General features: G+C 36.0%; 1 long non-coding RNA gene across 2 annotated transcripts; it reads left to right on the plus strand.

Moving 5' to 3' along the window:
• Positions 1 to 43,103: 43,103 nt before the first annotated feature.
• LOC122202095 lies at positions 43,104 to 48,867 on the plus strand. 2 transcript variants are annotated; one of them, XR_006194461.1, is made up of 3 exons: positions 43,104 to 43,213; positions 44,834 to 45,165; positions 48,621 to 48,867. It is a non-coding gene; the product is annotated as an uncharacterized LOC122202095 (long non-coding RNA). The 2 variants fall into 2 exon arrangements; XR_006194460.1 differs by having other exon boundaries at positions 48,727 to 48,867.
• Positions 48,868 to 60,948: the final 12,081 nt, after the last annotated feature.

Consider the following 60,948-nt stretch of genomic DNA (forward strand, 5'->3'; position numbering starts at 1 on the left):
CAGTCTCTGCTTGGGATTCTCTCTCTCTCTCTCTCTCCCTCTCTGCCCCTTCCCTGCTCGTGTTCTCTCTCTCTCTCTCTCTCTCTCTCTCTCTCAATAAATAAACATTAAAAAAGTATTCTTTATATCTAATTTTTATTCCATGATTTTTAACATAAGTTCAACCATTGAGAAAATGGTTTAATTAATTAAATTTAACTTAAATTAAAAACAGTACATTTAAAATAATTTAAAACTTTTTAAATAAAAATAAAATCCCAACAAACCAAGGCAATTCCACGTGCCTGGATAACCAGAGCAATAATGTCCTTGAATCTGGTATTTAATTCAAAAAGTCACTGACCGGAGTCAGCTAAGGCTTGGCTTACCAACCCTAGGAGGCCAGTACCCAAACACCACCTTACTGTCATCGGTGTCCATTGATGGAACAGAAGATGAACATTCCAGAATTTTTTTCAGATGGAAAGAGAAATCAACAGAGACATGCCTTATTACTCAACTTTAGTAAGAAGAATAGAGTCCAAATGTTAACACGAAACTGCCTAGGACTGCGAAGTCACATGATCATAAATATATGTTCCCCTTCATTTGCCAAAATATATTTAACAATTTTTCTGAATTAAAGCAGTGATATTGACATTTTCTTAGCAGATCTGTTAGAACCTTATTTTATTACCAAAGCATCCCCAACACTTAGAACAGAATCCTGAACAAGTAAGCACTCAATCAATATTTGATGGATGGATGTAAGACATTTGATTTTAGTATTGCAACAGGTACAAGAAAGCTCTCATGAAATAATTGGTGATTAGTTCTGGAAGTAGGAGTAGAAGAAAATTTAATTTTTTTAGGTAGCAGATGGGGATTTTCACATCACAATTTTAATCATCCAAAATGCAACTTTTTCATAACAATTTAATTTTGACTTTGAATTTCATTCTGCTTGCTAACAGGAAAATGATCGATTCAATTCCAAGAAAACTCAGTAAATCATTTTTCCCAAACTTATTCCAAGGTTGAAACTTCTTAAATTGAAAACTAAAATTCAAACAATTCATTACACTCTTTGTCCTCATCTTCCTCTGTCAGCCCAGTCCACATTTATCAGTCTCTTGGCTACAATCACTGGACTGTGGGCACTGTAATTCTGCCTTCAGTTTCACTCATCCACCTGGATCCACTAAGCCATTGCTGCCATGCAGTTCTCTGTTGTAGTTACTCTGTCCTCTGCTGCAGGGTGGGTCTTGCAGCTTCTAGAACAGGTCCACAATTGCCTGTTGGCTACACCTTTGAAATCAAGCACTCTTGGATTGTGCCACAATTACCTGGTGTTGCTTTCCCCGCCCCACCCCGTGAAAGTTTTGTCTTGAGGAATGTGAATCACTTCTCAGAAACTTCCATCGGTAATCAAATCTACTGATGCTTCTTACGATTCTCCACCCTTTTGTCAGCCATTTAGCCTTCTCTCATTGGGAGCTGTGAACCAAAGTCTTTCATCACTGCACAGTGTTCTCTAGCATTTGACGTACTGGTTTCTAAAGCATGAGGCATACTGCCCAGGGGGCACTTGCAATGATCTGCATTTGAACTTCCATTTCTATTTATCTTTTTATGTTCTTCTGTATTCTTGTGTGAAATTTCCAATGAATATAATATATTACTATAGATGTTTATACGTATAATTTACAAATAAATACACAGCTACATTAGCATTATTGCTCCAAGCCTCGATAAAATTGGGCAATCTAAAATATGACACTTGAGTTTTGGGTAGAGCATTTATGTGTCAAGCCCTGTAGGGAAACACAAAGGCAAGTTTTCTAAAATCAAAACATTCTCTCCAACAAGAGAATGCCTTTTTCTTTAAGACCACTGTGTCCTCTGTGAATTTTAATAGCCTAGTTTGCAACTCAAAGACTATAATTTCACTTTTTGTTATTTCTGTGTCTTACCAAACCTAAAATAACAGTCTCTGCATAAACTGTTTTTGTCATTTTACTTTAAAAAATTGTTGTTTCAGCAGGTTAGTCTATAATGCACTTTCTAACTTATTTTAGACTGGGGCTAATGCTTTCTCTTCTATTCATTTTTTGGAAAATTTCAATACTACAAAAGAGTTGAAAGAATAGTATGATGAATAGCATTTACCTAATTATTAGCATCGTTAGTACCACCAAATTTATGTGTTCTCCTTATCTGTCATTCACCATTCTGAAAATATGAAAGTGTATCACAGACATCATGTCATTTCACAAATAAATATTTCAAGATATAGCTGAAAACAAGGGCATCTAAAATACAATCACCAAGTACATGAAATTTAACACCGGAACATTATCTGAACATCCTTTTGCCATTTTTGCCAATAACATCCTTGATAACTGCCTTGTCTCACCCCAGTATTCAATTATGTGTCCCCTGCTGCACACACCTTGTATTTAGTTATCACTTGCTGTCTTCCAACAAAGACTTGTATCAAAATTACTGCTTCCATAACATAACATAACATAACATAACATAACATAACATAACATATCATAACATATCATAACATAACATAACATAACATAACATAACATAACATAACCAAAAACAAAGAAAAATTCAAAATTACTTTGCAATTGTTTTCATGCTTAGAATATATCACAGTGAGAGTGGGCAAACAGAATACTGTGTTCAAAACTTTCTTGGATCATGTTTTACCTGCTTTATCCTAATGAATTTGATTATATCTGAATGATCAAGATCTAAGAAGGCCTTAACTTGCCCTCCCTCAACTAAATTTAGATTTCTTCCTCACTGTAGACCTGACCTCCCTTTTCTTAGTACTGACATTAAAAAGGTTGTAATCATGAATTCTTTCTCTTCCCCTTTGAGATAGAAATCTTCTGCATGCCAGGAATGTTCTCAAGGACCTGGGAGCCATTCCTTTGAAATGCAGTCATCAGGGACAATGACCTTCCTATCTGCCACTCTCTGGGAGACCATAGGGATCTGATTCTCCAAGTCGCAAAGCTACCTCCTGTGAAGAAAGAAGATAGAAAGTTGACTTTTCCTTTGGGTAAAACCAACTAACAAACACAAATCTCCTCTGATCCTTGTCATATTTAATGCTTGCCATCCAGAATTCTGAGCGTGTTCTTCACAGGAAGATTATAGATAATCCCTGCTTTCTTTTTATTCATATTTGTATTTTCTTCTGTCTATCCTCTTATTTTGAACCTTTTTGAATCTCTTCATTTTAGGTTTGTCTCTTGTATAAAGCATTCTGGAGGCTAAGGTGAAATTTCTCTTTTTTAATATTCGAGCGAGTCTCATAGGCACGTCGTTGTATCACTGATTTGACTGTTCTTTATCAACATATTTTTTTCTTCATATGTGTCTCTCCATTCAGACTCTATTTAGTCATTTTGCGTTATTTTGAGTCTTTAGTGATGCCTGTATCTATTCCAGAGGTTTTTGCATATTTACTAATATAGTTACGATGCCTTCAATATCCTTCTTCTTCACTTAGGTGTCTAGTATTGGGGTTCAGTTTTCTGTGATTTATTTGACTCCACTTATTAACAATGTGACAATGAATAGTCATATCGTTTTCTTTTTTTTTACATTACTCATTACAGTTTCACATTACTCATACATATTTTTACATTTCTCACAGCAGTGTTTCTATATTGCTTCATATTGTTTTCCACACATGAATCCACATTTGTTTTAGCAAGAGCTCCACAATTAGATATACTTACTTCCCCCCATCAGTTCTTTTGGAAAAAATTCCCTTTATTTTTGGTTAGATGAACAGATCTCTCTTTGATATTTTTCATGAATACCATACTCCCTGAATTTTTGCCTATTGAATTTTTCTCTGAAGACTTGGAATATGAATTATAGCTTGGATGGATATAAAATCTTTTTTCATACTTTATTTTCCTTATTTTATTGAAAATGCTGAAGTTCCTCTTGATTTGTAGATCTCATTTAAGTCTAATGCCAACTTGATTTTCTTTCCTTTGTAGCTGACTTGGACTTTTTGCCTAAGGCCTGGAGAATTTACTTTCATTTATTATTAATATCATTTTATCAGAATATGTCTTGGTTTTGAGAGCTCTAGGTCAATTTTTTTTCCAGGTACATGGTGGCCCCTTTAAAAATAAATTCAGGTCTTTTATTTCGGGAAACAAACTTTGGATTACAGTATTAAATATTTTTATGCAGCATTCATTTTTCTTCCCCAAAGTTCCACTAAAAATATAACTGATTTTGTTACCTAGTTTTTAGATAGATCATTGCTTTTCAGATCCATTTTAAATCATTAAAAAATTTATTTCCTTCATTATTTTGTCCAACATCTTTATTATGCTTTTGGGCAAATCTAATTCCTCTTTGGCAATTTTGTATTTTAATCCAAAATAATGATTTTTTTCTTTTTCTTCAATTGAAAAGATTGAAAAAAATTCAGCCATTAAAAAATGTTTTCAATTATTTTCTTGGTCTGTTTAATTCTCATTTAGTATCTTCCTGATTTTGGTTTGTTTAATTTTGTTCATTTGTTTTTGGAGTTTTTAAAAACAATTCTGAGTAAAGATTTTCATCATGCCTATAATTGCTTATTTAAGGATATTTAATTCTGGTTCAGAGAGGGTGCCTAAGTTTTATTCTTTGTAATTTGTGTGTATGGAGAATTTTTATCACCTGATAAGGTTTAACTCTCATATCCTGTAGTCTTCTTATTGTAGACACTACCTGCTATTTTCGATATGATTTGTAATATCATACTTGCCTAGATCAGATGCAATGGCTGTATATAGGTGGGTGGAGGTTGTGGGGAACGGTTACTTTCAAGGTACATGACCATTGACAGTATCCATTCGTCCTTGGCTTCAAATGATTAAAAAGGTTTATGTGATATATGATGTTCTGCACATCATTTGTATTTAACTGCAAAAGATTCAAGGCAGGCAAGAGAGCGCACACCCTAGTAGTTGTGGTGGACACTCATGAAAAATAAGAGGTTTAATTTCTACACCCCTCCATCCCACCAAACACAACCACCAACGAGAGCATCCTTGGTCACAAGAGGTGGTTTCACTTCAGATTATAGCTACAAACCTAGGCATTGAGTCTCATAGTTACCACTTCTTATAACTAGATACCATTTCCTTAGTACCACATGAACCAGTTGACATAATTCAGCTATCTTAACTAAAAACACTCAGCAGGAAGTATTGCAAATAGACTCATGTACATGTTGTGCCACAAACTTGGTACAGGATTCAGGTGGCCAGCATTTTCCTATAGACACCTACACCCTATGGTCTAATTATGAGGGCAGAGGTTTTGTGGGCAAGGCTTAATGACTGAGACTGCAAAATTATTGAATATCATTGCAAAATATTTCCCAGCAACTCATATTCCTCAAATGCAACTTTTAGAAACGTACATGCATCCATCCAGAATTAAAATTAATTTTTAACAAAAGATAAATTTATTCTCAAATATGAATGGCCATAAACCTGTCACATTGTGATAGTATTAAATAAGTAATGCTATCTCTTGATATCTTATATAATCTTCATGAGTCTGGTTGGGTTATTTTTAAGTTTCCTTCCAGAATTTTAGTTAAATTACTTCTCAATATTACTTCTCAATGGTCAGAGAAGGCATATTACAGACATCTGCTACAGTCTCTTCCCTTGTAGAAAAGCCAATTCCCACATCACAAAACTCTGTGAAGGCAAGCATTTTCAACTCCTGTGTTTACTGTTGAATCCTGACAGGTGACTGAGGCACAGAATTTGCTCACTGAATATTTTTTGAATGTTAAGCAAATGTTTGAATCTAATCACAGGATATATGGTCAAAATTGATTTTTTTTTATTCTGTTGGAAAGAAAAGACTCTGGATGGAACCTACATCAGTATACAATATCCAAGTTGGCTTAATAACTATGTTAGCTTTATAAATGCTTAGGTGACAGCCTGAAGGATGTTTTAAACAACATAGCTGCATTTAGCATTGGAGAGAACTCAGGGGGAGTTTAACTAGATAATACTCATGTCAGTAATATCTAACCCTTGAAACTAGGTAATGTGTTCCATATTGGGAAGAATAAGTTAGTAGGAGGGTAAACATAGACATGGCTTGATGCAGGGCATTGTGCCTGTAAAATTGCATGTCTATTATCTAAGAGTTACATAATAAATAAAGCAACACAACACAAAGTACAAAGGGCCTGAATGAATGGTTGGAGAAAAGAAACTTAAAACACCATCTCAGGTAACATTCCTGAGAGCCCTGCAGTTTAGGAATCACAATCCTTGCAGCTGAAAACTATAAGAAAAGTAAAATGAAATCCTATGACCTTATTGGTACCGGGGGGCTGCTAAAAATGTCAAAGAAGCAAGGCACCTGTTATGGGCTTGTCCCCAGAGCATGGAAAATAATATCCCCAATCAAGCATGCCTTGTACTGTGATCTTTGTTATGGCTTTGGAAGACTTACACTTGGTGACACAAATCAGTTAGATACTTTTAACAGCCAAGAAAAGTGACAGTTCCTAAGAACAACTATCACAGCCAAGAAATTTATTCTTCTCTCAGAACAAGCCGAAACACTCTCACACCCAGGATCGCAGTCTTGGAATGCCCTTTTGTGAATTGTCAAGTTTGAGAGAGTAGCTTTTGTTACACTGAACAAGCTTTGCGTGCAGAAGGAAGCTATGAAATCCCCTTGCTAAGCTGCTGTAGGAACGGAGTATGAGTTACAAGATGTGAAATTGAATAACAAACTCAATTTTTCTATTATAGTATTTTGGGGCCTGATCATTACCAAGTACTTAAAAATTGTTTTTAATCACTAAATATGCATTATACATCAGTTTAGTCAGTAAGCTACCGAGTAATCTCAAATGAGGAAGGAAATCCATACTACAGATCTGATTTCATTTTTGGTAATTTTCCATTTTGTCTTCCTGGAAGCGTTTTCATTAACAAACTTTCAAGCCATGGAAAGTTACTGGTCTTTTTCAGGAATAAGTGTGAGGTGGGGGCAGATTGTTTCCAGAACACTCCCAAGATGCCCAGTTGCCCTTCGACCCTGTCTACTGGCTCTTCTCCCACCACTTTACACAGCTGGGAGCCTAAAGTCACTGTGCTGCTGGTCACAGCATCGGTCACAGGGAACACGGTGCTCTGGGCACACGTTTCTGTCCCCACATGTCTGCTTGCCTTGGTGACCACTGCATCCAAATATTCATGGGGAATTAGTGTTCACAAGAAGGGGAGGAAACACTAAGGAAAGAAGAATTTAAGGGGTGCCTGGGTGGCTCAGTCAGTTGAGTGTGAGACTCTATATTTCAGCTCAGGTCATGATCTTAAGGTCATGGGATAGAGCCCCAGGTTGGGCTCCACACTGAGCGTGAAGCCTCCTTCAGATACTCTCTCTCTCTCTCTCTCTCCTTCTCTCTGTCTCAAATTAAAAAATAAATAAACAAAAAAGACACAAGAATCTAAGACTGTATGCTACAACTGTAAGTTGCGGGGAGAAGTGACTTGGGAAGGCAGGAAAGAGAAACTGTCTGACATAAGGGTCCGGGGACCTATCTCTGGAATCAGAACAACCAGGATTGGAGCTGATGCCGGTGTTTGCTTAAGGGTAGTCTTAAGAAATTGCCATATTGCCCTGAAACTCAGTTTACTCATCTGTCAAATGGAGAACGAAACAGTACCAAAATCGTGATGATCATGGAGTTGTGGGAAGGATTAAATAACCCAAAACATTGAAACTACTGATGTCATAATCTGACCTAAAGTCTGTGATCAATACATGTTAGCAATTACTAATTTAATTACAGTGGCCCAAGGGGACACTTTTTCAGGTGGATCATCTCAGCAGTGGTGAGTCCTGTCACAAGCCCCACAGTCAGTACCGTCTACCTCTGTGCATCTCACCTCCTAACAAAAGTTGTTCTTGTCCTGCTCTCCACTCAGAAGAATGACTTTTCCAAACTGCTTGCTTAATCTAAACCAAGCGTCCCTTGCAGTCGGATCCAGAAGGTCTAGATATTTTGCTCCACGAATCCTGCACAGGCTTTAACAATTCAAGCCTGGGAAAAGTTCAAGGTCTCTCTCCCGCCAGAGTAAGAAAGCTTTCCTAATTCCATTCCCACAAAACTGATGGAGTCGCTGCCCCACATCATGGGCTGGTGATAATCTCTGTCTTTACCTTGCTTGCCCCTCTCTGCTTGGAAATCTGTTCCCTCCTCTCCCCAGTGGTGGGCTCATTATTCAAATATATTCCTCTCCTTGGCAGTTCCCTCCTGTATGCAAAAATACAGGCTGGAAATGGCCCTTCGGAAGGGACCAGCTTGTTTCTTGGAAAAGTGCCTGCATCTCCCAGGAGGTGGCCAGGGGCTTATGTGGAAACATCAAGCAGTGTTAAAGGAATAGTGTTTTCTGGGGCCCCTGGGTGGCTCAGTGGGTTAAGCATCCGGCTTCAGCTCAGGTCATGATCTCACGGTTTGTGAGTTTGAGCCCCACATCAGGCTCTGTGCTGTCAGTTCAGAGCCTGCAGCTTGCCTTGGATTCTGTGTCTCCCTCTTTCTCTGCCCCTCCCCCACTCTTGCTCTGTCTCTCAAAAAATGAACAAATGTTAAAAAAAATAAATAAAATATTTTAAAAAAAGGAATGGTGTTTTCTTTCTTCTAGCTTCAGACTTTTTTTTCCTCTAGGTAACAAAAGAAGAGACAAATCACAAATTCATCTAACTTTTTGAAATAAACTAGAAAGAAGAACAAAATTATAATAATCTGTTAAATTATATATTTCTCAGATTTGTGTTCTTTTGTGTCCCCATCACCCACTCTCAGCAGTGCTGCGAGGAAAGTAAAGGTTTTGTTCTTTTTAAAAGTTTGTCTATTTTGAGAGAGGGAGCATGAGTGGGGGAGAGGCACAGAGAGAGAAGGAGAGAGAGAGAATCCCAAGCAGGCTCCACACTGTCAGCTCAGAACCCGACGAGGGGCTCAAATTCACGAACCATGAGATCATGACATGAGCTGAAGTCGGACACTTAACCAACTGGGCCACCCAGGAGCCCTGGAAAGTAGGGATTTATTATCATCATTCTACTGAATAGGAAAATAAGCCCTGGAGAGTTAGGTGAATTTTTCAATATTAAGACTACTCAATTCTGGCCATAATTATTTGGTCATATAAATATAATTTTTTTTTTACTTTAAAGGGATTAACCTGATTACTTCAAATTATTTATATATTATTCATGTCTTTTATCTACATATATGTATGTATAAGTATGGTATGAATGTAAAATCTGAAAATACCAACATGAGATGCAAAAAGTCTCGTAATTTCTGATCCCATTAATAATTAAAACATCGGTATTTATTTTTAAAACTGGTACTTATGATTTTTTTATGGTACACTTTTGTAGATTTTAACTTTTATTCCTAAGTTTTATGTTGAACCACATGAAAATGCCATTTTTGATAATCCTTGAGCTATATAAACAGAAAAGTATTATGATTCAAACTGATACATAATATCGAGATTATATGAAGTACCCCCAACTTGGACATCTTAGTATAAAAAATCTACATAGATGAAACTATCCAAAAGGGGAGAATGGACAAAAAGAGATCAATTTTCATCATCTCTTTCACCTTCCCTCCTGACCCACCTCAGCCAGAATATTACGTGCCGATCAATTTTGAAGTCTAGGGATAACAGGCATCCCTCAACATATATATTACTAAACCCCAAAATATGTTTTATTACAAAATTCACCAAAGAACAATAATGAGGTCCATTATATGCCAATTTACTTTTATGAAAGTGAAAACTACCTTTGGCCACTTAGGAAATCCCGTGAAACATAGGTTCTGGATTGATGTACCAATTTCTTCAAGGATATAAGAATCAAATGTTAAAATCAGAAATGTGTTCTCAATAATTGTGGATTGAATTCAGCAAAGAAAAACTGTTTTTATGACTTATTTAGAACTAAACATGGGGGGAGGTATTATTTATAGGCTGACCACACTGGTTCTGGACTCAGGTGAACAGTAGGAAAAACACTTCCCAGAGAGTTGCTGCCGGCTGGATAGACCATTTGGGAACTGTGAACCTGTGAGCCAACATAAGGAGAAAAACACGAGAGTCGTTTAAGAAGAGAAGAACACTTAACAGCATGATTTCAAATGCCTTCAATATGCCCCCAAATGTGAACTTTGATCCTTTGCATATTTAAGCAAAGGCTGCAGAAAATGACTGGCATAGTTGAAGAAGTCAGCAAGAATAAGTTGTGACAGTAGCTGATACAATGACCAAAAATAGGCTGGATGAGTCCAGAACAGCAAAGTGGAAGGATTGTCATTAGGTTTCCCGTTCACTCCCATATTTTTCATTCCATGAATGCTGCTTATGGACAGTCCTCAACTTGCTTAATGGCCTCAATATAGAAAATCGAGCAACTCTCATTCCAAGATGGAGAGCCCACATTTCTTTGCCAAGACGACTCATCCTGGCAGGAGGAGGGTGGAGAAAAGGACAAAGCACTGAAATGCATAGACAATTTAAAAGAACAGAGGGCTATACCGTAATTCATTGAGTTTAAGATGGCATATATTTTATGAAGCACCATGATTTTATGTTGCACTAAGAGGAAAAAAATAATGATGTCAGAGTATGAAATAATTTTCCCCAAATTTAAGTTTAAAAGAGGTTTTTAAGAATTATTTAAACAAAGAAATTATTAATAATCTTTCTCATTCATAGGCAGCAATTAAAATATAAACAAAATAGAGATTAAAGACAAAAGACAATTAAAGATATTCCTCCCACAATGAATATTTGCGTTACCAAAATATATTTATCCACCACTCTATTTCAGAGCCATTTTCTCTACATAGTCATTTTTCTTTAACACCAAGTCATAGTGTAAGCTTTTGAATATATTTCAAAAGACAATTAAGCTTATTGCATGTAGTTTAAGTCCAACCAAAGAGATGACAATATGAACAGCCAGGATGACGTTTATCACAGCACATAAGATATGACAACCACAAAATAACAGCCTCTTCAGTAATAACAGCAGTAGCCTCAATCTTAAGAAAAATCCATGAACACAAATGTTAAAATATAGGAAAAAAAACTTAGAATAGATGAAAAAAACAGGTATACTAATTACTTCAAGACATATGTGTATGAAGCATTAAAGAATTCAAGACCCCTGAGTGATCTTTTATCTTGCATAATTGTAATAAACTACTATTTTTAAGCCCAATCTCATGCAAAAACAGCAGTTTCACTACACCCAACAAAGTAGCTAAAATGATTAATAATGTTAAGTTGCATTGAGTATGTAGAGCGATAAAAACTCCTTTACATATCTAATTGGGGTGTAAAACCGAACTCCTAAGTTTGAAGTTGTTTGGGGGTTTCTAATAAAGTGAAACATACTCCTATTCTATGACCTAGAAATTGCACCACTAAAGTGATTCTATCAGTCTATACAAGCGTGTATCTATGAATGAGTGTATCTATCCACACAAGAACTTGTTCATAAATGAGTGTATCTACCCACACAAGGACTCGTACTCATAGCAACAGTACCATTATCAGCCCAAAGTAGACAACTCAAACATCTATCAAGAAGTAAATGGAATATTTACACAACAAGAGCTGTTCAGGCTAAGACAAATCTCATAAAACATGGAAGTCAGAATGTCAAAATAGTTACTTTCAGTGTGTGTGTGTGCGTGTGTGTGTGTGTGCATGTTGTACAGACTGGGAAAGTGTATGAGGGACTCATATAATCCTGGATATGTTCTACACCTGAATCTGGGTAGTAGCTAAACCTGTGTACATATGTACATAAAGACGGTATATGGAAAAATTGAACTATATACTTCAGAGTAGCATAGTGTATGTACTCTATTGGATGTATGTTTTCCTCAATTTAAAAATATTAAAATTAGAGACACCTTGGTGGCTCAGTTGGTTGAGTGCCTGACTCTTGATTGCTGCTCAGGTCATGATCCCAGGGTCGTGGGATGGAGCCCACGTTCGGCTCTGCACTGACAGGGCAGACTTTGCTTAGGATTCTCTCTCTCCCTCTCCCTGTGCCCCTGCACCACTCATGCTCACTCTTGCTCTCCCTGTCTCTCAAAGTAAATTTAATAAAAATTTTTTAAAGATTCTCTCTTTTGCTCTGCCCCTTTCTCCTACTTGTGTACTCTCTATATGTAATAAATAAAAATGCAAAAAAAATAAAAATATTAAAAATAATTTATTCAAATTGTCTGAAATTATTTATTTCCTGGAGCCAATTCAACATTCTTCACTTTGTTACAGATCATAGATATATTCGAGTTGCTTACTGTCCAAACTAACTCTCTAAATAGGCTTAGTATGGTACAAATTATTTATCTTTTACTTGGCATGAGTTAAGCTGGATTGTTTTCCCTTAGCAGCAAGTTGAGACCAACAAATTAGCTGTTGTGTTAGGGTCAACATATAAGCAAATATATTTTGAGCATGGACCTGGATGTAGTCTTTGGGGTGTTGGAGAAGAAAAAAAATACTCAAAAAGGGGACAGAAATAAATCCAGGAAGTTGTCCATTTAAAATATATGTTATGAGGAATAACAGTAGAAAAAGTGAGAGATTTTTCTATCTACTTACTTTTTACAAGTGCAGTCCAATAATGTGAATACACTGGTTTAAATATGTTAGTAAAGTAGGTTTTGTCAGCATGTCTTATCCTGTTTGCTTTTCTACTTAAATGCAAAGTGCAAAAATGCAGGTCTGATTTCACGTGGCCTTCCTTAGTGGAATGGCTGCTCTCTTCCCCCCGCTGATATGGGGAAGGTAAAACCTACCTAGAGAGTAATCATGAGGCCGTGCACAATGTCGAAATGTACAGATTCATCGATTTCACAGTATAATTTTCTGGACATTTTCCTAAAGGAAAGTACTTTTAAAGATATGTGATGCAACATAACTTTTAAGTGAAAATTAAAAATATCTAAGCATTTAAGATCTGGGAGCTGGTGAAGAATTCAGAGCCTCCATCAATGGAATACTTAGAGGGTAAATATATTTGTGTTGTCAGTGAAAGCTACTTTTTATTAAAAGAGAAACATTAAGAAGACAAAATAATTTATAAAATTATACTGTATTACATAAACATAATTATCAAAATCCGAGAGTTGTAGATTAAACAACAGCAGTTACCTAGGAGGATAAACAAACAGTAGGAAAACTTCTAGTGCATCTAAATTTTTACAATAAGCAAAAATTGTATAGACTCAGCAAAAACTTAGATCATGATTCTTCAAAACTGAAGGAGCATGAAGGAAAACCCGAAAATCATATTTTGGTCCAATCATAAAAAACAGGTATTGTCGATAATTCTCAACTTGCCACTTCATAAATTAACAATGAAAATGGTCCGGCTATATAATTTTTCCAACTTTCTCATGAAAAGATCTAATTTCCTCAGAAAAGAATGGGACATTACTTAAAACATTTTTGTAAAAATATATTAATTGCATGAAAAACCACACACTCTATAATTCTGTTTCTCTATATTCAGTTAGTAGCCACAGGAGAAAATCAATGAAAATGAAAAGTAATTTTACAATTGGCCACGTTAATTGAGAAATTAATAGCTCAGTAATAGAGCCTTCCCTTGCTTTCTCTTGAGTACATATTTCAAACCACCAAATAAACTTCTTACTTAAGAATTTTCTATACTATTTTCTGACACCCATCTAGGGTATTAATTATGCGCCAAATATTTATTCTCTATTTATCTATTTATGTTGTTGTGCTACATATTTAACATATGTCTTAGTGGAATAAAATACTGTATTTATATGTCGGATATTAGGGGAAAAACACCCACTTTAGAGTAGATGCACTTAAGTAGCAAGGTCTGTAGGTTAGGCGGCAGAAAAAAACAAGTCATTTTTGGGAAAGAGGTTTTAACTGATGTTATCAATTGGTCGTTTTTTTTGGCACTTGCCGATATCCCAGTTGCTAGAGTTACCCATTCAGTTGGATACATCACACAGCCTCTGACCTCAAAAGGACAGCCTTCAGGAAGCCAAGCAATTATCACCTGGAGCAAAGCATCCTCTAATGGCAGGAGCAGAGTGCAATGGGACCCTTAGGAAAAGTTCCCAGAAATGACTGGGTTGGATGAATGAGAGAGTCACAGAAATAATTTACTAAGGATGTTCAAACTGCTTTAAATACCACCTCATTCATAATCATAATCACGATCATTCAAACCGAAATGAGATATCACTTCTGTTTGTAAAATCATTTTTTTAAAAAAGAATAGAATGACCTCAAATGCACATTAGTGCATGCAAATTCGTATGCTTATTCAAAGTAGGTTAATAATCTTCCAAGTAGGAACCAAGCTAAAATTATATCCATTTGATCGCACGAAGAAGCCAGAAAAGGAGATTAACAGTGAACTTGGAAGAATTGGATGAAAAGCAGACATAAGAAGCGATATGGGAACAAATCCATGGCAGTGGGAATCAGCGAAGTGATCTCCAATTCCTTCTCTTCTTGTTTTCTTTGGGGGTAGGGGAAAGCAATCCCACTGAAGGTCACGTCGTTTTAAGGTTTTACTTAAATTCTAGTTAGTTAACATACAGTGTAACATTAGGTTCAGGAGTAGAATTTAGTGATTATTCACTTACATACAACCACCATTGACTCTTCTTTGAGATTACTTCAGGAGCTAAGAGTTTTTGAGCCTGTTGCCAAATCGGAGGGAAGATTTAACGAGCCAAGGAAATCAGCTGAGATGAACAGCAGCAGAATGAATGTATATTAAGTACCCATCCTCCACTTCTATCCTTTGTGTTTGTTTGAATCTTATAAACATCGTAAGCCTAAGAAAAAATTCTTTTTACTAAAGATGAGGAAAGGCTGGGGTCAAAAGAGGCATGAATATAACCCCAAAGTAGAAGGTAGGCAATGGTAAATGAATAGGGATCTCACAAAGTTCCTCACATAGCAAACATTTGTGAGAGCACACATTAGGAAATTATTTAGAAAGCCATCCTAAGTCCTAATGTCTGGATGCAAAGCCTAATTTAATAGCAAGAAAGTGTAAGCAAAGATTGAATTGATCACTGTCTGCAGAGACTTTTATGATCCTTCATTGACAAGAAGGCACAGAAAGGAAATTCGGAAAACATGTCAAATCTCTGGAATTTGTTGAATGCTATCAAGTTTCATAACTGTACAAAATATATTTTAAATTTGTATTTCCTGCTTGGAAGCAGCAGTTCTTATAGGGCATTTTGGACTAAGCCCAGTGGGGTGTTCATTTTTCAAACACTGAAGTTTTAAGTGGAATCAATTTAACTTTTCTGTTAATATCCCATGATGTGAGTCATTTGTGTTCTCCTCAATGTAAACTACAGACTCTGCTACTCAAATGTATCTACCCTCTAAAATCACTCAACTCCTGGGGCGCCCGGGGGCCCAGTCGCTTGAGCGTCGGACTTCAGCTCAGGTCATGATCTCACGGTTGACGAGTTTGAGCCCCGCCTCAGGTTCTGTGCTGACAGCTCGGAGCCTGGAGCCTGCTTCGGATTCTGTGTCTCCCTCTCTCTCTGCCCCTCCCCACTCACGCTCTGTGTCTCTCTCAAAAGTAAACATTAAAAAATTTCTTAATCACTTAACTCCTTTCAATGTTCACTCCTCTATGGAGACAGGGGACCTGTCCATTCCCTAATTTGTATCTAATATGAGGACCAGTGACAAGGACTCTAAACCATCCCCCCAATCTAACATCTACATTCTTATTGAGTGATGAAGGGATAGACGTGAAATGAATTGGTGTAGATGAGTGCAATGGGGAAATTATTTTGAAAAGACTGAACTAGTTTTTACAGACATGTATTTTCATCATCTCAGTGATCCATGTTCTCTCAGAGATCCCAGCTTTACAGTTGTTATAGAAAAGGGTTGGAGGTTCCCAGCTATGGGAGAAATAACATATGGTATAGGGAAGTGCCAAGCATAAAGGAATGAGAAATAATTAAATTGCCTCTGATGCCTAAAGGGGAAGAGAACAGGAAGGGAAGTGGTCCATCCTGTGTTCTGGCTTCCCTGTTTAGAATGAAAATAGGCAGGGGCGCCTGGGTGGCTCAGTCAGTTAAGCGTCAGACTTCAGCTCAGGTCATGATCTCACAGTTCGTGATTTCAAGCCCCCCATCGGGCTCTGTGCTGACAGCTCAGAGCCTGGAGCCTGTTTAAGATTCTGTGTCTGTCTCTCTCTCTCTCTGCCCCTTCCCTGCTCATGCTCTATCTCTGTCTCAAAAATAAATAAACATTTAAAAAAATTAGAATGAAAATAGGCAGATTGAAGGGGCAGCTGACAGCAAATCGTCTTGTGTTCTGGCTCTCTGCCCTGCATCACAGGGAAAAAGGTGTTGTGTTAGACTGCGGCCATGAGAAGACCTCAGAACCCCTTTCTGTTCCCGCATGTTAGAGAAGGGATGCTGTGTCTCGTGTAGGGTACAGAAGGGGTAATGGGTAAGTCAACATGCTCGCTGTGTATTCATGAGAGTCTGCAGAAGTAACAGGGAAGAGAGGGCCTGGTCAGTAAGGAAGAATGTTCCATCCTCAAGGAACAGAATCCCCTGTGAGCGGAGCTCTCAGAGAACATGCCTGACCAGCCACCTGAGTCTGTGACCTGTGTTGACCTGAAGGCACCTTGAGTATCTGCCCTTGGCACCGTGGTCTTCTTCGTTTTACCAGACAGTCAGATGATCTTTCTCACACACTTCTCCCCCTTGAGAAAGAGGGAAGAAAACAGTGAAAGACTAAGCTTTGACACATCTACTTAGACATTGCTTTAGCATCCCAATGGGGAAAAAAACTGTAATTTTGATTTCCCTCACCAAACAGCTATGCTGTTCCCTCGTTTAGTTAATAATCTAATCAAGGCAGAAGTTGGAAAGCCATTCCTGAGATTGTCTTCCTCATCATTACTTTTACCTAAGCTACCGGCAGTTCCATTTGTTTTTACCTGGAGGCCATCTCAAACCCATCCAGCTCACTCTGTCCCAGCCTGAATCACTATCATCTTTTGTCTAAATTGATATATTAGCCTCTGAGGACTGGGCAGGCACTCAGAACATGGTAGATAAATGCAGACCGTGAAACCAGACTGCCACAGCTCTGCCTTTTAGCAATAGAGTGACACTGGGCAAGTTACCAACCTTCTGAGGCAGCTTCTCTAGCCATAAATTGGGAGATAATAAGGGTACACACCAAATACGGTTGAGGCAAGAATTAAAATTTCTCGTATATGAAATGTGTTTAGAACAGTGCCTGGTACATAGAAAATACTATAGAAATGCTTTTCTTTCTTGTAGTTCTTCCTTCCTCCCTTCTTCCTTTCCTCTCTTCTTCCTTTCCTGTGTTAAACTCTAATTCCTTGTATAGACTGTTCATAGCTACTCCTCGGGTCAATGTTATGCGGTGCCCCCTCTGATCGACTCTTCTGCAGTCACTCTGAAGTTTTTCATTCCCACATTTCCCTCCCAGCATCTGCTCACTGGCTATGTGTTCTGCCCAGGCAACTCTGTCCCCCATTGTTGGCAAGGCTGGTTGTACGTGACTCTTTGTTTATGGTTTAAATATAAAGTCCTCCAAAAAGCTGGCTTAGACCATCTAATGTAAGTTAAATTTCCCCTGAGTCTACCTCATAGATTTCATTTAAAAAAATCAAACTATTTTGGAATAATTTTAGATGTATTTAAAAGTCTCCATATGACTCTCACCCAATCTCCCCTATTAATATCTTAGATAACCATGTCATAACTATCAAAACAACATTGGTATGTTATTATTAAAACCTAGACTGTTTGGATTCTGTCAGTTTCTCCACTAATATCCATCAAGTGAACGTGAGGTCATATTAGAATGGAATGGGCCCTAAATCCAATGAGTGGCATCCTCATAGGTAGAGGGACATTTGACATATAAATATCCCAGAAGAAGGAAAGCCATATGATGACAGTCATAGTGACACAGCTGCAAGCCAAGAAATGCCAAGGAGTGCCAGCAACCATACTAAGCCAAGAAGAGGTAAGGAAGGAATCTCCCTGGAAGTCTACAGAGGGAGCATGGCCCTGCCAACATCATGGGTTTAGACTTCTATCCTCCAGAAGTGTAAGAAATAAATTGTTGTTGTTTTACATCATTCAATTTGTGATAATTTGTACCCCGTTTCTCTTCAGTAAATACATAGGAGTAGAATCGCTACTTATATGGTGGATATGGCTTAATTATACAAATAACTGCCAAATTGTTTTCCAAAATGGCTGAATTATAATGCCTTTCCGTCAGGAAGATGAGAGGTACAGTCCTTCCATATCTGTTGGTGTTGGCCAAGACTGGAATCTCAGCTGACAAGTCAATTGAGGATTGTCCAGTTCCAAGCTTAATTTCGCTGCTTATCCATAGGATTCAGTTCCTTGAGGACCCCTTTGACCTGAGGACCTTAGTTTCTTACTGATTATTACCTGGAGGCTGCCCTCTGTTCTGCAAATATGCAAACATGCAGCTTGCTTGGTCAAAGCCAGTGATAGAGAGAAAGAGTCTGATAGCAAGACACAAGTCTCAGACTTCCTACAACCCAATCATAGGAGTTACATCACACCAACATTTCCATATTACATTTATTACAAGAAACTTATTCAAGGCTGGGGTTCTATAAGGGTATGGATCTGATAAGACGAGGATCACTGGGGATCATCTATCACAACAACTCACCAGTCATTTTGATCCTAGCCATAATAGTCAGTGTGAAGTATTATCTCATGGTTTTAATTCTTATTTCCCTAAAGAATAATGAATATTTACTGATGATCTGTAGATTCATTTGGTGAATTTTCTGTTCAAATATTCTGCCCAATTTTTTAAAAATTGGGTTTCTTTTTGGGTAGTAAGAATTCTTTATATATTCTGGATACAACTCTTTGTTAAATACATGCATAACAAATATTATATCCGAGTCTGTGGCTTTACTGTTTATTTTCTTAATGGTATCTCTTGACAAACAGAAGTTATTAATTGAGATAAAGTACTATTTATCCTTTTTTTCTTTTCTGCTTGGGCTTTTTATGTCTTGTCCAAAAAATCTTTGCCTATCCCAAATTTGCAAATATAATGCTCTATGTTTTTTAAGAAGTTTTGCACTTCTAGGTGTTATGTTTACAGTTATGATCTATCCTAAATTAATTTTTGTGCATGGTATGAAGTAAGGGTAAATTTCATTTTTCCAAGAAGATATCCAGTTGTCCAGGACAATTCATGGAAAACATTATATCTTTCCCCATTGAGTTATCTTAACATCTTTGTTAAAAATCGGTTAACCATATATGCATGGATCAATATAGACTCTATTTTGTTCCCTTAACCTATTTGTCTATATTTTGCCTATATTACATTGGTTACTCTGGTTTGTAATAGATCTTATAGATGTTGAGACTAGTTAAGGAAGTGTAAGTGTTCCAATTTGGGGTTTCTTTTTAAATTGTTTTTGCTCCTCCAAGTATTTTCCATTTCCACATAAGATTTTGAAGCAGTTTGTCAATTTTTATGTAAAAAAAACCTGCTGGAGTTTGATTGAGATTTATTAAAATTTATTAAGAATGCTTCAATTTGTCAAAATGATCTCATGAGTTTTAGATTTACTTAATTATTTTACAAATGATTTTAATATTAATTCTTGAAAGAAAAAATATTGGCGATTAGAAAATTCCTAAAAACAAAGACTAATGTAGGAAGATTCCCAACCAGTTAATCAAAATACAAAATTTTTAATTAAACAGTATGGCATCAGTACAGGACTGGTTTAGGTATAATTAAAGAATTTAGAAATATACCTGCATGTAAATTATCCTTTTTTAAAGTTTTTAAAATTTTTATTTATTTTTGAGAGAGAGAGAGAAGAGGAGAGGGAGACAGAGCATGAGCAGGGGAGGGGCAGAGGGAGGGAGACACAGAATCTGAAGCAGGCTCCAGGCTCCAGGTGTCAGCACAGAGCCCAACACGGGACTCAAATCCATGGACCGTGAGATCATGTCGTGAGTTGAAGTCAGACGGTTAACTGACTGAGCCACCCAGGTGCCCCTGCATGTAAATTATCATTAAATTCAAAAATCTTGAGCTGGGAAAATTAACTGTCAAATTGACAAAACGACGAAAATAATGTAATTAATAAAAGCACTATTCTAACTTAAAGTACCTAAATATTACAAATTCTGTATGGTGCAAGTATGTTTCAAATTATAAACTGAGGAATATTTATTTAATTTTATCATAGGTAAAAACTTGAGAAGAGTTCTTACAAATTTGTATGAAAAAGAAGCATTCTTGAGAAAAACATAGCCAAAGAATATGAATAAGTAATTGGGAAGGAAGAAAGGAGGAAATAATATTGGTCAATAACTATTTAGCAAATATTAAGAACACTAATAAACTAATTCAAATAAAAGCAATAATAAAATTTTTGCCATTTAGCTGATAAACAAATAAGAAGAAAAACACTATGTAGTTCTAGGATTTGTTATATGAAAACCAGTTCTCTGATAATCTGTAAATATGTGCAAGCTTTAGAAAAAGGTAGCATATGCATCAGTGTTTAAAATGTGCATATCATTTGCCCCAGCTGTTTCACATCAATGAACTTATCCTATGTTGTTAATGGAGAAAGTGTGGTGTGTGCGTGTGTGTGTGTGCGTGTGTGTGTGTGTGTGTAACTGTCCAAATTCTAAATGTCCTGTCAAAGGATATTAGTTAATTATGTACATCCATACAAGAGATGCCTGTATTACCACTTAAAAATGGTTTCATTTTGAATGGTAATTCACATAATAAAGGACCATTTCTTATGTTTGGATAAAAGAAAAGGCTCTTAGGAAAACTACAAGCATAAAATGATCCTTTTAATTTGTGTGTGTATGCACAAAGAAGACATTTAAAATCAGGTTTATAGTTTTATCCTGACTTGTAATATTTGGGCTGATTTTACCTCTTTTTATGTAACTCAAACAGCTTAGAATTTTAAATAACTATTTATAATACGGTAAGAAAAACTAGAAACGAATATGAAGACAAATTTACAAAATAAATACGTAGGAAATATTAATGGCCAATATATGTATGAAAAGATATTCCACTTCAGTAATTATCAAGAAAGTATATATGTCAACCAAATATGGTATATGATTTTCCCCCATTATTTGGCTATATATAATTTTTAATGTGATAAAATCTAGTATAGAGAATGATTATAAGAAGTATATAATTTCATATATTACTAGCAGATTTATTTTTTAATGTTTATTTTATTTATTTTGAGAGACAGAGCACAAGAACATGAGCAGAGGAGGGGCAGAGAGGAGACAGAGAATCCCAAGCAGGCTCCATACTGTCAGCACAGAGCCAGATAGAAGCCTGGAATTCCAAAGCTACAAGATCATGACCTGAGCCGAAATCAAGAGTTGGACGCTTAACCAACTGAGTCACCGAAGTGGCTCAGGCAGAGGCTTTAAATTGATATCAACTTTCTGGTTGGCAACTTCATATCTTTAGAGAAATAATTTAATAGCTTTATTGAGGTTAATAGCTTTATTGAGGTATAATTGACATACAAAGGAATGTACAGATTTAATATAAACAATTTAATGAGCTTGCAAAAATGCAAACCCAAATGATACCATAACCAAAACCAAGATAATAACATATCTAATGCCCTTGGTAGTTTTCTTTTTCTTTATTTTATTTATTTTTGAGAGGTGAGGGGTTGGGGAGGCAGGGTAAGAACCCTGAACATGAGATCTACCCTTAACAAATTTGGAAATGTACAATACTCCACTGTCTACTATAGGCACTATGTTGTATAACATCTCTAGAATTTATTCATCTAGAATAACTGAAATTTTATACCTATTGAACAATGGATCCTCATTTCCGCTGCCAAAGTGTGCACATAATTTGATGTAACAAGTCTTTTTCTAAGCATGCATCCAAAACAACTATTTGCAATGTGCACTAAGATACCTGTACAGCCACATTCACTATGGATTTTTGTAATTCTATAACTTGGGACAGATACTAGATGGCTCCTCTGACAAGATCTAAGGAGACTACTGTATAAGTATCCTATGGAAAACTGGATAGCAGTTATAATCTAATACGTAGTTCTGTATAGTTGACAAGGAAATAGTTCTAAGATGTGTAATTACATAGAAAATTAAGTTAGAAAACAATACTCAGTTGCTCAATGTAATGTGATTAATATTCAATTTTTTCTTAATTTTTAAATGTCAAATGTTTAGGAAGATTCATAAAAAGAAAAGCGTTGTTGAAAATTTAACTCCTACAGGAAATGAGGATAGAATAAATGAGACTATTTTAAAGTATGTAGCTTCTCTATTTTTTATGATTTTTACAAGACAAATATGATCCTCTCTAAAAATATGCCAAAGAAATTAAAAAACTTAAAATAAATATCGAACAGAGATTTTCATAATGCCAAAAATGTATTTATTTCTGTCCACAATTGGATGTTGCTTCCTTTTCAGGAAGTGGATGAAGAGGCAGCTCGAAGACTCCATGATAACAGAGAAAGCAACTGTCTTACTCCCAACATTAGCTGCAGTACACAGTGCGAAACAGGCACTCAAAAATACGTGTAGAAGTCATTAACAAATAAGTGCATTAATTCGTTATACCAGTTAACTTCCTAATAAATGGAACATACAAGAGCCTGGTAAGAATATTTACCTGAACATAGCCAGCCTAGTACAAGAAAACAGAACAGTTTATTACTGCTGGTTGGTCACATAGTGTTTCTGTGGTCAGGAAAATTTGCCATTTGTAGGATACTTGCACATACTGGAATACTATCTTGTTAAGATAAACCATCATAAATATACATCACTACAACATCTTTTATAGTAGTGCTATCAATGTTACAAAGCATACTAAGTAAAGAGCTTTATAATAATTTTCTTCATTAAAAAATAAAATAAAATAAAAAATTTTCTTCGTGCAAGTTCTTTATGCATTTGAGATATTGGTGGCCTTCTCTTACATAACCTTAAAATTAAATTATATTTTGTATCTTTTCGAAGCGTAGTAATTATGATTAATAGTTAAAGGTTGGAAAACAAAGTCTCTTTAAAAGAAACAATCAATATTACAAGTCCAATTATGTAAATGAGACTCAAAAAGTGTAATTTTTTTTTCTACAGCTTAGTAATTGAGTAGAGAATGGAAGGTTGTCTTGACAACAGAAGATAGAAAAATAAATTGTTAATGAAGAACAATCGTTCTCTTCATTACAAAAAGTACTGACTTCATAATACGCAGAACAAATACTTATTATATTTTAAAATCATATACTAAACACTAAACATTTTTTTCTTTTAAAACATATTCCAAAGCATTAATTTCAATGATAAACTAATTCCTTCTTGAACCCAATTAATGTGACTTATAAAGTGTAAAGTTAAGTTTGCTATCTCCCTTCATCTTTCAATAATGGATGGCCCAGAGACAGAAAAAAAAATTGGAAGATCATAATGGAAATTGATAAATAACAGCCCTCTTTCCCCACATCCTAACATTTGAACCAATTGAAAACTGAAGATCAATAAGGCAAGTGGAAAGAATATTGGTATTCTTATAAGGCTTATAGTAGAGAACATGGCTCTGTTGCATATTAACACCACACTTTTTAATATAATGTTATATTTGGTCGTGGTTAGACAGTTAGACAAGTGCTTCTAAAATCGGAACCTGCTCCTTATAGAACTTGTTCCAGAAGGAGCAAATCATGGGCAACTATCAACACGAGGAAGGAAGGCACTGGTTTCTAGCTGCCCAGAGCCTTCTATCACTCCAATCAGCTAAGTGATTCCTTTTCTCCTAGGGAAGTGTAGAAAGGCACAACCCAGTAGTGTTACCATCACTTTGCATAGAAATATAAGGCCTGGGGAAAACAGCCCTATTGTAACTTTCACCAATATTCGTAAGCATTTATAAATACAGGATTTAACCTCTCCTATGTTTACACAATTTTTTCTACCATTCTTGAGGTCATCAGTCCCATAACATTGCTAATCTGCTTCTACACTCACAAGGCCCCAGTGCCCCAGATCTAACCAATTTATCTTTGGGTATCTTTCAGGAAATTTCTATTGGTTAGTAATGACCTACTCCCCAAAGGCTCTAAAACACATATTTATCAATTCCAATGCTCTCTTCACCCAAGACTAAATATTCACTCCATATACTATATCTTATTCCAAATTGCTGTGCTAGTCTATCAGAGACCTGGCATTTGAATGTCACATTAATACTGAAACACAGCTACATAAAACTGCCGAAATTTTTAAATTCAATTACAATAATTAAAGCTTCTTAGACGTTATAATCCAAGATAATTAAAATCCAAAATAAATTTATCTTTTTCTCATAAGTTAAAGCCCAATGCCAAAAAAACCCAAAAAACAAAAAACAAAAACAAAAAAACAACAACAAAAAAAACCACAAACGCATATCTTAAAGTGCAAACCAAACAAATCTGCCCCCAGAGGCACCCAGGTCACTGAGCTGGTTAAGTGTCCAGCTTCAGCCCAGGTTATGGTCTCACAGTTTGGGGGTTCAAGCCACTCATCAGGCTCTGGGCTGACAGCTCAAAGCCTTTAACCTGCTTTAGATTCTGTGTCTCCCTCTCTGCCCCTGCCCTGCTTGCACTCTGTCTCTCAAAGATAAATAAATGTTAAAAAAAATTTTTTTTAATCTGCCCCCATTCACCATTTTCTTATTTGAATAACTATTAACCAGAAAGCCTCTCAGTACCTGGGTGGTGGTGCTGTTCCCATAGTAACTGTAACCTGGCTGCTTCTCCCTGATTAGGGGTGAATCCTTTATGGCCTCAGAAGTTTAATTAGATCAGTACCAAATCCCAGATGCATCATTCACTTTTTAAAATGTCCAAATCTGTTAAATAATGTTATTTTCCCAATTCAGGACCCACAGTAACCAAATTTCAAGCACATGTCGCATTCTAACCCTGACAGCAATTACCCTGAGGAAAGCTTTAATATCAGAACGTAGTGCTTAGTGATGTAAGAGGACCTTTGAAGAGACTCAAGGGGACTGATTATGGAGGGGTGATTCAATTTGAAAAGAACTTTTCAAATTACCTATTTCTTCAGTAAGTTCTGGTACTTTGTGTCTTTCGAGAAATTTGTCCATTTCATTATCAAACTGATTGGTATAAGTTGTTCAGAATATTATTCCTTTCTTCTTTTCTATGTACGTAAAATCTATAGAGATGTCCCCTTGGTCTTTTTCATATTGGTAATTTGTGTCTTCTTTTTATTTTCACTCAGTGTATCTGGACAGAGGTTTATTAATGTTATTGATCATTTCCAAAAATCAGCCTCATTGGATCTCATTCATTTTTTTTCTTTTTTTTTCTGTTTTCAATTTCATGTATCCCTAGTCTTTATTATTTCCTAATTTCTTCATGTTTTAGGTTTATTTTGCTCCTCTTTCTCATTTCTTAAGGAAAGGGTTAGTTTTTTGATTTAAAACTTTCTTGTTTTATATTCTGAGCAGTACATGCAATAAACATTATTATAAAAGCTTTTTCAACACATTTTGATAGTCTTTTTAATTTAATTCATTTCAGAATATTTTATACGTTCCTTTTTTGACTACCTAACTCTTTAATCTGTAAGTTTATTTAGGAATTCGTTATTTAATTTCCAAATATCTGGGGATTTTTCCCTGAATATTTTTTTCTGCTATTGATTTCTAATGTAATTCTACTGTAATCAGAGAACATACACTATGTGATTCAATTCTTTTAATTTTTTGAGATTTGTTTTAATACCTCCAATATGAACTTTCTTTTTTTTTTAATTAAAGTTTATTTATTTATTTTTGAGAGAGAGAGCGCGCACATGTGTGAGTAGGGGAGAGGCAGAGAGAGAGAAGGAGAGAGAATCCCACGACAGCCCGTAACCCCAACTCAGAACCGTGAGATCATAAGCTGTGGGTTGCTAAACCAACTAAGCAACCCAGGCACCCCAGAATATGGGCCTTCTGGATGAATTCTCCATGTGCACTTGAGAAGAGTGTGCATCCTAACACTGTTGTTCTATAAATGTCAATGAGGTCAAGATGTCTGAGACTGTCGTTCCTTAAGCATTATGTATCCACCTGTTTTACGATTAGCTATGAATGGAGTGTTAGAGACTTCAAATATAATTGTAGGTTTGACTATTTACCTTTTCAGTTCCAGATTTATGTATTTTGAGGCTATTTTGTTATGTACACACACATTATGATTGAATACCTTCCTGGTAAATTGGTCTGATTAATATTATGGAATGTCCCTATTATTATTTCTAATAACATTCCTTGCTTGGAAGTCCACTTTGTCAGGGGTGTACTCCAGCTTTCCTTTGTTTCATGTTTGCATATTATTTTACTTATCTATTTCTTTATATTTACAATTGGTTTCTTTTTCACAGTTAGATTATGACTTTTATTATCTGACAACTCTTTTAATTAAAGTGTTTAAACCTTTTAATTTAATATGATTATTGATAGGGTTGGATTTAATCTCTGATCTTACTAGCTGTTTATTATTCATCCTATCTCTTCTTGGTGCTGTCCCTTTTCTGCATTATTTTTTATTTGTAATTTTTAGTATTTAATTTGATCTCTACTTTTAGCTTATTATTTATACCTATTTTTAGTTTTAATTGATGCTCTCTTCTTTATAATATGTATCTGAACTTAGTAAAATCTACTTTCTAAAAACATTAAAACACTTCGCATAGAGCGTAAGAATCTTAAAACTGTATACTTCCAATCCTTCCTCCTGTTCCGCTATTGTCCTGCATTTACTTTTACATGTTCTAAATTTCATAGTGCTTCGTTACTATGTTTTTTGTTCCAGACGGTCATTTTTAAAGCAATTATTTTTTTTTAAATTTCTACTTTAAGTTTTGTTCTTTCCAACTCTATTTCTTTCTGTAGATCCAACGATTCCTCATACCTTCTGCTTGAAAATATTTCTTTTAAAATTTCCTGTAGTATAGGTCTACTGGAAAGGAATTTCCCAGTTTTTATTTGCCAGAAAAACTGTTGACTTTGCCTTCATTTTTGAAATATATTGAAACTGAAAAAGAAGAAAGATAAAGAGATTGAAATCTATATTAACAGCTTTTGTTTTTATCATTTAGCACCTTATACCACTCTGTTAACTCAAGGTTTTTAGAATTTCTGACAAGAATTCTGCTGTCATTATAGTTTCATTCTTCTGTACAAAATGTCGTTTTCCCTCTAACTACCTTTAAAGTTTTATTTTTCTCTTTGTTTTCAAAAGTTTTACAATGTCATATTTAGGTGTAGTTTTGTTTGCTGTTTCATCCTAAGCTTCTTATGTTTGTCACTTGATGTCTTTCAATATATTTGGAAAATTCTCAGTGATTTCCTCAAATAATTACTCCATCCTATTCTCGCTCTCTTATCCTTCTGTTCCTCAAAATGTATGCATATTACACCATTTTACATTGCCCCGCCACTCTTGGATATCCTAATTTGTTTATTATATTTTAATTATTTGCTTCTTTGTATTTTAACTTGAAACTTCCATTGATATAGCTTCAAGATCACAGATTCTTTACTCAACTGCATAACTATATAGAATTTTCAGATAAGCCCATCAAAGGAATTTTCATAGAGGATATTGTTTCTAACACTTTCTCACTTCCCTTTGTCACTTTCTTATCATTTCCATTTCTGTGCTAAAATTCCCCATCTGTTCATGCCTATTGTTTACCTTTTCTACTAGATCTTTAGCATATGAATCATAGATATTTTAATTCCTGAGGAACAGTTCCAACATCTTAGTCTCGTTCTGCTGATTGCTGTATCTCTTAAAAGTGCTTTTCTGTTTCCTTTGCTTTTTTGTGCCTTGTAATTTTTGAGAGATTGCCTTTTCTCCAATAATTGAAGCTTTGTTTCAGTTGTGTTTACTAATTAAAGTACTCTTGACTCCATAATTCTGATAAAGCTCCCTTTCTCGTATGTACTAAAGTTGGCACACGTGTTGTTTATAGACAAGCCACAGCAGACTGAACACATTAAATGGAGTATTAAATGGAGTATTAAATGGACAAGTCTCTTGCTATTGGCCTAAGACTTCACATGCCCTGCCTTTCATTTTCTTAAATATCTATCTATCTATCTATCTATCTATACTATAAGAACATCCTCTTGGCTATATAAAAACATGTTATTGTTTTGTGCCATAATATCACAATATTTCTTAACTCCATAAGTTATTTGCTTAGCTATTCTGGGTTAAATATAAATATACAAATGGAAACCACAGCAAAACAGGAGTCAGCATTGCACTATATGACACAAAACAAACATTTTTGAAGCTTAAAAGTTCAAACATGGAGCCTTTGTGCATATTCACCTAACAAAGTATGTTTCTTAACCCAAACAATAATTTCATTTAAAGTGTATCTTATCGTTCTAGCAGCGCCTGGGTGGCTCAGTCAGTTGAGCATCCGACTTTGGCTCAGGTCATGATCTCACAGCTCATGAGTTCAAGCCTTGCATCAGGCTCGCTTCTGTCAGCATAGAGCCAGCTTCAGATCCTCTGTCCCCCTCTCTCTCTGCCCCTGTCCCACTTGTGCTCTCTCTCAAAAATAAATAAACACTAAAAAATAAAGTATCTTATTATTCTAATAACTCCAGGAGAAAACAACATATACTTCTATACCCTTATAATCTACGAGAAATATGAAAATATGGGTACATGCAATTAGTAACGGCAGGCATTTTGGTTGCCCTCAAAATACTTGTTCCTCATCAGATGACCAGTCCAATGCAAGCCAAGTTTCCTCTCAACAGCGTAGATCAGAAATGAGCATGTGACTGCTTCTGATATTGAGGTGTCAGGGGAAATGTGATAGTGGGATTTATGGGGAAGCATTTCTTAATCCTAAGAAGAAGACATAGTAAGAAACAGTCTCTTCTGTCTCTGGGAGGTGAGCTTCAAAATGCTATCGCTATTTTGCTATAAGATCTAGGATAGGGTCCGCATGGAAAATAACAGATTGGAAAAACAGAAAGAATCCAGTTCCACAAACACAGGAGGTGGTTTGCACTTCCTTGGATGGGAGGTAACATGTATCTTTACTATTCAAGTCATTTTGATTTGGAGCTTCTGTCACTTGAAGTCAACATCTTAATTACTGATTGTGTAGTTACTTTGATGTGTTCACTAGACCAGTAACAAGATGTTTGCTCAAACACCTGTCTAGATGTTTCTGTAAAGGTATTTTTTAATATGATTAAGATTTACAATCAGTTAACTTTAAGCAAAGCAGATTACCTTCCAGAATGTCCATGTGCCTCCTCCAATCAGCAGAAGGCCTTCCTAACAGACTGGGGCTTCCTGAGGAAAGAATTCTGCCTTCAACTGTAACAAAGAAATTGTGTCACACTTTCCAGCCTTCAGCTTCAAGACTGCAGAACCAGCTATTACAGAGATCTCCAACCTGACAGTTTCCCTACAGGTTTTGGTCTTCCCGTCCACACAATCAATCATATGAGCCAGTTCTTTAAAATAAAGCTCTTAATACATGTATGTTCTACCAGTGCTGTTATTTTGGACAAAGATGGCAGCACACCGATGCAGTAGTTCTATTTTACGATTAGTAATATTATTTCCAAATAATAATAGATAATAATGAAAATTGATAGATTATCAAAATAATTATACAAAATGTATTGTACTGTCTGGTTATTTTCTTCTTTGAAATAACCTACGTTTGGCATGGTCCGGAGAACTAACAGATTTAAATAATCTTAATCCCAGATTCATTTTATGAAGTACTTAAAAATCTATTCATCTGAAACTGTTTAGCATTTTCAGAAATACTCAGTGAATATTTTTATGGTTATTTTTAACTTAAATTGGACAAGGCTTATTTTGCCTAACCCCATTTCTTTGGAGTTCTGTGCATCTGGCTAAATTTAACATTTGCTCTTTTATAATGGCAGGATTATCTCACCTATTTTTGTTTAGTACAAAAGAATTTTCTCACAGTAAAATTAAAACAATGGGAATATGTATCAAATTATTAGATAACATAATCTTTAACTCACAAATAAATTCTTACTATCTCTTGTTGTCAAGGAAACCACTTTGTATGCCCTTGTGTTGAGTTACTAAAAGGGTAAGTTTTTTTAATGCAAATGCTTATTTCTATTTCACTTTGTATGCTGCATTAAATTAATCATTATAATTTATATTTGATGAAGCTATTTTAAAGTGTTTGCCAATAAAACACACGAAAAATAGAACACAAATCAAACAAATATTGCCATGATATAGGCATTATTATGAGAAAAAAATTATTACTCATCAATTGAAAAATGTATGACAATAATTATATATGCCTGCTAAGAAAAATACTATAAAGTTGAGTGAATATTGAGATATGATGTAAAAACATGCTATATGAGTTATGTCTCAAATAAAGCAAAAACATTTTTTTCAAAATAGATGGATGTAAATATTTGACAATAAGTAGAAAGTTTAAACGATTTTATTTATGTAGGCCTTAGAGTCATTAAAATATTATAACTTCTACATAGAATCAGATATATCCTCCATTTGCCTGATTGGTCTCAGTCTGAAATAGTATCACATTTTTATCGAATGGTGTTAATAACCAAAATTCCCAAAAAAGATAAGACCACACTGCAGGCATTCCAAACATCCTTCAATAATGTTTCATGGCAGAGTTAAATAAAAATATATTGAACAAATTTTAGTTTTAAGATGAAAATATATGGGTGTAAGGGAAGCACATATTTTTTAAATGTGGTGGAAATCCACAAAACCTTGATTGCCTTTGTCTTAAATTTCAACATTTAAAACTTCTGAGTGTGTTTAATCATTAACTATACGTTCGTAGTCTGATCTGTGCTGAGAATTACGCTAAATGGTAGAGCAATGCATACACATACAGCGTCTGCCTTCTTGCACAGTGGGGAGACTCACGATAAAGACGGGGAATCTGGGACTGAATGAGGAACACACAGACATGCACACGATGCAGAATGAAAATCGGACTATTGACTTGGCAATGTGGGGGAAGAAAACGGGGTGGCAAGAAACACTGTGGATAATGATCTGCATCCCTGGTGAGAAACAATGGTTAAGTCACCAAGTATATATGGACCCACATACGCAAATGTACACCCTCACAACCAGAAAGGCACACTCAAACACAAACACACACATTTTTCAGCATCACTCAACCATACAGGTTTTTAGTATTCATCTCTATTGATTTTGTCCTGTTATTCATATGAGGTGCTTTGGACCCGAGACAGATTATAATTATCTGCTTAAAAAGTGACCACATGGTTCCCCATCCCTCAATTCTTATCCTGGGTCAACACATTAACAGGCAGGTCAAATGTCCTATACGCACAAAATTTGCCGTCTGTGTCATAAACAAAGAATGATGAAAAAAGTGAATTTTCTCTTCTTACAGAAGGGAGAGAGACAGATGCTCTCCTTCCCTCCTATAGAGGGCTTCGTGGAAATGTAACCAGGTGGGGACCTTCAATTCTTATTTATTTATAAGTATATCTCTCCAAGGACCAGATAAATTCTGTGTCCCCAGGCACAGAGGTCTCCAATGCCCCTGTCATCATTCCTTCTTGAAAGATGAAGTTGTGCAAATCTCTGTGTACTTCTCACAAAAAATTAATTTGCATTTGCTTACTCTTAGCCCAGGATCCCAAGGTTCATCAAAATTAGTTCAGCAAACCCTCACTGTTAAAACATGAAGTTTTTTTCTCTATTATCGACAACAGCTAAAGAACATAATTATCACAGTGTAATAAAAACTATAGACAACATTAATAGGATAGAAACTAAATGGATAGGTTGTTTTTAAAAGATCAAAAGACACATGCCTTAGGAGGTAAATTTTAAACTAATACATGAAAGTGGAAAGAAGCAGACTATGGGACATTAGGCAGAATTAATAGCAAATGAGAGATTTCCTGAGAAAGGACGGGGTTTCGTATGTATACAATTTAAAATAAAGATATCAGTAATAAATAAAATCATCAAAAATGATATGAGGGGAAACACATCATGTGGCTGAGTACATGCCATTCTGCAAGGCTTTCAGGCAATGATAAGATGTTTTATTTTAGGTACAATATACAAATTTAATGTTTAATTTGTTTAAAATTTATTTAAACTTAAATATTTATTTAAATATTTATTTATATTATTTATTTATTTAATATTTATTTATTTATTAAAATTAATTTAAACTTAAATATCTATTTAAATATTTATTTAAAATGTATTTAAAATTAAATTTAAAATTTAATTTGTTGGTTTCAGAAATTGCACTCTTCATGTCAGGCATCACCTTGCTTTGTACACGGTAGGTGTTCATTTGGCAAAAATTCGTAATTTTGATGCTGTCGAATTACCCTTGTACTGAAGTGTTTGCATGTCTTAATTAAGATATTCTTCCCCATTTGAAGTTATATAGATTGTCTCCCACATTATCTTCCTTATATTTATCTTGCATACTTTCACATTTAAATAATTAATATTTAGCGATATGTTTCTACAGGTGGTGTGACATAGGGATATAATTCTTCCCATGCAATTGAGCTGGAAAACCTAATAACACCACTTTTTCCAAGAATTGTGATGCACTTACACCAAACAGTATGGTCTGCCACAAGTGTGGGGTAACTTTTTCTAAACTGCTTAGTTATACTATCTTTTAATTCTCCTATCAGTAGCATATTATTGTCATTACCATGAATTTGTAATACATATTAATATCTGATAAGGCGAGCTTTATCCTTTGAGAGCATTAACATCTTCATATTATATGTCTATAATTACTCAGATATTTTATGCCCTTGTACTAAGGATTTCCAGTTGGCTCGCTCAATCTCCTTCATAACATTACCACAACATTTTTGTCTGGGCGTATTGCTGCTCAGATAAAAGTCTATATTTTTCAACTTTCCTAGCAACTAGGAGAATTTCTGAACACTTTGATGTAAGTAAAATGCTGTGTTCATGTCCTGTTTTCATCCCTTATGACTGAAATGGGACTGTGATATCTAAAACTCCAATAGCCACCTTGTTGAAATAGTATTGAAAATCAATATGCTGCAAAATTTGTGAGAAGTAGATTTTTGACAACGGTCCTGGTTTCTTAATTTTTCTATCTCTTCTTATGTCAGATAGATTTATTTATTTATTTATTTATTTATTTATTTATTTTATCTCTTTAATATGTGCTATCAAATTTATTTATAGATGAGTAAGTTGTTTCCTATAATTATTTGAACTTGCTCTGTATTTATAACTGCTTTTATAAAGAAATTTTATTGAATAATTTTTGTTTATAATAAACATAAGGAAAGTTTTTAATGAAAATTTCATGATACTTTTCAAACGTTTTGAATTATTTAAAGAAAAATTATTACAAAGATATCTGAGGCAAAAATAATATCTGACCACCAGAACAAACAATAATTCCTTTCATCAAGTTCTGTATTTATTGATTTTGCCGTTCTTTTATTTTTTTTTATTTCAGCATAGTTGGCACACAATTATTCCCTTTTATCTTTTCCAAAATTCTATACTTCTTCCTTTATTAATTCTTCAGAACATCTAAATGTCTCTTTTATTCATTTCCTTAAGAACCCTTATTTATTTAATTCATAATTTCTATTATGAATAAAAATTCTTCTACTATTTTGGAATTAATTTATGCTTTAATAATTATTAAGTCATATGACCATCCTTTTTTATATTTAGCTTTTTATTTCACTATCTTTTTAAATAGAAGACATCATTTATTTACTTTCTTTTTTTCATGTTAATAAAAAATAAGACTAACAGTTTCCTCTGAGTACCACTTTTATTGTGTTTTTCAGGCTTAAATATAGAGCACTTTATTTGCCTTTATACATTTTAAAGATTTATAATGAAATATAAAAGATTTTAAGTGATGATAAGTTCTGTGGAGAAAAACAAGCCATAAAAAAGACACACAAAGTAGTTAGGAATCATAACTGCAGTTGGAATTATGAGGAAAGCCAATTAAAATGTGACATTTCAGCAAGAACCTACGGGGGATAAGGGAGGAAGACGTGTGCACATTTTGATAATGAACATCACCGACAGAAGAGACAGCTAGTGCAAAGACCCTGAGGTAGGAACTTTCCTGGACGGTTTGAGAAACACCATGCAGATCATTACTTTGTCAATGTTGACTATGAACAGGAACCTTTTGTCTTTTACTTTGACAGAAATGGGGAACTATTTCTGACATTCACCAACAAACATTTTAAAAAGGAAAAGCCTGAACTCTAGCTATAGTGTTAAGAATCTACGGGTCAGCGTCAGGAGTGGCAACATAAAGAGATTGATGAGAATGTCTTGGATTAGTCTGGCAGTGGTAAAGACAGTGCAAAGAGGCCTGAATTAAATACATTTTTAAGTATGAGTCAAACGGGATGTAAGAGCAGAACAGAGACACAGTTAAAGTTTGGTAGAATCAATAGCCCTGGTGAAAAATTTTGTGAATGTGCTGAAAAGAAAGACTAAAGATTGGAACAACTGCTTGAAATTCAGAGAATGAAAGCTTTGCTGTTATAGATAGTGACAAAAAGTGGGCTATGTCCTGAGAATGAGTTGCTGAGTGTAGAGGGTAAGATCATTCAAGAAACTAGGAGTACAGTGGCTCAGGAGGTTCATCTACCCATAAACTGAAATTACCAAGAAATTAAGTCTAAAGTTTTGCAGGAGAGAGGAAGTGAATTGGGTTATTAAATGCTCATCAAATAAAGATGATCTAACTGAGTATTAGGAGGTGAATGTAACTGGTGGGTAATTTGATGATACACCCGATAACATAAGACTCAAAACTGGGAATGGAGTTGAGGAGGAAGGCACTGAGAGAGATTTGGCAATGGCCAGGATATCTCCTCCACCTCCAGGCCAAATATCCAAAAGTATAGGAGGTAAAACAGCCCTTACTGGAGAGGACTGCAGAGCAAACAATGGCCGTGGCAAGGAGCCCATTAAGTTCAAACAAAAAGTCAAAGGGACGCAGTGGAGGAAAGAGAGTGTGTGTTGGTGATGAATAGTGGACAGAGGACACTTGGAAAGGACTCGGGAGCCAGGAAAGTACAAAATAAGGAAAATGAAGCAGAGAAGTGTTGAGGCATAGGGAAGTTGGAAAGCAGCAGATGAGGGCCGACCTAGAGACCCAGGGCCTTATGACAGTGACACCCACGTGACTAATCCTCATGGTCTCACTATGGCAGTAGAGGAAATGGTAATACTGTGATTGTTGAAGAAGAGAATGCAGTCAGGACTTTTCAGGAGCATCCAGAGTCCTAAAGCTTCCTTTTCCTTCCTGATAATAACATAAAGCTGGAAAAACAGTTTATTTAGAGCACATAAACCTAGGGTTCCCTCCCAAGGTGTGGTCGCTGCCCCAACAGCACCTGTAGCAACACCAGGAAATAAGTTAGAAATGTAAATTCTTAAGTTACAAACCAAACCTACTAAACAGAAAGTTCTGGTATGCAACCTAGTCATCTGTGTTTTAATAAGTACTACAGGTGATTGTGATGTACATCAAGAGTTGTTTAAGAACAACTGTCTTTGACCACAAGTTCTGGGGCTTTATCCTACTTGATTTATCCCCATGGTGATTTGAAGACCAGTGTTCATGGAAGAAAAATCCCATTCGAGGAGCTTTGCTCTAACCAATACACTGCACTTCATCATAATAGCTTCATTTGTTATACAGTATTATAAAGAATTTACCATATTATAAAAAGTGGACCAAGACTTAGGAATAATTAATAGATATAATCAAAACTCATCCAGAAGATTAAAAGTTAAAACTATGGAGACTATTAATTCTGTTGAACTTAATTTCCTAAATAAAATGAAACTATATTTGTTGAAGAAATTATAGGTATATACCCCCAAAATAAAATTAGTATTCTTTCAGATAAATGGAGCCTTAAAATTGAAAATTAAATTATACCTCTAGAATAACAAAAACATCAACATATAACACCTTTATAAAGAAGAGCCAAAAAAGAACTGAAGGTTATTGAAGTTGAATAGGATTTTTTTCATAAAATTAAATGAAATTTAATAAAAACATTTGTTAAATATCCAATTTTTTTTCTTTGAATGGTTGCATTCAATTTAGATAGCATATACACTTTACACTTTACATATGATATAATAAAATGGCTAAATACAGATGTTTAACCCATCTGTTATAACAGAAAAAAAGTCCTTTCAAAACTGTGATTGAAAAGATAATTAATAAATGGATAAAATGGAAATGGAGTCATTACTATTAATTTATGTTTGACTCCACATGAAAAATTGGCAGATTTCAGATCTCATTAGTATTATTGAGACTGTTAAACAGAAAAAAAAACAGTTTTTCATAAACTATTAGCAGACGGGCTCACTCAATGAAGAAGCGGGCTAGATTAATCAATTCATTTATTCAGCAAATCCATTCAACAACCCAGTCTGCTGTATTATTGCTGGTTTATGCAAATCTGGTGTTGCTGCATTTCAGACATTCATAATCCTGGTAGTAATGTGGTGCTGCGACATATTCCTTTCCACTCATCCATCCACAAGAAAAGTTCCACCTTCCTTAGTGTGACATCTTAATAATTAGGATTTATGTGCTTGGGCATTCAACATTTTCAGTCATTATGATCTGCCTATTTTGCACTATGATATTGTGATTGATGATAAGAAATATATATTTGATCTTCCTCCCCATTTCCGGCAGAGCTCCTAAAACCCTTGGAATTTCCTAAGTAATGAGAGCCATAAAGGCGTCTTTTTCTATGTTAACGAGCTGAATTTTGGAAAGTCCTTTGGTAAACTAAAGAGCTGGTTGTCAGGAAAACCAGCCAAGTGATTGGAGGGTTGGAGCCTTCAGTCCCACTCTCTGATATCCAGGAAAGGGTGAGGGGCTGGAGGCTAAATCAGTTGAAAATGACCAATGATGTAATCAGCTATGTCTGTGTAATGAAGCCTCCATAAAAGCCCAAAAGGATAAGGTTCAAGAGCAACCAGGTCAGTGAACATGTGGAGACTGGGGAGAGTGACATGTGCCGAGAGGGCATGGAAGCTGTGTACCCTTTCCCCATACTTCTCCCCATTCATCAATTCCATCTGGATGTTCCTGAGTGATATCCTTTCATAATAAACTAGTAATCTAGTGAATAAAATGTTTCTCTAAGTTCTGTGAGCTGTTCTACAAATTAATCCAATATGGGGACGGGGTCTTAAGAAGCTCTGATTTAGCCGATCAGAAGCACAGATGATGACCCAGGTTTGCAATTGGTGTTTGAATGGGGAGAGAGGCAGGCAGTCTTGTAGGACTGAACCCTTAACTTGTAGATTCTAATGTTATCTCCACAGAGAGTATGAGAATTCAGTTGAATTATTAGGCACCTTGATGGTTTGTCACAGAGCATTGATTATTGAAGGTGTGTGACCACCCCCAACCCCCCCCACCCCACCAAACCTGCGTGCGCATGCACACACACACACACACACACACACACACACACTGAAATTCTGTCCAGGAACTCAATTACGCACACACTTCTGAAAAAAGGCTTATCTTAACTCTTCATTGGTAATTAACATCTGGTAGTTTAGCAGAGGTTCAACAAAAGTCTGTAAAGTGAAGCATTTCTAGAAAACTGTAGCAGGCATTGTACCTTTGCAAGACTCAAAGGAAGGGGAAATTCATATGTGAAGATAATTGTGTCTTTGTCCTACACTTGGATAAAGGCCACCCTGATGGAATATATGGCAGATAACTTAACCCAAAGAAATGTGCCCTTTAAAATTTAAAGACCAACAGCAGTAATTGTCATCCGCACTGTAGCGAAGATTGTATCCAAAGCTAAGCCCACGTTTTATCTACAAATAAGCATAACATTGGCTGATGGGTTTTAGGGGGAGAATTAAAATCTCTTTATTACTGTAAAAATCATAAGAACATATTACATGAAAATATAGTTTTACAGTTTGATCAATTAATAGCAACAATTTCAGTGGCTGGACATATAATAAAAGAGATTCCATTTAGGCAAGACAACATTATAAATACTTCCTGGAACTAATATATTCTCAGAAGGCTAAAGCTAAGAAATTTGTAGCAAAAAGTGTAACAAGAATTCAAATCATACTATAAAATTGGGCCAAAATAAATAGAAGCCTTTCTAATAAGAAAGGCTGTATGTGGGGCTAGAAGACCTGAAATTTTCAGAAACACACAAAAAATGTGATTAAACCCATGATAGACAATAAGTGCTTGGGCTGATGAATTTGTTGATTACATCAAACTAACTGAAGGTTTTCATTTGTGCATGCTCAAATTAGAGCTACTAATCAGAACACTTAACTTCTAGATGCCTGACATATGAGTCTGGCTACATGTGTAACTCAGTGATAGATCATTATTATCCCTTAGACAATAAACCCTGAATTATTCGGGTTCACTCCCGCAACTGATTTAAGCTTATTGATCCACAAGTTGGTAATTTTTTTTAAAAAGTAATATTAATAAAAATAAAGTTTTCTTATGGGCACCGAGGAAAATAATGAGTTTAAAATGTTTTCATTTTACATAAAACATTAAACATATAAACATACTTATAGTGATTATCAATAAGGTGTAAAGAATCATGATTATAAATAAGGCGTTAAGAATATACTCCACTCACAAGTCGAACAGCCCAAATCCAAATCTCTCCTCTCAAACTCCAAAAAACATACAGAGCAAAAAAAAACAAACAAACCATACCTAAACAAAACAAAAAACAAACAAAACCGTGTTCCCACCCAACAACACAAGTCAAAACAAACAAACAAACAAACCATAATCAAAGCCAATAGAATAATTGGGAAAAAAGAATAAAAGAATATTCCAAACTTGAAGTAACATGTAAATAGGAACTAAACACCCCAAATTCAGCAAAGTCAGCTTCCAAGTCCATTCAGAAGCAAATAAGTCACTGGGGGTGCTTTGTGGAAAACACAACAAGGAAGAGGGACCTACAGGGATAAAACACAGACGAAGTCACCTCAAGAAATAGAAAATCCCCATGTTTTATTTTTTTCTTTATCTTTGGAAAATCCCTATGGTAAATGTAGACAATCTGAAAACAGTTGAGAACTGGTGGCCCACAGCCACTACTGTCAGTGGATTAACAGCAGCACTTCAAAACCCTCTGAGCTTTGCTTTGATGGCATTTTTCATTCTTAAGGCTCCTGTCTCTCTTCCACTCTACCTAAAGGCCAGCACTGGGACTGTGTTCAGAGGCCTTCCCTCAGGCTTGTGGAGTCCTCTCCAACTGCAGACAGAAAGCCACAGGTGGCCCTTAAGCACAGACTGCGGAGCGTGTGGTGGTGAGAGCCCAGCCCCACTGCTGGTGACCTAGACGATTCTGAGGATCTATGCAACCCTGCCAGATATCGCAAGCTCACTCGGTTCCCTCTCTTTCTCATTTTGCTTTCTAAACTCCTTGCTAGTTTCTTTTGGAAGCATCCCCTCCCCCGCCCCCAACCCGGGGAATCCAAGCCAAAAAAAAACCCCAAAAAACAAAAACCTAGCCTCTAGGAAAATGAAAGAAGGAGACGTGAAGTATGAATTCACAGGAAAAAGTAGTGCCTCTGAGGGTAGATGGGAGCAATCTGAAATGAGAGGCACTCTTTGGAGGCTTGATGCTGAAGGCGAGGAAAGACAGAGGCGGGAGAAGGCAGAGCCTTATAGAAACAATAAAGAATGGTGACCCAGAGACATACTAACGGGTCGCCCTCCCCAATTAACACAATCAGTTTAACCAAACTATACTTGACTCTATCAGTGCTACTAACAAATTCAGGTGTCAGCCCCTTCAGGATTACCCAAGCTACAGAAGGCTACCCCATCAAAGGTAATGTTTCTCAAGGTGGGTCACATCCAAAGCTTTTTGGAGTAAAAGTATGAAGACCTGGCCATCTGCCCTAACTGGGACAATTTTGGGAGGCTATGTAGGTCCAGATCTCTCCACGGGAACAGCCAAAGATGTATTACAGCTTTATTTCTCCCTCTACCACCCACTCGCTACTGCTTTCTTCCACTAGTGGCCACAGGTGTTGATCTTAAGGGCACCCCTTAATAAAGTTCAAATTGTAATTCAGAGTCTAAGGCACTTAACCTGTGACATTAAACCAACACAAATTCTCAGCATCCCCCATACGTCCCTGTAATTTGTGATAGAGGAGGAAAAAAATCATTAAAATATTAAAACAAAATCTTAAAATATATTTTACGAAGAAAACAGAATATGATAGGCTTTAACTAATGAAAAGTGTCCCCTAGAAAACACGCATGAAGCAGAAGAATATTATGACCAAAAAAAAAAAATCCTTAAACGGTTATTTGCACATAATGAAATCCCTGTGTCAGAACAGCAAAAACAGGAAAAAAAGGAAGGAAAAGAAACATGCAAATTAAGAGTTGTGCATAATGAAGGAAGACATTTGAAATAACCCAAAAATAATCTTAGAAATAAAAATTACAAGTGTCAGTGAAGAAAGCCACGCCAGTAGTCTAGATAAAGAGAATGAAATCAGGGGATAAAAGGATAAGAAAATAAAATAAAGTAAGAAGTAAAAAGAATCACTGTTTGATCTGAAGACAAAAGCAGAGATTATGTTGTATGCATAGAATTCATAAAGAAAAAAATTGAGGCAGAACATGTATTTAAAATTTCTGAGAAAATTTTCTAGAAATAAATGAAGGCTTGAATTTCATACAGGAAGAGTCCATGGTGTATCTGGGGAAATTAAGCTAAAATGGTCATTTCAGTGATAGATCTTGTTGTAGTAAAATGATCAGACTTTAACAAATAAGCAAGCAAAAAAGTCCCAACAACTCCAAGAAACTAACAGTTAGACATTTACAAAAGAAAAAAAAAAGTAATTAGAGAAGAAGGAGGAGGAAGAGAAAGAATGTCAACTCGGCATCAGAAGTTTTGAGAGGAATATGGAATACAGGACTGAAATGCAGCAGATTGACAGCAAACTGGAAAATGAAAGTGTGAACCGAGGACTTAATATTCAACAAAGCTGTCCAAGTATCAACACCTTAGAAAAATAGTTTTAAATATGCAATAACTCAGGGATCACTGCACTCTTGAATCTCTCTTTTTTAAATTGCCTAGAAAACAAGCTTTGCCACCCAGGTTGGTGGGGGATAATTCAGCAAAAGGACTGATAGGAAAGCAATGCATTTATCGAATGGTAGATGTAGGACTAAAACTAGGTGGGGACAGAGTGGAAGAATAAGAATTAAATACTCTGTGCTCCAACTGAAAAGTAACTAAAAACGAGGATAAAGTCCAGGGGAAATAGGAAGTAGGGTAGTCTCATTGATCGGACCATAGCTAAAGGTTGGAGTAGAAAAATGTCAGGTAAAACTGAAAAATCAAAGAGTAGGAAACTAATTAAGAAAGACTGGAATTTGCATTATATCAGGTCTTAGGATAAAAGTAGCACTAGAATAACAAACATGAAACCTTTCTGAACTCAAAAAAAAGAAAAAAGATAAAAATAGAAGAGTAAGGGAAGGTAGACAGAGCATGTGCATATATAAAATATAAAATAATATGACTGGTTTTAGACTAAAGACATCAGGTATGTCGTCAGTGCAAGTTGGCTTTACTCACCTGATAAAAGGAAGTAACCATGTTGGTACGAGCAGTGAATAGATAGACCAATCTACAACATTCCATACAAATATGTATGTGAACAGCTGGCCTCTCATATCAATAACAGAAGGTGGGGGCGCCTGGGTGGCTCAGTCGGTTGAGCGGCCGACTTCGGCTCAGGTCATGATCTCATGGTCTGTGAGTTCAAGCCCCGCGTCGGGCTCTGTGCTGACAGCTCGGAGCCTGGAGCCTGTTTCGGATTCTGTGTCTCCCTCTCTCTGACCCTCCCCCGTTCATGCTCTGTCTCTCTCTGTCTCAAAAATAAATAAACGTTAAAAAAAATTAAAAAAAAAAAAACCTATAAAAAAAAAATAACAGAAGGTGGATTTTTCAATAAATGGCATGGACAACTGGATAGCCAACAGAGAACAGGTAAATGTGAATCCATATTTTATGCCATAATAAAGAAGCCACCCAAAATAGATTAATAATCTAATTATAAAATGAAGTACAGTCCTTTTCAGCATAACTTTTACTACGGATTTAATTTTGAACAATATTGTTTTACATATTCATAAAACAAAATTAAATTAAAGCAAAGGGAGATATGATCAAATAGAACCACTAACAGAAAAACTTAATTGTATATAAAATTGAAAAGCAAATAAAGAAATAAATTAAATTTTTTTGAAATATTTACTTATTTTGAGACAGAGAGTGGGGGGCACATGAGCAGGGGAGGGGAAGAGAAAGAGAGGGAGAGAGAGAATCCTGAGCAGGCTCCCCACTGTCAGCACAGACCGAGATGTGAGGCTCAATCTCACGAACCAAGAGATCGTGACATGAGCTGAAATCAGGAGTCATATGCTCAACGGACTGAGCCATCCAGTCACCCTAAGAAAAAATTAACTTTTTAACACAATGATCTGTTTACACAACATCAGTTGGATGCATTCTAAATGAAACAGGAACTCTAAAGGAGTCTTGAACTAGATTTAGAATGTGCTATTGTTGGGGCACCTGGATGGCTCAGTCAGTTAACTAAGCCTCCACCTCGGCTCAGGTCACCATCTCACAGTTGATGAGTTCGAGCCCCACCCAGGCTCTGTACTGGAGCCTGCTTCTATTCTGTCACCCTCTCTCTCTGCCCCTCCCCTGCTTGCACTCTCTCTTTTAAAAAAGATTTAAAAAATATGTCATTGCTAATATTGGTTTCATAATTCCCAAACCTACTTTTTTATATATTGAATGTATTCATATAGAAAAAAATGGTAAGTACGCTAATATTTGTGGTAACCATGTGACTATTGTGGGAGAAATATGATATAAATGGGGATGGAGGAGAGAAATAGCCCTTCATTGTTGAATTGTCTGTGACGGTATCAGTACAAAGTTTTTAAAGTACTCTTAGTATTATTTTTCTAGCTCACGTCTATTGAAATGTCCTAGAGGCAATGACATCCCAGGAGAAATTAGCGTACCTAGTGCCTAGATATCAGGCTATAATACAGTTTCTTCATGAAAACAATAAACGTTCTTTAGAGAAATCACCTGTTCCAGATATAGGGAAGAAAACATGAATGGTGTGCCTAAAATATCTCATTATGCTGTAAAATAAGGATTTTCATATTTCTTTACCTTTAATCTAGGAAACTTTGTTTCTAGATACAGGCATTTCAAAAGGGCATAAGAACAAGCTTTATAGGGTTCCCACTGAAAATTATGGGAAATTTTGAGGATCTAAAAGAATAATGACAGCAATAGATTATAATACTTTTAAAAAAGTACATAATTACAATCAAATTAAAAAGAGAAAAGAAAATAGGCTTGTTTTCAGAAGGATACCAAATTATAAATGCAAAATATCCAAGCAATAATTGGTTGAAGCAAGGATCAGGAACAGATACTAAACCATTGAGTAAATTGCGGCTGGGAAGTAGGATGAGGAGTCAGAGTATCACCCTGTAGATTACTTATTACAAACAGAAAATGATACTTTAAAGAAAGTCTGCTGATCCAACTTAACATCACCAATGATGATACAAACTCTCATTGTATGAATCTGATCATGGGGAAACAGACAAACCCAGTTGCCCAACTACTGACCTCAGTTCTGTAATTTATCAATTCTATGAAAGAAAAAAAAAATTCCTAGATTAAAGGTAAACAAATATGAAAACTATATACAATGTATGATCTTTAATTGGATTCTATATCAAATATGCTATAAATCTTTCATTAGGAAAGCGAGCAAATACGAATATGTTACCAGCACTAAATCCTTTGAATGTGATCATTGTACTGTGATTAAATCAGAGAATTTCTTTGCTCTTAAAAAATTCATGCTAAAGTATTTAGGGGTAAAATGTCATTATGTCTCCAACTTCCAAATGATTCATGAGACAAAATATTATTTATCTAGAAAGATTTTTAAAACATGGCATAATGTAAATAATTATGATAAGAGAAGTGTTCATGGATGTTCATTAACTATTCAGTCAACTGCTTATGTTTGAAATTTTCAACATAAGTTGTAGGGGAAAAAGGCATACTTGAATTTTTACCAGGGCTAAAAAGATATCTCAGGACAATGTTTCCAGGCTGCTAAAAATATTAAAACCAACTGGCAACTAGAATAAAATGTATATATAACCAAAATTTTAAAAATAATAGCTGTAAAATTCTTGATTGGTTATGCAGAAAAAAATAAGAGAAGTAATTTTAAAATGACAACCTTTAAATGTAGGGAATTTCATTTTGAGTTTGCTCTTAAGAAATCATAATGTAAAAGAAGACAAGCATAGATGCAGATATCATTATGTATTTTAGAATTAACTGAAAACACTGAAAAAAAACATTTTTTTTTTGTCAAAAAAATATGTCGGGCGAAGAAAAACCTCGTACGATACCAAAAGCAAAGCCCTTCAGATCTGGCTTTCCTGAAATGATGGGATGTGGCAGTGGCACTCCTGGGGACGCTGCTTTCTTCCCTTGCCTGCATCATCACCATGACAACCCGATTACGTGGACTCCTCAGCTAATTGATACTCCATTGGGCTTTAACGTTTTCTTGCATGTTCTCCTCCCAGAACATCACGGACTACTTTTGTTCTCAAATCAACACTGCACTAGAAGGCCTAGACTCTGCTCGAACTCAGGCTAAGCGTCCACTACACTAACAATCTGGCTACGTATCCCGTCTCAATGGCTTATCCATTGAATGGTAGGTCTATCTTTTATCAGTGTTTGAGTAAAGAATACATTGGATACTGGCAGAAAAAATGCTCACAATACCTATAAAATACATTTACCTAATTTTATGGTGCATACACACCCTCCCTGCTTCAATCTTCATTAGAAAACATTACAAAATTCACTATAGGAATGGTATTCCCTCTTCGCCGTTGATCATGTTTTCATACAATGTTTACAAGAACATTTTGTAAATTGCTTCTAATGTTTTAATACCACTTTTTAATGTGGGCTATCCAAAAATATATATTTATTAGTTTTCACTTGTTGAAATATTAGTAACTACTTAAATGTTTTGTTCCTGCCACCTCCTGTAAAGTATTTTTCGTCCTACATCACCTTACTAGGATTTATTAAAATTCCTACTAGGCTATAAAGCCCAGGAGGTCAGCGGCCTTCTCTTTCTTCATCACCATTGAAAGCCTAGTGAGTAACATAATTCAGGGTTGCCAGTTGTGATGGGCCTGGATGATAACCCCTCCAAAAATATCCATGTCCTAATTCCCAGACTTGTGAATATGTTACCTTATATGGAAAAAAAAATTTACAGATCAGATTATGGATTAGGGGGTGGAGAGACAATCCTGGATTATCCCACTGGGCATATGTAACCTCCAGTGTTTTTATAAAGGGGAGGAGAGATCTCTTTATAAAGAGATCTGAAGATGCTCTACTCCTCTCTTTGAAGACAAAGGAAGAAGCCAGGAGGAAGGCAGGTGGCCTCTTGAAGCTGGAAAAGATAGGAAATGGATTCTCCTTTAGAAACTCCAGAAAAAAGTAGCCCTACTAACACCTTAACTGTAGTACAATGAGACCGATTTTAAATTTCTGCCTTCTAAAACTCTAAGATAATATATTTATTTTAAGCTACTGTTTTTGTAGCAGCAATAACTAATGAATCAATCAAAAATCTTTGGATTTTAGGGATGCCTGGGTGGCTCAGTTAGTTGAGCGTCCGTTTTCAGCTCAGGTCATGATCTCGCCGTTTGTGGTTTCGAGCCCCATGTCAGGCTCTGTGCTGGCAGCTTGGAGCCTAGAGCCTGCTTCGGATTCTGTGTGTCTCTCTCTGTCCCTCCCCTGCTCACTCTCTCAAAAATAAATAAACATTTAAAAAAATCTTTGGATTTTATTGTTACAAACTGAAGTTTTCTACATTGAGGTAATTCTTCTTAGACCATATGTAAGTAGGATCAGGATACAAAATGAGACTTTTCTGACAATAAATGCTATGCTTTTTTATTAGATTTGCTAAATTATGACAGTCACTCCCACAAGAAGTTGTAGGAAAACTGTACATGTTTGATACTAAACTATTTTTCTGCATTATTTTATTCATTTTAAGTAAAATAGAGGCCAGCAAATAAATGTATTTTAATATGTTTCAATGATTAATATGCATTTCTGGAGTGAATGTGGTAAGTCAAAATATTACCTATGTAATATACTGGTACCATGTTTCAGTTTACTTGCTAATTCATGCAGAATGTTTTTAGAAAGACATCATTAAAACAATAGTATGAATATTAAAAATTTGTGTGTGTGTTTTTAATGTTTACTTCAGAGAGAGACAGAGGGTGAGCAGGGGAGGGTTAGAGAGAGAGGAAGACACAGAATCTGAAGCAGGCTCCAGGCTCCAAGCTGCCAGCACAGAGCCCGATGCAGGGCTCGAACCCACGAAACACAAGATCATGATCTAAGCTGAAGTCAGACGCTTACCTGACTGAGGCACCCAGGAGCCCCCCAAATTTTTGTGTGTTCAATGTTATATTTAAATCATTTAGTGTTTTGGCATCCATATCCTAAAAAGCCAAAGTTTTTTTGAAGTTTATGTATTTATTTTGAGAGAGAGAATGAGCACAAACTGGGGGAGAGCAGAGCAGAGAGAGAGAGAGAGAGAGAGAGAGAGAGAGAATCCCAAGCAGGCTCCACGCTGACAGCAAAGAAGCCAACAAGGGGCTGGAACCCACTAACCATGAGATCATGACCTGAACCGAAATCAAGAGTCAGACACTTAACTGACTGAGCCACCCAGGCACCCTACTAAATGCAAAGATATTTAAAATCAGGTTTACTGAAGTATAATTTATATACAACAAATTACACCTTTTAAAAGTGTGCTGTTTGCTGAGTTCTGGCCAATGGACACTGCTGTGGATTTATCACCACAATGAAAATACAGAATATTTACACCTCCCCCAAAAGGTTCCCTTTTGTTGTTTTGCAATGAAAACTGCCCCACCCACAATCCCTAGCAACACTGTTGTATTTACCGTCACCCAAGTTTTGATTTTCATAGAATTTTATATAAATTGTATTATACACTATGTAGTCTCTTATGTCTGGCTGCTTTCACTTAGCAAAACACTTGTGAGATTCGTTGATGCTGTGTTTCAGGAGCTCTTTCTTTTTATGTCCCGGTAGAATTCGATGGTATGGATATACAAGATTGTTCATCCATTCACTAGTCACAGGACACTTGGGTACTCTGTAATTTGGGGCCACGATAAATAAAACTGCTATGAACATTCACATACCTCTCTTTGTGTGAACCTATGTTTTCATTTCTCTTGGATAAATACCTTAGAGTGGAATTTCTAGATCATATGGTAAGTATATGCTTAAATTTCTAAGAAACTTTCAAACTGCTTTCCAAATTGAAACATTTGGCATTTCTATCTATAATATATAAAAGTTACAGTTTCTCCCTATCTTGTCATCACTTGCAATTGTCAGCCATTTAATTTTAGCCATTCTTGTGTGTCTCCATTTACTTAATGAAAAAGATGCCTGAATTAAAACAAAAAAAAAAAAAAAAAAGTTTTGAAATCTAATCTCCCTATACCTTTCTGAGTATATTATCATGGCTCTCAAATTCTTGATTTCCTAAATAAACCTCTGGACGATCTTTAGATGGACTTCATTTAGTTGTATCTGCAGTCAATGATGCTACCAATTTCCTGGTCTTTTTTATGTTAGGAGTTTTGGAATTGTGTTTTGAAAAAGCATTGTATTTCAATGGAAAACTAGACATTGTGTAGAAGACACCCCCAGGCTATCTGATTCCAGTTTTATATCACTGAGATATTTTATAACTCAGTAAGTCGTGGCTAATTTATAGATCTGCAAATTCTATCCTAAGTTCAGTTGACTTCCCTCTTCACTGTAGGAAAAAACTTTTGCTTCCATTTCAACACTCATTTCAATATTCCTGACGTAGAATTTTTGAACTGGTTAGAACATCTATCTGGTCATTTTCTCAATAAATGAATAGAATAAAATCTTACACAAGTGTTCATTTTTATATCTGTATGAGGCTTATAATTTTACCTTTTTTATTTTTGAAAGCTGTCTTTGATAGCGTCTTAGATATTTGAATGTTAAGATGTGGAAACTCTTTAGTCTATAATGTTTCTTTTGTTTTATCAGGCAATCAACTGGGTTGTCGACAAAATGAACATTGTTTTTTGGGGAGCAGTTCTAATCTCCGTTCAGATCTCTTGTCTCTGAGTTTCTCTCCATCTGCTCCTCTCAGGCATGCTTTGGGGATCAGCCAAAGATGTGGTCAGACAGAAGTCTGAGACCCCTTCTCTGCAGAGGCTTTCCACGGCAAATACAAGATGTTATCGTAAGTATCTTGCCCTATTGTCAACGTGGCTGAGTTACTGACTCCTAAACGTGCTTCTTGAGGCCAGAAAGACTGTGCTCTTTCAACCACCTCACTCCCCAGCTGCATGGGAGCCCACTGCTCCTGGGGTAGAAACAAAGGAGAATTAATACCATTCAGCTCCCCTCCAAATCAATACTCTACATTTGCCTGCTCTTCATTCCCCAGTGCTCTTAGGCAGCTGCTTATTCTATCACATCCAGATTGTATCATTGCTCTCCGTGGTACCAGCGGTCCACTTGGACCTGACCCAGTCACTATGGGAAGTGCAATTCTGAATATACTAAGGTTTTGGACAAACATGGATTTGTTACACAAATGGACACTGTTTAATAATGTATCGACACATTGGATTCTAACAAGCTTCATAATATTGGACACATGCAAATATGATTGGAACACATACATTTAATAAGTGATGTATTTCCCCATGTTGTAGATATTGTCTAGCATTTGGATAAGAGTGTAATCTCTGTAATACATAAAAGTAGATATTGTCTTTATTTCTTGGACTTGACAGTAGTATATAGTGTCTTAGGAAATGAAATAGACAAAAATGTGAACTTTCTTTTTTTCTTTTTTTAATGCTTTAAAAAATTACTTTGAGAGATTGAGAGAGTGTGCATGAGCAGGGGAGGGGCAGAGAGAGAGAGGGAGAGAGAGAATCCCGAGTAGGGATTCCACGCTCAGCACAGAGCCCAACATGGGGCTTGATCCCACAAACTGCAAGATCGTGACCTTAGCTGAAATCAAGAGTCAGATGCCTAACAGACGGAGCCAGCCTGGTGCCCCTGAACTTTCTTTTTTTAAGCTGCACTCTATTGTGTGTTATTAAAGAAGTAGGAGAGACAGAGTAAATTTATCATGATGAACACTGAGTAATCTATGGAAGTGTTGAATCACTACAGTGTACACGTGAAACTAACATAACAGCATATATTAAGTATACAGGGGGCGTCTGGGTGGCTCAGTTAAGCATCTGACTTCAGCTCAGGTCATGATCTCTCGGTCTGTGAGATCGAGCCCCGTGTCAGGCTCTGTGCTGACAGCTCGGAGCCTGGAGCCTGCTTCAGATTCTGTGTCTCCCCCTCTCTCTCTGCCCCTCCCCTGCTCGTGCTCTGTCTTGCTCTATCTCTCAAAAATAAATAAATGTTTAAAAACATTTTTTTAAAGTATACTGGAATTAAAATTAAAATTTTAATAAAGAAAAAGAAAGAGAGAGAGCATAAAGGAAGGAAGGAAAGGAGGAAGGTAAGGAAGGCAGGAGAGAAGGAGGAGAAGAAAGAAAATTAACCAGTGATAACAGTGATTGAGAATAGTTTCCAGTGAAAGCCACAATATAAAAGTAGAATTGAATTTTCATGAGCTGCTCATCCTTCTTCACATGCCTGTTACTACCCCTTCCAAAGTGCTCATCTTTACCTGTGAGCACATCTTACATTACCCTTTACTGTTATGGCTTTGCATTTGTCCCCTCCGTTGGGCTGTTGCTCTAGTAAGCCTCAAACTCCTCATTTCCATGATGTAACAAAACAGTCTGTTGCTATGGCAACGATCAGCATCTTGCAGCATGAGCCACTGTGATTACAGGTCTCTAGTGCTAGACTCTTTTTCTTTCAATCAATTTGTAGAGATCGCTTTTGTTCTTCCACACACTCCAAATTCAGCTCTTAATGTGCTTTGATTAATGTTTCAAAGTTTAACCAGTGTGGTGATGTATTAAGTGGAAGAGCCTTACCTGCATTTTCCTATAACTGCATTGTTCAGCCTATATGAATTTGCATCAGAGTAAGCTAGGCATGTCTGACATTTAAAAAGTACACAAATCCACCTTGAAATAGAAAATACGTGTATTTTAGAATTTGTTTACATGAGATCTAGATAGTGGGACTCAGATCTTTCATATATAGATTTAAGTTAATTATTTCAATGTCTTGATTATTAAATATGGATTATGACTATAAATTATCGTATGCTAGAAGACAGGGAGACTGTTTCTACCACATAGAGTTAGCATCCTAAGCATGACATTACCAAAGTATTACCTTGTGTTTATCAGATAAATTTTAGCCAATATCTAGCTTTAAATGTGTATATAAAGTTAAAGGCATAAATTCTGCCTAAACTGTACTTTCATTGCTAAGTATGTCCCTAAATAAAAGGCCCTTTCTCTTAGGTTTATACATATGTGTGTGTGTGTGTGTGTGTGTGTGTGTGTGTGTGTGTGTGTGTGTTACTGTAAAGATCCATGTGCATTGATTTCATTCCAGTTACACCATAACTTAAAATCCAAATAACCATGAATTATTTCATAAAAATAATGAAAATGCACGGCAAATGATATAGAAGGTAAATTATATAACATACTATGAATTTTCTAATTAGTCAAATTTTATTTTTTAATTTCATATAATATTTAAATCAGTATTTTTGCAACAAGGCAAATAACCTATGAAATGCAAATCTGTTAAACCATATACACAAGCGGCCTTGCTTCCCAAATTTGAAGAATAAATTAATAGCCACTGTTATGAAATATCACTCAAGTGCCCATAAATGTCCTACGTCTGATTCAATCTTAGATCCAATTAAATATCTCCTGGTAATTTAAGCTGCCATCAAAGGCCACACTTTATTATGCTGAATCAAATTTTTTCCTTCCCCAGAAGAACAAAGATATTCAAGCATAAATGCTATTTAAAACTCACTAGATAAGAAAAATTTTTATGGACTATCGCCTAGTGTTACAGAACTATATTTCCGTTTATAATTAATAACATATAAACATATAATTTGTATAGTTTTAAAAATCATGGGTATTACACATTATACTAATTTATCAACTCTTAAATGTATTCCTTATCAAATAAATCTAAAGGACTAAACTCTATTCAGAAAGGAAGACGATAAATTTGAGAGTGAAAATGTATTCACATAGGACACTATGCTACAAGTTAACACAATGTTGCAGTAAAAGAGTATTGGTTATCACAACTTTATGTGTTCACATTAAAACATATATATCTGGCATGATTATCTCGTCCTTTCCATGCCTGTTCTTAAACCTTAGTGATACCTAGTCGTATATCCTATATACCCAGTGCAATTCACTCTTTCAAGTTGCCCTGTTTCCAAAACTCACTCTATGAAAAGAATTCGTCAAACTCATTTCATTCTGAAAGTGAACTATTAATAATCTTAATCGTTATCATTATATTTCTCTAGGAAAAGCCTGTCTTACTTGACTGTAGAGCGTTTCTGACTGAGTCTGCCCACATCTGAGCCAGCAGGTAGGGTAGGTCAGGTCAATTTCACAGCAGCCATGTTTACACCTTTGGCTAATACTCTCTGCTTCTGGTAAGGCACATGCCAAAATTAGCATTCTGTGTGGCAGGAGTATAATAATAATTATTGTGTACAATGACGTTATATTAAAAGATCTTATAGGACCTGAATCAATCAGACAAAGACGACATGATGTTTCTTATGGTTCTGGCAAGTTTACTGCTGGCCCCTAGGAAAATGTATTTCAGAGCAAGGCAGCATATATTTTGATGCCAAAACCACTGACAACAATTTTGAGTAAAGCAAGAGTTTTAAAGAATAGAGATAAAACCTAAGGGAACACATATAACTTCAGTTGGAATTTTAAGATGAGGTAGTTTTAGATTAATACAAATGCATTCATGTGGAGAATCAAAGCACAGGCCTCACAAAGCACAAAGCACAGTTATACCTGGCACAAGGTATAACTTGTGGTTAAGGACAGTGGGTTAAGTAAGTCAACTAACTCTAAGTGCCAACCTTATATAAATATAATTTAAAATAACTATTTTGGAGGCACCTGGGGGGCTCAGTCAGTTGAGCCTCTGACTCTTGATTTCAGCTCAGGTCATGATCTCACAGTTCGTGAGATCAAACCCCGCTTTGGGCTCTGCACTGATGGTGAAGGGCCTGCTTGGGATTCTCTCTCTCCCTCCCTCCCTGTCCCTCCCAGCATGTGCGTGCACTCTCTCTCTCCCTCAAAATAAATAAATAAGCATAAACGTTTTCAAAAAAAATTAAAAATTAAGAAAAATAAAATACCTCTTTTGTTTAGTGACCTTTCTTTTGAGTAGCAGAACTAATCTGTAAATTAGAAAACACTTTTACAGGAATTAGCTAAACATTTTTAGTAACATCATTCACAAGAACAGATATTATAGTTTAATATGCATTGCCAATTTAAATAAAAATTGCATCTTATCTATAGAATACATCTATTTTTCAAACTTGAAATTTTTAAGCAAAATTTCTAAACTACATGCTTAGCTGTCTTACAACTGGTTTTTACCTGTTTCCTAAATGACTGACTTTATGTAAATACTAAATGTTATAACACACTTTTTAGAAACATACAAGCCGATAAATTCTAGTCGCCTTAAATTTCTTTTAAGTTGCATGTAAAAGATTAAAGTTTTCCCATGGTTGTCTTCTAATCATTATCATTTTTTCTAGTTATTATTTTTAAAACAACTGACTAAAGACAGGTTTAAATAGTATGAGTTGATTTCACTTTGTTTTTTATTACCTTGAGTGAAATTAATCATTTCTATTTTTAATATATCTAAGCCAAAACTTTATACCATTGATCTGTACCAACAATTATTATCACAGTCCTACTGTCTAGACTCTTAAAACTGGGTATGTAAAACACTGTAGTGAGGAAAGAAAATATTAGAATATCTGTTTATGATTATCTCATCCTCTAGAAATTTCTCATCCTGTATTTTATATAGATGTGTGAAATGTGTGTTATTTAAGTCACATATGACTGTAAAAGTACACGTAAAGAAGGTATAAATAGATAAGTTATACTTCTTACTAAAGGGTAAAAAAAAAAAAAAAAGAAAAACTGTAATGGCTAGAAGGGTACTTTCAAAGAGTCCAAAGACTTCATGCAGGAGAGTATCCTAAGGCAGAATTAAGAATGGAAATACTGGCCCTATATTGTATCATGTTAGCTTTTCAATGTTTAGCAGTATTTTTCATGTAATAGATTTAACACCGGATACAACAACAAACTAGGAAAACTTCACATGTAAATCACCTATTTACCTTTAAAAGGGACCCTAAAAACAGAATAAATGAACCTTAAGAGTATAAACTGGAGAACATAGTACATTACTTAAATTCAGGTTATGTCAAATTAAGGAAACAAGCAAAAACATGGATTATAATGTTAGAAGGACAGTTCACAAGATGAAATGTTTCTTTGGAAGTGCTTCCCAAAGCTAACATCACTTGGTTGGCAGAACTTATTATTTAAGAGGAAATTCCAGGGGTGCCTGGGTGGCTCAGTCAGTTAAGTGTCAGACTTCGCCTCAGGTCATGATCTCACGGTTCCTGAGTTCAAGCCCTGCATTGGGCTCTGTGCTGACAGCTCAGAGCCTGGAGCCTGCTTCAGATTCTGTGTCTCCCTCTCTCTCTGCCCCTTCCCCTCCTCTCAAAAATAAATAAACATTAGAAAAACTAAAAGAGGAAATCCCATATGTAAGAAAATCTGTGATCTGTATACTATGTAATCTAATAACGTCTAAAACAAGACTGCTACCTGCTTCCAGAAAGGACTAATTCATCTAATCAAGATTTGTTACTGTTTTTAATGAGCTTATATTCACTACATTAATACCAAATAACATGCCGACCAAGGAAAGTTATCTACTGGGTTCAAAGAGTTTTCAATTCTCTTCATTCAACTTGAGCTGATTTGTCCCTTAAACGATGAAACTTAATTTGATCTCCATAAAGCAGTTTTTTTCCTTTGAGAGTCAAAGGTGCCTCTTTGAAAGCTCATGTTACTGAATGTGTCATCTTAGGGATGTTACACGGCATCCTACTTCACCTCACATTCCGAGGAGATCCCCAACTTAGCGCACTCATGGAACTTGGAGGCTGGACAGCTGTCGTCTTAGTTTCTTTGATCAAAATTTACGAATCCCAACATCTATAAATCTGGGCATAAATTTGAAAATCCCTTACATTTTTTTCCTCAGGAACACTAAGGGTGTTGTCACAAAGGAACTTATGGGTAAATTTTACATCTCAGAGTGTTTGAGATATGATTACCAGCATCACAGTTCTCTATATTTCATGGAGTTCAAATGCAACATTATTCAAATAACTTATAAGGTCAAATGGAATGGCATATTTGATTCAGTGTACATTTATTTCGTGTAAATTTTAGTAACATGAAAAAATGCATGATTTTTGCAGTATTTATGCTTTAAACTTTTATCTTGAATGGTGAAGACCTGCGCATAGTATGTACAAAAGTGTGACAGGTAGACTCTAAGATAGTCCCCAAAGGTCTTCATGTCTTGGCATTCATGCACAACTTGTATATTCCCCTCCCCTTGACTATAGGCAGAACCTGTAACTTTCTCCTAACAGAATATAGCAAAGGTACAAGACTTTGCTTCCATGATTACGATACATAGGATTGTAACTTCTGTAATGCTAGCCTAGTCTCTCCCTTGCTGCCTTAGACATAGGAGGTTGTTGTGTTGGGAAGTCCAATTTGTCAACAGGCCACCAACCATGTAGGAACTGTGGCCCTCAACCTAACAGCCCAAAAAGAAATGAAATCCACCAACACCATGGGACCTGGGAAATAGATTCTGCCTCAGTTAAGTCTTCAAATTATATTCCCAACCCTCATTCACACCATGAATGCCACCTCACAAGACACCCAAAACAGTGGGTGAAGCTAAGCCATGCCTGCGCTTTGAAACCATAAATTTTTAAGTAGTTTTAAGTCACTATGTTCGCAGTGATTTGTTATCCACAATAGATAACTAATACAAAGAAAGCTCATTTTATTCTAATTACTAAACCATATTTATGTCACTTCAGTGGCTGAAGGATTAAGAGAGACTCAATGCAAAATTTCGTAGAAAAGAAATGCTTACCAAACAAACATCAAAGTCAGCACTCTCTCGGGGTCATAGAAAGCTTGCTGCTCACCAAGCCATCCAATGTTTTCTTAAGAAACCACTGTTTAATGGGAAGTGAATTCTTAATATGGATTAGGGCCAGGCAAAGGAATTTTGTGGGTATAATCAATTCTGTATTGCTCAATGACACAAATGAAAGCAAAGGGTCGACTACTACATCCTCCCTATTCCATCCTCTTTCCAAAAACTATGTGGCTATGACTGTACTAATTACTTCATCCATATTTCTATTAGCTACTTAAATGATAGACTTTGAGGGTTAAGCTTATAGTTGCCTTTGGAAACTATGTTTAGGTATATAAATGGGTACAATGACTATGCATTCACTCTTAAGAAAATTTTTACATGGTGAGCCCAGTAGATTTCCTGTGGGATGCCTGTGTTACTTCCCTTTCATTAGCGCTAACTGTGATATATTCTCATAATGAAAATTAATACAACTGTTTTTTCTACCTTTAAGAAAATCTTTATTAAATAGAGTTGTTAAAGGTTTGACAGAATTAATATCATACTGGTTCTTTTTCATCATAGGTAAATTTCAAGAAATTCCATTTTATTTGGAAATAGAAATACCTAAAGATAAGTTGTTCCCTTTATCAAAAGAAAAATCATTATCAACTGTTTGAACTTGGTAAAAAATAGAAAAAGGAAAGCAAAAAAAATTTCTACTTTGCTGATTCTAGCAAGTAGCATGTCAAAAAATGGATCTCAAAGAAAAAAAAGAAATTTTTTTTATTGTTGTTTACAATAAAAGCCAAAAGTGAAGTAGGCAAGTGAAGACGTTCTTATAAGGAATAAATATGCATCTGATAGCTCAAAAAGGTGAAAATGAAAATGCAATCAGTTCTCTAATGAATTAATAGGTACAGCTGGGACTCTCATGTTACTTTATATGAAATAGCTAATGAGCAGAAGAGAAGTTGCCAAGAACAGGGCAGTCAGCACATTCCAGAAACTCACTTGCCTTTTAAAAGGCATTATAAATAGCACATGGCTGTTCCTACAAAATCAACACATTTTCCTTTTCTTTCTACATTTACAAGAAATTAATTTTTTTTCTATCTAGAGAAATAATGGTAACAGAAAAGTTTAAACACATATTGCACGTTTTTACCTTTCTTGTTTTTTAATATTCAGTTTTGAGAGAGCACAAGCGGGAGAGGGGCAGAGAAGGGGGGACAGAGGATCTGGAGCCAGCTTTGTGCTGCCGTGCTGGCAGCAGGGAGCCCAATGTGGGGGCTCGAGTTCAGGAACTGCAAGATCGTGAAATGAACCAAAGTCAGACGCTCAACCAACTGAGCCGCCCAGGTGCCCCGTGTTTTTACTTTTATTAATTTGCATTGCTCTTTAAGATGAAATTTTAAGCTGGTTTCTCTCAGAGGATTCTTTTTGTCCATCCAAGGAGAATGACACCTCTAAGAACCACTTCATGAACACACATGAGAGTCACACTCAGATGTTGGCAGGGCCCAATACATAATGTAAGAGACCAGAGTTCATTATCTGACACACAGGGAGTGGGTTCCCCCATCAAAAGAGTAATTCTTCAGGGCACCTGGGTGGCTCAGTTGGTAAAGCCTCCAACCCTTAGTTTCGGTTCAGTTCATGATGTCACAGCTGCGTGAGTTTGAGTCCCACGTCATGCTCTGTGTTGACAGTGCAGACTGCTTGAGAGTCCCCCTCTCCCTCTCTCTCTCCGCCTCCCCCATTCACACTGTGTCTCAAAGTAAATAAATAAACTTTAAAAAAAGTAAAAGAAAGAGTAAAACTCTTCTTGGCTGTAGTTGTTTGCAGATATATGGAAATAAAGACATGATATTGCTTGATTGTTGAGTTTTCAAAGTGGTATCCAACTGTTTACTTGGAATCTTCCAACTTTTAAAGGTTGACCCTAAAGGCAAACAATTTCAAGTATTAGGCAGCCTTAGTAAAATGTGTGTAGTTGCAGACGACTTGAATTAGTTGTAAGGCTATTACTGTAATACTTCCCCAATGGCACATCCTGAGCTAATCCCTGGTTCCTTAGCTGAGAGATCCATGACCTTAACCAGAACAAACACTTCCTGCTGTGAATTTGAAATATAATAAAGAATACTCAGATACTCATTTGTGTGTGTGTTGGGGAGAGGGGGGGTGGGTGATAGATCATCTTATAAGGCAGCAACAAAAATAATAAGGTCCAATACTCTAGAGGAGCCTTGATTTCTAATCCTCTTTAAATATTTTAGGTGACCCCAGCAGTTCTTCTGATAAATATATTTTCATTATTTTCCCCCTTGGATAGCCAGAGTTGAGTTCGTGGCTTGACTGGGAAAACAAAGCAAAACACAATAAACCAACAAGAAAACCTTAAGATGGGAATCAATCTTTTCATTTTCATTCAATTCCTTGCCTCTACTCAAATGGTTTTCAACTGGACTTCTAGTGGTGTTTAGACTGGTGGATCAGTATTTTTGGTTGCCAGTGTAATTAGGGGAAACAGATACCATTGATATTCAGTGTGTTAGGGGGTGGAGTTCACAGAAACCCCAGGAATGATAAATATCCTGCAAGGAGAGGCACAGTCCTATACACAAAGATATGTGTCATTCCAACACCAAAAGAATACTGCTTCAAATACCAAAAGAAATACTGCTTCAATTCCTTCTAAAAGATTCCAGGATGATGCCATGATACACCTAAAGTCAATCATCTGTTATTTCAATCCAAGATGTCAACTTGAAACTTTTAATTTGTCTTCACAAACTTGTTTTTTGTTCTTGAGTGTTTACAATATGCAAGAAGGTATATTAAGTGGCTGGAATACTTTTTTTAAAGTAAGGAAAAAGAAAACACAGATAATCTTACACCCAGAGTTTACACTTTCTCACTTATTTGTCTGCCAGCTCATACAGAATAAAATCCTCTATATCACCTCTTCCTCTCTGATGTCATCCCTAGACAGAACCATGGAACTTTCTTCACTGTTCACTACCATTTATTTCTGAAATCCCCACTAAAAGAAAAATCAAAATTTCCTCGCAAATGAATTCCACCTGTTATTTAAGTAGGTGGTGAATAATTTTTACTGCTACAACAGCACAAGTCCATTAAAGAAAGTATTTAATACACGCATTTATAGAAATTAGTATATTTGGTTCAGAGCTTGTTGGAAGCTTTGAAGATTGCGCGAAGCTTGCGAGACGTGTATTGTGGATGTACGTTGCATTGTTGGAACTTATAAGGTAAGTAAAGCAAGAATCATTCACTCTTCTTTCTTAATCAAAATTAAGCCACTGTCTTCAAATCTACCAATTTCTTACAAGTCTGTAGCAGGCCTTGTGAACATATGTTTCTTGAACACCTGCCATACACCTGAAAACACCTTTGCATTGCAGGAGCTATCGGCCATCAATAGAATCATAGTGCTGGGATAGTCCCAAACGTGCTGGTGATGGAATATTTTTTTTAATTTTTTTATTTTTTTAATGTTTTATTCATTTTTTTGAGAGAGAGAGAATGAGAGAGACAGAGTGTGAGAGGGGGAGGGGCAGAAAGAGAAGGAGACACAGAATCCCAAGCAGGCTCTAGGGTCCTAGCTCTCAGCACAGAGCCCAACATGGGGCTCGAACTCACCAACCGCAAGATCATGACCTGAGCCGCAGACAGATGCTTAACCGACTGAGCCACCCAGGTGCCCATATTTTTAATATGGTTGTAGGAGGTGGGGAGAATATTTTAGGAAAGCAAAGCTTGATGTTATCAAATATTTTGCAATTCTTCTGTCCTTCTTTATTACCATTGTATTGTGAATACTTGTTTATTTACACAATTGCAACTTTCTTAGATTGTGGGCTGCCCAGAACAATCAGTTTATAAGCCCACATCCAGGCAAGTTGCCTAGCACATAGTAGGTACTTAATAAATATTTATGAATGAATATATGAAAAATATTTCCAAATTATTGTTTTAATCAGTTTGCCTTATAATTCACTGATTTCCCAAGGTTTTTAATGTTTATTTATTTCTGAGACAGAGAGAGACAGAGCACGAGTGGGGGAGGGGCAGAGAGAGAGGGAGCCACAGAATTTGAAGCAGGTTCCAGGTTCTGAGCTGTCAGCACAGAGCCCGATGTGGGGTTCAAACTCATGAAACGTGAGATTATGACCTGAGCCAAAGTCGGGCGCTCAAACAACTGAGCCACCCAGGCACCCCTGATTTCCCAAGATTTTTTTAATGCATCTGGAGCACTGGGTTGATGACTATGCCTAGTAATCATATCTTTCACAAAGAAGAGAGGAGAAAAAAGGGAGAAAAGAGAAGGGGAGGGGAGAGGGGAGGGGAGGAGAAAAGAGAAGGGGAGGGGAGAGGGGAGGGGAGGGGGGAAGGGAGAGGGAAAGGGAGAGGGAAAGGGAGAGGGGAGGGAAGAGGGGAGGGAAGAGGGGAGGGGACAGGGGAGGGGAGGGGAGAGGAGAGGAGAGGAGAGGAGAGGAGAGGAGAGGAGAGGAGAGGAGAGGGGAGGAGAGGAGAGGAGAAAGAAATGAAGGCAAGGCAGAAGAAGAGAAAGAAAAGAGGAAAAACTTGACTTCCCATTCTTTATTTAGTTAATTGATTAATTGGAGTGGTCCTCTAAGATGGTGCCTGGGGCTCTAATGCCAGCTCATTCCTTCGCTTGGCAAAATTAATAGCCAGAACTAGGTTGTGGTGAATGTGTGGAGGGAAATTCATTTTTAAAGACAAGATGATTTGCTGCTGAACCTGATGTGAAATTCTAAAAAACAAAAACAAAAACAAAACAAAACAAAAATCTAAAATCTCTTATTGGAAACCTGAGTTAAGCCCAATATTCTGTGAACACAGTTTACATGAAATTCCTACTCTTTTTTTTTTAAATTTTTTTAGTATATGTGCTGCCGAAGCAAGCGCTCTTTTTTTTAATTTTTTTAATGTTTATTTATTTTTGAGAGAGAGAGAGAAACAGACAGAGTGCAAGCAGGGGAGGGGGAGAGAGAGAGGGAGACACAGAATCTGAAGCAGGCTCCAGGCTCTGAGCTGTCAGCACAGAGCCCGATGCAGGGCTTGACCCCAGGAACCGTGAGATCATGACCTGAGCCGA

This window comes from Panthera leo, chromosome A1 (assembly GCF_018350215.1).
Source record: "Panthera leo isolate Ple1 chromosome A1, P.leo_Ple1_pat1.1, whole genome shotgun sequence".
NCBI classification, from domain to species: domain Eukaryota; kingdom Metazoa; phylum Chordata; class Mammalia; order Carnivora; family Felidae; genus Panthera; species Panthera leo.